This window comes from Oncorhynchus kisutch, linkage group LG7 (genome assembly GCF_002021735.2).
Source record: "Oncorhynchus kisutch isolate 150728-3 linkage group LG7, Okis_V2, whole genome shotgun sequence".
Classification (NCBI taxonomy): domain Eukaryota; kingdom Metazoa; phylum Chordata; class Actinopteri; order Salmoniformes; family Salmonidae; genus Oncorhynchus; species Oncorhynchus kisutch.
Window position 1 is genome coordinate 1,620,302 of NC_034180.2, and position 72,089 is coordinate 1,692,390.

At 42.6% G+C, this 72,089-nt stretch overlaps 1 protein-coding gene across 2 annotated transcripts; it reads right to left on the reverse strand.

Moving 5' to 3' along the window:
• Nucleotides 1–2,028: 2,028 nt before the first annotated feature.
• LOC109901302 (rho GTPase-activating protein gacJ) lies at nucleotides 2,029–30,169 on the reverse strand. 2 transcript variants are annotated; one of them, XM_031828351.1, is made up of 10 exons: nucleotides 29,995–30,169; nucleotides 28,548–28,799; nucleotides 28,211–28,330; nucleotides 28,056–28,109; nucleotides 27,787–27,866; nucleotides 27,506–27,599; nucleotides 27,002–27,073; nucleotides 18,126–18,344; nucleotides 16,929–17,020; nucleotides 2,029–3,627 (listed from the first exon to the last, which is right to left on the reverse strand). In XM_031828351.1, exons 1-9 carry the CDS (start codon nucleotides 30,164–30,166, stop codon nucleotides 16,968–16,970), a joined length of 1,116 nt encoding a protein of 371 aa, XP_031684211.1. In that variant the 5' UTR covers nucleotides 30,167–30,169; the 3' UTR covers nucleotides 2,029–3,627; nucleotides 16,929–16,967. The 2 variants fall into 2 exon arrangements, with proteins under 2 accessions (XP_031684211.1, XP_031684212.1); XM_031828352.1 differs by having other exon boundaries at nucleotides 2,029–6,132; nucleotides 29,995–30,153.
• Between the last annotated feature and the right edge of the window lie 41,920 nt (nucleotides 30,170–72,089).

Here is a 72,089-nt window from a genome sequence, read left to right on the forward strand (position 1 = left end):
AAAAATCATCAGTCCTCGGTTGCAACACTCACTACCGAGTTCCAAACTGACTCTGGAAGCATCGTCAGCACAAAAACTGTTTGTCTGGAGCTTCATGAAATGGATTTCCATAGGAGAGCATCCGCACACAACCCTAAGATCACCATGTGCAATGCCAAACATTGGCTGGAGTGGTGTAAAGCTCGCTGCCATTGGACTCTGGAGCAGTGGAAACGAGTTCTCTGGAATGATGAATCACGCTTCACCATCTGGCAGTCCGACGGATGAATCAGGGTTTGGTGGATGCCAGGAGAATGCTACCTGCCCCAATGCATAGTGCCAACTGTAAAGTTTGGTGGATGAGGAATAATGGTATTGGGCTGTTTTTCATGGTTTGGGCTAGACCCCTTAGTTCCAGTGAAGGGAAATCTTAACGCTACAGAATACAATGACATTCTAGACCATTTTGTGATTCCAACTTTGTGGCAACAGTTTGGAGAAACTCCTTTCCTGTTTCAGCATGACAATGCCCACTTTCGCAAATAGAGGTTCATACAGAAATGGTTAGTCGAGATTGGTGTGAAAGAACTTGACTGGCCTGTACAGAGCCCTGACCTCAATCCCATCAACCACCTTTGGAACGCCGACTGTGAGCCAGGCCTAATCGCCCAACATCAATGGCCGACCTCACTAATGCTTGTGGCTGAATGGAAGCAAGTCCCCGCAGTAATGTTCCAATATCTAGTGGAAAGCCTTCCAAGAAGAGTGGAGGCTGTTATAGCAGCAAAGGGGGACCAACTCCATATTAATGTCCATGATTTTGGAATGAGATGTTTAAACGAGCAGGTGTCCACATACTCTTGGTCATGTAGTACATGTTTAGAAGGTCCCATTTACCAGATTCTGAACAGGGAGAAGTTCTGGTGGCCAGCTTCTTTCCCTAATCACCTCTGATAAGCCCCCCTCCACATCCTCAGAATTAGCACCCAGAAAGAGGGTCCACAATAACCCCTTTCTCTTTGCTTTCACCCTTTGACGCTAGCATCCGAATCATCCGGCCCTCCTGTAAAAATAAACAGCGTATAAATAGGGGATACCAAGAAGGATCCGAATACATTTGGATCCAGTTCAGTTCAGGGAGAGGATGGGAGGAGGAGGGTAGTATTCTGCCTCCTTTAGCTGGTTGGCGCGAGGCCCCAATGACTGTGGTCAGGTTTGAAGGGTATGATCCTGCATTCCAGTGCCTCTCCTGCCGTCACGAACTCACCACAAGGCCCAACGCAGCATTTCAGCTCTTAATGGTGGATTAAGATGTAAAAAAAACACCCGATTGGTCCGCTGGCTGTAGGGACTGGTGTTGTCACCTGGCGTTGTCACTAGGCAGAACGGGACAGAAGCCCTGGAGACAAGCTTCATATAGCACCTGGAACAGGCCCAAAAACTAGGCACTAGATGGGCGGTACAATAACTACATTTACATAAGACTTTAAAAAGTATGTATGATCACGATAGTCATAAGTAAGCATTAATGCACAAGACTGTGCATTGTCAGGGAATAACTACAGCTCCAGCGGTGTGAGAAGGCACACGGGCCGAAGGAGTTCACCCTGAAGGAGTTGTAGCTACAATGTCCTGGTCCATCCATGTTCCACGGCTATATTCAAGGTGATGATGAGCTAGCTATTGAACGCCAGTCCAGCTAAAAGAGCCCTGCTAGAGACTTGAGGGAGTGCTGCACTGCAGTCCCAGGAATGTGTGGCAGAGTGTCAGGGAATTCCTGTCTTTTAACGCTGTCACTTTGAAGCGAACGCATTCACACCTGTAGCCAATGTTTATGCTTACCATAACATGACCGGCTGGACCGGAGGTGGGATGCTGGACAGTTGGCCGGGCAGCAAGAAGAATGACATTGTAACTAGGGACACCTTGTTACAATGACAGCTATTTTAAAAAGGTTTCTTGAAATGTTTTTTTTTCCCCCTTGAAAAATCTGAGAGAAGGAAGTGCTGTCTCCACGCTTTTAGAAAAACCAAAACTAGATGCTGCAGATGTTTTTGATAGATTTATTAAAATGTACAAACAAGAGAAACAGTTGTTCTAGACAGAGCATTATTTATGGAAACGTCTTCTGGACTTCTTAGCTTTTTACATTTTATTTGTGTCAAGATTTCCTACTTGATGCATGAAAAAAGGAAGTAGAATTTCACACACTACATTGGGATGTTTGTGAATGAGTGTGTAGAAAGAGGAGAAACTATCCTGTAAAGGAAACAGTTAGGAGTTCTCTCCTGTATCCCACCTCTCCCAGCTGTTTCTTTCCTATCCGTCATAGCTAGGCTATATCACAGTATCACTTTCATTTCCCCTGGATCACGAACCAACACTGCTATCTTCTTGGCTTGGACTGTATCTAGCCCTGGCCTCCCTTTCCTCTCTTTTTAGTTGTTGTGTTTTACTACGTGTAAATTATAGCATATCTGCTGCTATTAGCATCATCCAGAGCAATCCACCCATAAGCCTTTTAGGATGTCGTCTTGGATGGAGATGCAGTGGATTGGCTTGATAGCCTGGTTTCTAATTCATGAGGTTATTAACAGGTGGCCTCGCAATAGCAGGGTCCAGTTCACTGTATGTTGGGGACCAGTGCTGCATTTAGCAGGGCTCAACATTGTGAAAAGTTCAGAAATATATTTTGCAGAATAGACATGCCTCTGTGAGATGCGGAATCAGGAATCACGTCAGCTCTAATCAGGACATTTCTATCTGAAGGGTTTCCACAACGTTTGGCTCCTGAATGAGGCCCAGATGACACGAGGGGAAGTTGAAGAACATTAATAAAACACAAGCTTCACGCTGAGTAGGATTTAGATCGCCCAATAACAGACATATTGTGACACATTCACTACATTTATCTAGCTACTTACATCAAAAACATCCAAAAAGGATGTAATCAAATCCATGCAAATAAAATATACAGAACATGACGATGGAAGTATTGCCATTTTTTTCAAAAAGACAAATGAATTGACAATATAGCTTGAGGGGGAATGTGAAAAATCTGCATAAAGATTTGAAACTGATCTCCCCAAAAATGTATCTTGGAAACAGAGATGTTAACAATTTTAAGTTCATACATGACCTCACATTTCATATGACTTCATATGAGTTTATGTAAATAAATAAGGCAGCTTTCTAGAATGCCCTTCAAGCCAATCAGAAATCAGTATTTAACAATGCCATGGTATAAATCTTAAGTAAATCAGAATAACAACATGAACACATTCTGACACTGCTACTAATTCCCTAAAGACATACATTCCTATCTATACTATATACACACACACAAGAGACATGGACCCTGTGACGCAGGGCATATGTTTAGAATTTAAATGAATGAATCAAAATTAGGCGTATTAACTCCGAAGGCTACGATAACAAAAATACAGTATAATAAAAGTAAATAATAAAAGTGAAATTTAAATTAGCATTTCCATTCCTGAGATATAAAAGACAACAATAGTTACATTGTTTATAGACAGAGAAAACATCAACTTAATCAACTAGCCTATATAATATGAATTGAAAGAAATACTTTGTTTTCAGGCGTTTCCGATGACTTGACCTTTTACTTCACGTTTTTTCTTCAGCCTAAAGAACACAAAGAAAACAACGTGGAAGTCAGCATGAAGTCAGTGGGTCACTCACGATTCAAATGATTCATTTTGTTGTGCAGAACAGTTATTCATCTGAAAAGCACTTAGCTTCAACCTTTGCTAATCCTGCTTTGTAATCGATGGGAGCGTCACGATGGGGGAGATCACACTGAGCCACCTTTCAGGGCTTTTTAACTTCCTCCTCAGTTTTCTCCATCTATATTTCTACCTGGCTGAATTTTCCTGGATAGTTGTGTCCTTAGTCATTCTGTGACACCACTGTCCTGGCTCTCGTCACCTGTAATCCCCTGCCTTGCCTTCTGCTTTGACCATGTTTACGTGGCCTTTGACCTTTGACACCTGTGCTGAAACATCTGTTTGCGGGACAGGATACCGGACATGGGAAAAAAAAAAAAAAAACAACTATTGAATTGATTTATGATGACCCTTTTATGGATTCTTCGAACCGGTGTATGCCCCCTAGGTGTGAAGACCGTGGAGTTGAGGTGGTACAACTCCTTAAAAAGCCCTTGATGACTTAGACTAGATTAACTTTTAGATTGACAAAAAGCTGAGTGTACAGATTTCATACATAAAACTCCTACATATCCAAATACGAATTGAAGGCAGCTCACAGGTGTTCATTGGATATGGATGGTGTGCAGTCTATAGTACATGACGAAATCAATGAAAACCGACCATGCTATAGGAGTGTCTCATCCTCACAGCTCTTATATCCTGCCGTTGCACTTTCAAATGTGACCCCCCCGGTAATCTCAAATGCATGCAATAAAAAGGAGACCAGGTAACAGAGAACAGCTTTATGTGATTACTAAGAGGCTGATTGCATATTGCAGAGCTTATGTGATTACTAAGGGTCTGATTGCATATTGCAGGACAGGTGAGCTCTCGCACAGCTCTGTAAAGTGGCTGGGCTAAACTGAGCTAAAGTTGAGCCATATAGGAACAGATAGGCATCTGTGTGGAGAGAACCCCCAGTTAGGCAGTTACTATAGTGAAGGAGAAACCTAGTCACTGAAAGGCTTGACATTCCACTGGGGATTTAGTGACTCTGGGGAAAATGCTACTAAGGCTAACCGAGTCCAGCGAGAGACTACCACCTCCTCAATCTGGTCTCTGAACAAGAGCTCAAATGCTGGGTTACAAAAGTAGTGATTACAATTGATTAGATTGCTCACATTGTAGTAAGGCCTAGGAGTCAAGTGTTTGAACTGTAGCGGAGGTAAGTTTCCACCTATCATTTTGTTAACGGATAGTAATAAACCAAAACCTCAACCGGTTTTCAGTCTCATTACCTAAAACCTGCATAAACCTGTTTACTACCTTCACCTTTACCCCCTTCTAAAAACAGGTGGAAACTAAGTGAAATCCGAAATCCTTTCTGTCCTAAACTTACTATATACCTGTTTTATTATTGCTTTATGACATCACAGAGGGAAAGTTTCAAACATTACAATTTATCACCGCTCTTTCCATCTCCTCTGGGCTTTTACAGCGTGCAGTAAAGCAGATCTTGCCTTTTGGAAACGTCCACTCGTCATCACAACTGTCTCCTCTAAACTACCTGTTCCATGCAATCAATATTCCTACACTGCATGGTAGAATACAACAGAACTGTAATTGTCCATTTTGTCAGAAGACGTTTCCATAAAGACGTTTTTGGAAACACTTTGAATGAAAGGGCAATGCATGTGCCTAAGCTAATTACCTACCTATTAGTATGGGCATGTAAAAACAGCAAAATAACCGATGAGAGAAAATAACTAGGGACGCAAAACCTGATTGATCTGACAGATTAACAACTGAAAGGTTAAGTGCTGCAAAGTTTAATAGCTAATCATAATGTCTTTTAGGTCAAAGCAATGCAGCGATTCACTACATATTTAGTATGCAGTTGTTAATATCAATGTGAAAGCTTGCTGAGGAAGAACACGACCGCAAGTTCATTTAAATGTACAGTGTTTCTTCTAATAGGTTTATGTGCAATATAAGCATAGTGCATTACATTAACAACAACAAAAGCCAAATTCATCAGTCATGAATATGCACAGCCCTGCGTCAACTTGCCTTACTATTTCTCAACTAGTAACATTTCACTATCAAACATTCTCCAATTTTAAAACCACCATAAACACACATCAAAATGTAGCAATAGTGGCCGCAGTGTAACATACGTAAAGCGTTCATTTAAAGTAAACTGTTCTTACACCTGGAGAGTGGGGAGAAAAGTCCCCCAACTGAGATGACTAACACACTGAAAGACACAGGCATATTAAGCCGTGGTGTGACTCGTCAGTTTGGGCCTGAGGAAGGAATGTTGGAGGTTGGAGCTGATGCTTGAGGCGATACCAGCAGGTGAATGTCCATCTTTCACCAAGTCTCTGATCACAGTAGGCCCAGAGGCCCGGAGAGTAGGTTCGACCCAGGAGGAGTGGACAGGAATGCTAAAACAAACCATTTTGTTGGATGGGGACACCGGCTGAAAATACAACAAGCAGAGGATGGTGACAGGTCTATCCCTTACATACTATTGAAGTCACAGACAGTATTGCATTATGGGGATGGACATTAAGCTGTTATGGCTGCTGCTCCTTCCAAACAGTGTGCCTCCAGGACAGAATCTGACCACATGGGGACTGTCAATGAGATCAGAACGATGACTGGTTTGGTACTATGACGTCAGTCCATCCAGAGATAGTAAGATAGTTGGAAATACCATATTCTCTCTTGACTGATGTAGAGATTTGGTTATGGCTCATGAGAATAGAAATACCATGTCAGGAACTAAGACTAAATCCATCCACAGTACTTACTGCTTTGTACATAGAAAGGTGACAGTATTTGTGAATGAGTGTGGAGAAGGCATCACCAGGGCCCAGTTATCTTTCTGGATTTCGCCTATCAGATAGGATTAACTGCATAGAAATAGTATGAATAGAACAGAGTAATTATTGACTTGAATTGGGAACACCCGTTCTATTAATTTAAATCGTATCCGATTGCCAAAATCCGTCTAGATAACTTTTGAAAAACTGAGCCCAGGGGCTCTAGAGGAGCTGAAAGGATTGGCCACTTCCCTAATCCGGCATTTGGCAGGCGGACTCAATTCCCCGGAGATTATCTGGATAATCCTGCCCCAGGGGAATTCTGTTCAGTAAACAAAGCCTGACATTAGTTCTGCTGACTACTAGAGACGTTCGACTAACTGCACCTCCCAACTCCCCAGAAATGATTTTCTGAACTCTTAGTAGGTACTCAGAGCACTGACTGTTTGTAAAACAACTGGAAGTGACAGATGGTGTTGGTCAGAGGAACTGTAAGGGTTTTGTTCAATGACTGGATTATTGTCCTTCATTGTTAGTCTAGGATACCGGATTTCAACTACAGAGTATAGGTACAGATGTAGGATCTTAATTTGATCACCCTGTTGCAGGATAACTTTCCTGCAATGCAGGACATTTAAAACTTGTGGACTATTTGAGGTTCAAAAATGAACAATGAAATTTCAGACTTAATTTTCCCTTACGAAATATGTAATTACCCCTACAAAAATGTAGATGAATTATAATCCACATTTCCTGTTGCAAACTGTCTCAAATGAAGAAGCTTTGAAGCTGGTGTATGAAACAGAAAGTAAAATTTGCAACTACGAAAGGTAAGAACAGGAGTATATAAATAATGCACCTAGAACATATCTACCACTTCTTAGAGTTGAGAATGACACATTTCTATGTGAATTTTGTTGGGTCCCCCAAACAGTTACATATTGCAGCTTTAAGTGTGTGCAGGTCTAGACGTTCCTTGAGGACAATTCCCTCTAGCTCAACCTCTGCATGGACATGTCTCAGTGACCACTAAAGAATGTGGGTGTGTCTCCTAGGACACAGGGAGTACATCACTCTCCTCCTTGTGGGCAGCGTATACCCTTTAATTAGGTTCTACAGACCTCTGACCTTTTCACTTAGCTCCCACCGCAAAGGGTAACTGAAAGTTAAGGAACCCAAACAGGAAGTTGGACCGACCCCACCTAGTGGTTTTGTGATGTGGAAACAAGTTCGGGAAGTGAACACGTGAGATGTGTGTGGTATTATACAAACTAGATCTGATTGATCTCTGGACCAGATAGCAGTGGTATATGCACTGCCGATATGACTAATGGGTTGGGGCATGGTTTCAGGTCACATAAAGGAGAGATACTTCCTTTCATAAAGAGAGGCACAGTATAGTGTGTAAAAATATCACGGACCAGGGCTAGCAATAGATACTCAAATCAATGTCTCAATTATACTCCCTTGTATTCTACAGAAAGCTAATGAACAAGGCTAATCAGCTTACTACGCAACAAGAGTTTGATATAGCTATATTTTAGGCGACTATATGAGTTTGGTGTAAGTATATGATAAAACAGCGAGAGAGAGAGAGAGAGAGAGGTAGGAGAAAGAGGTTGGAGTTCCTTATTGGTTATAGATAGCTCTCAAGCATCTGTTTGACTTGACCCCATTTGTCAAGGTTAACATTGGTATAGATCCATAATAGTCAATGAGCCAAACTGTATCTAAACTAGCTAAGGGGTTATCTGAAATTTGTCTTTGATTGACTTGTATACTTAGGGTTGTTACAGCAAACAACTGCCACTAAATCAACTGGCTGAACTAGTAAATGTCTATTTCACTCAGTTATTGTATTTTTCACAAGATGAATTTGACACCCAGGTTGCTCTGACCTCTGCCACAGAAAGGGATAGTGTTTCAATAGCGAGCAGCTAGCTAGCTACATTAGCTACATTCCACCCACACCAGCAGCTGTGTACTGTACTGTACTGTGAGGCAGGGCTGCCTCCTAACGTTTAAATATAGTAATGGTTAAATATACTAATGGTTTCACTAAGTGTTGGTGAAAAAAAACATTTAAAAAATATTTTAAAAAAATTTAAAACTGGAAAAGGGCAAAGGGCTACGACCAGGTTATGACAGATGCAAAACTAACAGGAAGCCTTGGGTGAGCCAAATGTTTATAATAGATTAATTAGCACCTGTAAGTGGCCCCCTTGTAAATTTACCCTCTTGCATTCTAAACACATTTAGATGGTCCGAAACACGCCTGACCGCTAAAGCCAAAGGAAAAGACAGCTGGGTTGCAGTTGTAGGAAGTGTTTCTGTTTTACAGCCTACCAACCAAAAGTGAATATACTCCCACATGGAATATTTATTTATTTATTTATTTAACCTTTATTAAACTAGGCAAGTCAGTTAATTAAGAACAAATTCTTATTTACAATGATGGCCTACCAGAAGGCACAAGTCCTCCTGTGGGGACAAGGGCTGGGACTAAAAATAGAAATTGGACAAAACACACATCACTACAAGAGAGAAAACACAGCACTACATAAAGAGAGACCTAAGACAACAACACAGCATGGTAGCAACACAACATGGAAGCAGCACAAAACATGGGACAAACATTATTGGCACAGACAACAGCACAAAGGCTAAGAAGGTAGAGACACCAATACATCACACAAAGCAGCCACAACTGTCAGTAAGAGTGTCAAAGATTGAATAAATAGTGCATTCGAAAAGCATTCAGACCCCTTAACTTGTTCCACATTTGTTACGTTACAGCCTTATTCTAAAATGGATTGCATTTTTCCCCCTCATCAATCTACACACAATACCCCATAATGACAAAGCGAAAACAGGTTTTAGAAATGTATTAGGAAAATAATTTATTTACATAAGTATTCAGACCGTTTTCTATGAGACTCAAAACTTTGCTCAGGTGCACCCTGTTTCCATTGATCATCCTTGAGATATTTCTGCAACTTAATTTGAGTCTACCTATTGTAAACTTAATTGATTGGACATGATTTGGACACCTGTCTATGTAAGGTCCCACAGTTGACAGTGCACGTCAGAGCAAAAACAAAGCCATGAGGTAGAAGGAATTGTCCGTAGAGCTCTGAGACAGGATTGTGTCGAGGCAGAGATCTGGGGAAGGGAACCACCAAGACTCTTCCTAGAGCTGGCCACCTGGCCAAACAGAGCAATCGGGGGAGAAGGGCCTTGTTTAGGGAGTTGGCCAATAACCCTATGGTAACTCTGAACTCCAGAGTTCCTCTATGGAGATGGGAGAAACTTCCAAAAGGGCAACCATCTCTGCAGCACTTCACCAATCAGGCCTTTATGGTAGAGTGGCCAGAAGGAAGCCACTCCTCAGTAAAAGGCACATACATGACACTTGGAGTTTGCCAAAAGGCACCTAAAGGACTCTCAGACCATGAGAAACAAGATTCTATGATTTGATTGAACTCTTTGGCCTGAATGCCAAGCGTCACGTCTGGAAGAAACTGGCACCATCCCTACGGTGAAGCATGGTGGTGGCAGCATCATGCTGTAGAGATGTTTATCAGCAGCATGACTGTGAGACTAGTCAGGATCGAGGGAAAGATGAACGAAGCAAATAACAGAGAGATCCTTGATGAAAACCTGCACCAGAGCGCTCAGGACCTCAGACTGGGGCGAAGGTTCACCGTCCAACAAGGCAACGACCCTTGGCACACTGCCAAGACAACGCAGGAATGGCTTCAGGACATGTCTCTGAAGATCTTTGAGTGGCCCAGCCAAAGCCCAAACTTCAAACTGATCAAACATCTCTGGAGAGACATGAAAATAGCTGTTCAGCGACGCTCCCCATCCAACCTGACAGAGCTTGAGAGGATCTGCAGAGAAGAATGGGAGAAACTCCCCAAATACAGATGTGAGAAGCTTGTTGCGTCATACCCAAGAAGACACGAGGCTGTAAATGCTGCCAAAGGTGCTTCAACAAAGTACAGAGTAAAGGGTCTGAATACTTGTGTAAAATATGATATTTCAGTTATTTGAATTTTTTGCATAAATTTCTTAAAACCTGTTTTTGCTTTGTCATTATGGGGTATTGTGTGTAGATTGATGAGGATCAATTTTCGAATAAGGCTGGAACATAACAAAATGTGGAAAAAGTCAAGGGGTCTGAATACCTTCCGAATGCACTGTACATGTAGATGTACAGTACAAGTCAAAAGTTGACACACCTACACCAACTTTTTCTTTATTTGAACTATTTTCTACATTGTAGAATAATAGTGAAGACATCAAAACTATGAAATAACACATATGGAATCATGCCCAGGCTCTGTCGTAACCGGCCGCGACCGGGAGGTCCGTGGGGCGACGTGGGGCAACTCCTGTGGCGGGCCGGACACAGTGCGCGTTAACCAAGGTTGCAAGGTGCACAGTGTTTCCTCTGACACATTGGTGCGACTGGCTTCCAGGTTGGATGTGCGCTGTGTTAAGAAGCAGTGCGGCCCGGTTGGGTTGTGTATCGGAGGGCGCATGACTTTCAACCTTCGTGTCTCCCCAGTACGGGAGTTGTAGCAATGAGACAAGATAGTAGCCACTTAAAAAAACAATTGGATACCATGAAATTGGGGAGAAAAAGGGGTAAAATTCAAAAAAAAAAAAATATCACATTTTGACTGATTTCCACTGGTCTAATGTCCATTTCTCATGCTTCTTGGCCCAAGAAAATCTCTTCTTCTTATCCTTTAGAAGTGGTTTCTTTGCAGAAATCCGACCATGAAGGCCTGACTCAAGGAGCCTCCTCTGAACAGTTGATGTTGAGATGTGTCTTTTACTTGAACTCTGTGGAGCATTTATTTGGGCTGCAATTTCTGAGGCTGGTAACTAATGAACTTATCCTCTGCAGCAGAGGTAACTCTGGGTCTTCCTTTCCTGTGGCGGTCCTCATGAGAGCCAGTTTCATCATAGCGCTTGATGGTTTTTGTGACTGCACTTGAAGAAACTTTCAAAGTTCTTGAAATGTTCTGGATTGACTGACCTTCATGTCTTAAAGTAATGGACTGTCGTTTCTCATTGCTTATTTGAGTGGTTCTTGCCATAATATTGACTTGTTTTTTTAACCAAATAGGGCTATATCTGTATACCACCCCTAACTTGTCACAACACAACTGATTGGCTCAAACGCATTAAGAAGAAATTCCACAAATTAACAAGGTACACCTGTTAATTGAAATGCATTCCAGGTGACTACCTCATGAAGCTGGTTGAGAGAATGCCGAGAGTGTGCAAAGCTGTCATCAAGGCAAAGGGTGGCTACTTTGAAGAATCTCAAATGTAAAATACATTTTGATTTGTTTAACACTTTTTTGGTTACTACATGATTCCATATATATATATATATATATATATATATATATATATATATATATATATATATATATATATATAGAGAGAGAGAGAGAGAGAGAGAGAGAGAGAGAGAGAGAGAGAGAGAGAGAGAGAGAGAGAGAGAGAGAGAGAGAGAGAGAGAGTGTTTGCGGAGCCCAGCCAGCATAGGGCGTGTCTGAAGGCCTTTAACTCATTATTTGAGCATCAAAGGGAACCTTTACTCTGCATCTCTCAACACACTGGCTGAGTAGAAACACGGAGACAGGGAGGCAATTCAAGACCTTCTGTGTAGCGCTGGTTTAAATAAGTAGGGCACAAGGGATTATAAAGGGGGGTACGAAATGTTGAGGGTAATGGCTTTACAAAATGAGATGTGGGGTGTCATTTGACAGTGTTGTGTGATAAACAATGACTATGAAGATGCTCATTATGTGGTCTTTCAGTCAGTAATGGAATTTAGGGATTACAAGTTGACATCAGGTCAGGAATTCATGTCAAACCAGATGCATGCATTTCATGATCAAAGAAATGTGTTTTGAACAACAGTGGCTAACAGTAACATCCAGAGGCTGTATATAACAGTATCACATAAAAAAACTAGACGCCAGAGACGCCATTTTGTCATAGGGCTTTTGGGACCCTCAGACAGTTAAGTACCATCAACACTGAAACCTGACTCCACGCTCTCCACCTTCAAACTTCGGTCACAGGCAGCAGTCAGCCACCAACACAAACATGTGTGTTTTAATCTCATTCAAACACAATAAGTGTTTCATCTCATGGCTATATACTGTATTAACTAGGTAATTGTCAGAGTAGAGGACTACTTGTGCTATGTGAGCCACACAATACGACCTAATACTAATCTAATATAACATTATAAATATCAGTCTGTAGATACATGCAGCTGTTGTCATATTACACAACCTGAGCTGGTCTATTGTTGAATGATTCTCAGTGTGGAGCCCTGCACAATGTCTAACTCAGTTGGTGAGCCAGGGCAGAGAGTACACTGCTTATGTAATGGTTTGGGGAATCAAGCTTGTCTGATGAGTAACTGCCCTGAGGTCTGAAGACTTGTGTTAGCTCCCCAAGCGAATGCTTAGGCTTTTAGCTTAGTGGGCTAACAATGTTGTGTTGCGCAGGACACAAGAGGCAGATTTGGGATCAGCTGACACCAGCTGTTTCTGTCCTGTGTGTGTGTGTGTGTGTGTGTGTGTGTGTGTGTGTGTGTGTGTGTGTGTGTAAGGGGCCTTTCCAGCCTGCCTTTCCACTAGTCCCTCCCTGTGATAAAACATCAAGCCAGTCAGGTGACATGACAGAGCCCTGTCATCTCCATCACCACATCAAAACCCACACATGCAGGAAACACCAGCAGCACCCAAGCCACTGTTTTTGCTGAGCCCAGGCCCCCTCTCACACTGCCATAGAGCCATTGGGACGTCCAAATCGGTGATCTCAAACCCCAAAATGGAGGTCTGGTTTCTTTTTTATTACTGGGGACAGCATTGCCACTACATAAACAAGAAAAATATTTATTTTGGAGACGATGAATGACAAATATATCTAAGCAAAGTTAGTAGATCTGTTCATAAACACATGAGATATAATCTGACCCTTGACCTCTGAGTCTCTACACAGCCTTGCCCCGTCTTTGAACCTGTGTGTCCAATCACATCGAACAAAATCCCCTCTCGAACAATAAAATAGCCCACACTAATTACTAGCTAGGCTTGTCCACATTTTCTCGTCTCTCTCTCTGGACCGACGGTCTATTCCAGTCAAATTTATGATAACCCCCGTGAGCTGACGGCATGAAAGCAAACCCGATTGGAAAATAACACAGCCGGTCTAACCAGCTAATTATGCTGTTTCATGAGCTGTCAGGTCATGTCCATTATCTCCCCTGGATGGGGGAGACAAGAGAGCTTTCAAGTGCAGGTTTTCCAGCTTGTTCATCACTACCTAAACCAGGTGGAAGGAAGAAAGGACTGGTTGTTTCTTGCTTTTCTCTTTCTTTCCTTTTTAGGTCTCCTTCAAGGTCGATTCAGTCTGTTTTCTTTGCATGTAAAGCACAAAATAGACCGCTTTAGTTATTGTTTATGAGCAAGGCCCAGCTTGCCTTCCAAGAAGGGCATTTTATCCTCATGCTAAATGTGAAATCCACAACTGAAGCAGCTGTATCATCCAGTCTTTTCCACTGTATTGAGAATATAGAGTTAATAATAACTACAATTCAACAGTGAGAATAATAGGCTGCACTCTTAGAAAAACAAAGGGTTTTACATGGAACTCAAAAGGGTTCTACCTGTAACCAAAAAGTGTTCTACCTGGAACAAAAAAGGGTTCTCCTATGGGGACAACCCATATAACACATGTGGAACCCTTTATCCTATGAGTGTAACTACCAAGCCTATCAGTGGGCATACTTGCTTTCCATTGCCGAAATATAAATAATGCCGCTGTAGTTGCCGTGATCCAATACCACTCCCCCAGTGTGAAACTCTAAACCATATCAATGACCTGCTGCTAGAAGGTATCCCTGGTAGGCTCAGCTCCCACTGTTTGTGTAAGTCAAACGAAAGTTCTGGAAGGCAATGGTATAGGAGCAATTTACGTACCAGAATCTCCAGGAACTAAAATGTTAAACAGTGTGTATATGTGATAATATACGACTGTGACATAGGTAAATAGAAACTAGCATAAAACATGTTATTTTAACAGCTGTATTTTGCTACATTACACATGTAGGATTATTAACGTCGTCATATATTATCTACGGTTTAGTTATTCTCCATCTACATGGTCAACTCTGTCTCCAACGATTCTGTTAAATACGTATGTAAATAAATGACATGAAATAAATCCTGGGACAGTGAGGTGCATGGGGCCTTGTGTACTGTAAAATACTCTGAACCAACCAAGGAAGTCATTTCTTCAGAGAGTGGCTCTGTCTGGACCAATTATCCAATCCTCTAATGAACTAATTATGGCAGTCTGAAGTCAATGATTGTAATTACATACACAGCCACAGCATAGCCAGCTTACTTGAAGCTAGCAAGACTTTCTCTCACGTTTTCCCCTGCCTTAAAGACGGAGATTAGAGACATGTCAGTCATCTTTAAGAATGACTATGGTTACACTGTGCATATTAGTGTACATGCATAGTGTACACATGCATACCTGCATTATTAAAACATACAAATCTATTCTCCCCTTACTGACCCTCATTCTAAATCTCCTGCTCAAACCATCCTGGAGGGGGGAGAGCGAGAGAAAGAAGAAATAAAGGAAGAGAGAGGGAGTAAAAGGGGGAACCCTGACTATTCTTCCCGCCGGGATGGAGCAACGGGCTGCCTTACAAATCCCCACGCTTCTTATCCAGCCTTTCCTAAATACCCAAAAAGGACAGGTTTGTCAGTGGTGCTAGGCAGTAGCCTTCTCTTCTAATTGCACTCTCCTACATGACCAAATTCATTCTGCTGTAAATGTAGTTTTATGAGACCTAATTCATTCTGCTGTAAATGTAGTTTTATGAGACCTAATTCATTCTGCTGTAAATGTAGTTTTATGAGACCTAATTCATTCGGCTGTAAATTTAGTTTTAGGAGACCAAATTAATTCTGCTGTAAATGTAGTTTTATGAGACCTAATTCATTCTGCTGTAAATGTAGTTTTATGAGACCTAATTCATTCTGCTGTAAATGTAGTTTTATGAGACCAAATTAATTCTGCTATAAATGTAGTTTTATGAGACCTAATTCATTCTGCTGTAAATGTAGTTTTATGAGACCTAATTCATTCTGCTGTAAATGTAGTTTTATGAGACCTAATTCATTCTGCTGTAAATGTAGTTTTATGAGACCTAATTCATTCTGCTGTAAATGTAGTTTTATAAGACCTAATTCATTCTACTGTAAATGTAGTTTTAGTTTTATGAGGTATGGTCACTAGACATCTTTCTACATTATGTGATTCTACTATACTGTATGAGGAAATGTCAATACTACACGTCATCTTAAGGGTCACCCAAAAAAGCAGGCCAAGCAAAACTACTGACTGAGCGATAGAGAAAGAGGGGAGGAAGAGAGAGGTGAGAAAAAGTGAAGGACTGACAACCCCTGATGGACGTGACATAACAGGGATTTCTGGGGGTCTGCTTTTTTGTGAAATGGGACGCAACCTGTGATGTTGCGTCTCGGCGGCGGGCTTAAGATCTGGGCCTATCATCGGCTGTTAAGAGTGGGATGGATTCCTCAGGTCTTCAGGATCCAGGCCCTGGGCTGCAGCACTGAAGTGGCGGCAGGCTTCAGAGAGAAGAGAGACACAGGTGCAGGGGGCTATAGTTATAACTTCCTGTCTGACTGACTGACTGAGAGGACCCAAGCTGCTCTGGTCTGTCTGACGAATCTAGCTGGAGTGCCTGATAGAAATGAGATAAGAGGCAGAGTTATGAGCAGAACAACTGTATGAGAGAGTATGAGTGGAAATTGGAAATGCATTAAATAAGTTATAAAATCCACCTTCATGTGTCCCTCTCACTCAACCTGGAGCCTATATAAATCCTCCCTACACAAGAAATTCAACTTTGATATATGCTGCAGTATCTTATGACCGTCAATGGAGAGTTGAGTCCAGATGCATCAACAACCACAAACATCCCTTCAAGGAATATATATATATATATATATATATATATATATATATATATATATATAGTGGGACTATATATATATATATATATATATATCAATGTGGATTAGCCTCGTCAAGAAGATTTACGAAGATGGGAACCCATAATCTAATGCAGACTGATAGATAATGACCAGCGGTACCGGTAGATTGGTGGTTATGACGTCCTATTTATACTGCAATGTTAATTCAGGGAGACCGGTTCAGTAACATATCTGGCACTTCCAGCAGAAGTCGTTTGCGGCCTGCTGACCTGGCTGGTAGGGGGGGGGGGGGGGGGATCCGTTTACTAACACCTGAGCTGGGGAAGTAGTTTAGCAGCTGCAGGGGGGAGGTTGGGGGTCCGATGGGGGCTTACCGTGGTTGTGAAGGGGCTGCAGATAAAGGAGGATCTCTTTTAGGCCGGGTTGTCCAGAGGAACCTCAGAGAAGCTGCTGGTCATGGCCCGTCCTGAGAAAGTGTGTGAGAGAGAGAAGAAAGTGTGTGAGAGAGAAAAAGTGTGTGTGAGAGAAACAAAATAATGAGGAGACAGGGCATAGATGAAGTGATGACTGTGGGGAGTTTTAACCCTAGATCTATGGCTATATTTCACCTGCTACTGGTTACTGAAGGATGCTTGAGTAATGGCAGCAGACCTACAGATCCCTGCCAAAGTAGAACATTCAATACTGATGCGATGGTAGAACATGTGTTCTGAATCATATACTGTAGAACCATCTGACAGTAGTGGGACTAAACAATGGAATCCTACAGCCATCCTTACGAGTGACTCTACAGCCACGGTTTACAAAATGTTCCATGCATTTTTGGACCGCTGAACGGCTGAAAGGACAACGGGCGTTCTCTCTCTTGGTTTGAGCTCTACGACATGTCTTAGTAAAGGGGAAGGGTCAAACACACACATCTGCTGCTAACCACTGCCTTTCACTTGCCATGGCTTGACCATATAGTGATGCTTTCCATCGGTTTTGACCAGACATTCAAAACTGACTCAAGTGTCCCCAGTGTGCGTTCATTTATGTTCCACTGCTGTGAGGAACGCCACCGCTATTAGAGCCCAACTGAATGTTGCTTTAGAAAACGACAGCTTGAACTAACTGTCGTGTTGAGTTGTTGGTTCAGTCTTCACCACCCAATTATAGAGGAATCCTCCACGCTGAGATATGGACATAGTCTGGGAGTTGTGGTGCTATCACCATGCTGTGTTAATTACATTCTCACCCAGGAGAGGAATGTTCAAGGCATAGTAGAACACTTCTGTTCAACATTGTATCCCTGAGTCAATTACAGAGAAAGAGGAAGTGGATAAACCAATCTGTCTCGTTGTGTTTTCAAATGACGCAAAGAAGTGAAAAGAGAGATGTGATTTGTTTTTGGCCACTTTTTTTAAACGGCGAGGAACAATATTCAATTAACGGCATCAATAGACATAGATACCATGACGTTAGAAGAAGATGTATAAAAATGTTCAACGGAAATGTGTCTTCTTCACCCCCAGCCGTCAGAAAGACACACATACACACAGAGGTTGTAGCAGATATTGAACTATACCAACCTCTTGGAGTTGTTGAAGCGATCCTGGCGGTGATGCTGGTGTTGTTGTTGTTGCTCTCGTTGGCCTCCACTGACTCCACTGAGGTCTTATTGGAGACAGTGTTCTCGTCATCAGTCTCCCCCACTGGGGCCTCAGGGGCCACATCTCCAGGGGCCCCATCATCAGGTTTGTCCACAGGGCTGGCAGGCGGTGGGTAGTCAGAGATTTTCTCACTATCTGCTGCAGAGTGAGTACAGAGTTTAATCATGTCAGTGTCTTAACATATTATAGTCGAATTATACACACAATATCTCTGAAGAGCTTGCCACAGCACATTTTAACACCCCCATTAATGCATATACCTGTATTTAACACATGTTCACCCACATTCCGGCTAAGAAAGGCATATTTACCTTGCTCTGCAAGACTGTGCTTTGTCATTACCCCTAAGCATTACTATAATGATAGCATTTCCTATCTGAGTCTCCTGGCCGGCAGTGTTTCTCTTTCTGTTCCTACAAGAATGTTTCTGCCCACTTTGACTGTTGGGGGATTTCTCCTCTACTGAACCAGCTGATCCAGGCCCAGGCCTCTGGTTGGTCGCCTAATGAGGTCCTGATTACTGACCGGGCCTTGCTGGGAGAGCAGCACCACACAGCTGGTTAAGAGCTGTGGGAAAGTATGGCCGCCTCATTATTATCTTACCCAAGGTGATGGGGGGGGGGGCTGAGGGGGATGGTGGGGACAAGGGTGCTACGAGGCTGGGGAGGGGGGGGGGGGGTAACACCACTGCTGTTCTGGACATATCTGCAGCATTATTCAGATCTGTAAACCGCTATTTTTGGGAGACTAGAAGCAAGTACAGGGAGTGAATATTTAATAGATAACAGACATGAAACAAAACACGGACAGCGTCTGGACAAGGGAAACATAACATTATTGCTGACACAGGGATCAAACTGCGGCTATGGAACCCTGACCTGTTCACCGGACGTTCTACCTGTCCCAGACCTGCTGTTTTCAACTCTCTAGAGACAGCAGGAGTGATAGAGATACTCTGAATGATCGGCTATGAAAAGTCAACTGACATTTACTCCTGAGGTGCTGACCTGTTGCACCCTCTACAACCACTGTGATTATTATTATTTGACCCTGCTGGTCATCGATGAACATTTGAACATCTTGGCCATGTTCTGTTATAATCTCCACCCGGCACAGCCAGAAGAGGACTGGCCACCCTTCATAGCCTGGTTCCTCTCTAGGTTTCTTCCTAGGTTCTGGCCTTTCTAGGGAGTTTTTCCTAACCACCGTGCTTCTACACCTGCATTGCTTGCTGTTTGGGGTTTTAGGCTGGGTTTCTGTACAGCACTTTGAGATATCAGCTGATGTAAGAAGGGCTTTATAAATAGGGTTAGGTTTCGGGATTGTGGTTAAGGTTAGGTTTAGGAAAATAGGATTTTGAACGGGAATACATTTTTAACCCCCAAAATGTCCTGAAAAGGCACTCAGTGGCTGGTTGCTAAAACGAATCCCCGTCAATAGGTCAGTTTCTTCCAGGCCCCCGACTCACTCAAAACCAACACGCTAATTTACTGTCCAAGGGAATGTGGGAATGGAGTGTGAGATCTGTAATTAGCCTTGATGAGAGCTAAATCAGTCTCTGGGACCAGACTCCATAATTGAGAAAATAAAGTGTCAAGGTCGGTCGCCAGAGCAGTTGGTAGAGATTAAGGTCGTTTCAAGTCATCCCTCACAGCTGGAGCCAAAGCTAAGAGTGAGAGAGTGACAGGCAGAGGTACAAGTTGAGAGTGGCGGACTAATTAGAGGCCGAGGCATTGCTCTGCATGCTAGCAAGGATTAATGATAATGTTCGGGTTTTTCATAGTTTGTAAAATATGGTTAAAAATATATACAGTACCAGTCAAAGGTTTGGACACACCTACTCAATCAAGTATTTTTCTTAATTTTTTTACTATTTTCTACATTGTAAAATAATAGTGGAGATACTGAAACTGTGAAATAACACAATTGGAATCATGTAGTAACCAAAAAAAGTGTTATATGTATTTTGATTTGTTTATTAGGGGTGGCAGGGTAGCCTAGTGGTTAGAGTGTTGGACTAGTAACCGGAAGGTTGCAAGTTCAAATCCCCGAGCTGACAAGGTACAAATCTGTCGTTCTGCCACTGAACAGGCAGTTAACCCACTGTTCCTTGGTCGTCATTGAAAATAAGAATTTGTTCTTAACTGACTTGCCTAGTTAAATAAAGGTAAAATATATTTGAGATTCTTCAAAGTAGTGCTTTGCACACTCTTGGCATTCTCTCAACCAGCTTCATGAGGTAGTCACCTGGAATGCATTTAAATTATTCTTGAAAGTTTATTTGTGGAATTGCTTTCCTTCTTAATGCATTTGAGCCAATCAGTTTTGTTGTGACAAGGTAAGGGTGGTATACAGAAAATAGCCCTATTTGGTTAAAGACCAAGTCCATGTTATGACAAGAACAGCTCAAACAAGCAAAGAGAAAACGACAGTCCATCATTACTTTAAGACATTAAAGTCAGTCAATGCGGAAAATGTCAAGAAGTTTGAAAGTTTCTTCAAGTGCAGTCACAAAAACCATCAAGCTCTACGATGAAACGGGTTCTCATGAGGACCGCCACAGGAAAGGAAGACCCAGAGTTACCTCTGCTGTTGAGGGTAAGTTCATTAGAGTTACCAGCCTCAGAAATGTCATCCCAAATAAATGCCTCAGAGTTCAAATAACAGACACATCTCAAAATCAACTGTTCAGAGGAGAAAAAAACACTACTAAAAGGACACCAATAAGAAGAAGAGACTTGCATGGGCCAAGAAACACAAGCAATGGGCATTACACCGGTGGAAATCTGTCCTTTGGTCTGATGAATCCACGTGCAATTTTTGGTTCTAGCCGCTGTGTCTTTGTGAGACGCAGAGTAGGTGAACGGATGATCTCTGCATGTGTAGTTCCCACCATGAAGCATGGAAGAGGAGGTGTGATGGTGTGGGGGTGCTTTGCTGGTGACACTGCCGGTAATTTACGTAGAATTCAAGGCACACTTGACCAACAAGGCTACCACAGCGTTCTGCAGCAATATGCCAATCCCATCTGGTTTGTGCTTAGTGGGACTATCATTTGTTTTTCAACAGGACAATGACCCAACACACCTCCAGGCTGTGTAAGGGCTATTTGACCAAAAAGGAGAATGATGGAGTGCTGCATCAGATGACCTGGCCTCAACCCAATTGAGATGGTTTGGGATGAGTTGGACCACAGAGTGAAGGAAAAGCAGCCAACAAGTGCTCAGCATATGTGGGAACTCCTTCAAGACTGTTGGGAAAGCATTCCAGGTGAAGCTGGTTGAGAGAATGCCAAGAGTGTGCAAAGCTGTCATCAAGGCAAAGGGTGGCTACTTTGAAGAATCTAAAATATATTTTGATTTGTTTAACACTTGTTTGGTTACTACATGATTCCCTATGTGTTATTTCATAGTGTTGATGTCTTCACTATTATTCTACAATGAAGAAAATAATAAAAAGAAAAGAAAAACCCTTGAATTAGTAGGTGTTCTAAAACCTTTGACCAGTAGAGTGTGTGTGTGTGTGTGTGTGTGTGTGTGTGTGTGTGTGTGTGTGTGTGTGTGTGTGTGTGTGTGTGTGTGTGTGTGTGTGTACTTCCACAAGCAGAGAACGCTTGAAAATGAGAATAGCAAAGTTTCCCCTTTTTCTGAGGTTCAAGAGGTTCTTACAACATCATACCGAGGAGGTAGTAACACAATCTAAGCCTTACATCATGGCACCGAAAAACAATCCTACAAAGTGGAAGTCGACCAAATCGATCAGGACATGTAGGACATTTTGGTCAAGCAAAACCATAAAAAGGAACACAAATACATAAAGGACCGACAATAACCAAAATATTTCAAAAGGGCTTTCTCTCCACACCTCTAGTAAAGGAGACGGACTGCACTGCAAGGATCTTGACACCCGTAAAGACAACAGAGAGGTTAAGAAATAGAGACCATGTCTAATTGTGTATCTGTGTGTCTTTGTGTTTGAGCGCGTTTGCTGTGTGCGTGCGTAATTCATTCTAAAAGGAGCTGTTCTCATTACTCTGCTTCATACACATCAGATCCTTTCCATTGTGTCCATCTCAAACCCAGTCCTAGTGACAGTTGTCTATCCTTTTTTAACAGACTGACTTTACAGGCATGGGGCAGCAGTATGCTTTTACAACAGTGGAATTCACACCTCTCCAAATCATGATTTCATTTGTTTGACTTGTATCTCTTTTAGAAAGAGCACAGAAAAAAAGTCAAGTTGAAAGGTTACGGCTGGGAGAAGTGCAAAAGAAGCAGACGTCTGTCGCTACTGAGCTGCATCAAAACAGTAGCAACACATGATGCCAGTGCAACGTCTTGAGTTGAGGATTTTTTTTTAAAGGAGAGGAAAAAAATGACTTGAGAGGTAGTTACTCTTAAAAGAGCCAATCAAAACTGACCCATTCCACAAAGTGTGACCCAGGGTGAAGAGAGAAAGACAGGCTCAGACATGTCCACAACAGTCGCAAAGCCTGGGAAGACCTCTGAGAGAAATAAGAATTCAACCACTTTCAACCTAAATGAAAAGTTATGTCAAAAGGAAGGGCTATCACAGATTGAGAATAAATGAAAACAGCTAATGCTGCATGGTGTTCTCTTCTCTTACTATAACGGTTGATGTTTCCATTATTTCACTGTGTGTGTTTTATTACACAGGTGTCCGATGCCTGACATTCAGGATTCTTTAGCAGGGTTCTAAAGTGCCACCATTTTTCTCGCATATGTGGCAAAATATTTTGCTGTGCGACCTGGAATTGTTATTTAGGAACACCAGTGGACATATATATTTTTTTTAAGTATGATTCAAGCTTTAATACTTCTCATTGTGCTCCTAAAACCTGTCACTATTTTGAAATGTCCTCTGTTTAAAGCACTGATAACAATAGACCACAGTATAAAAGGTCATGTCTTATAACACAAGAACACATTAAAGGTAGCCTATACCATAGAAGCTGTAGTTACACATCCATCAGAGACCAATGAACAAGTCGCTCTGTGCTTTGACTCTCCTGTTCATTCTCTAGGGTTTTGTTTCCATCCAGTGGCGGACGTTGGTACGGCACCTCACCACAAAGATGACATTACACAGAGTAGTGTAAAACATTTTACAAATCAAACGTGTTATGGATGGTGACCGTGGTGTCACAAAGGAGTGGGCAATGAGAGCTGACCCACTAAGGCAGTTCAACATCTAGTTTTGATTTACAGTACGTTTGGTTGAGTTGTTAATTAACGTGAATTCAAGGTGACAAAAAATGGCACAATCTCATTGGATTTAGGTTCAAAAGTAAGGAGAAAAAACAATGAAAATCCCTGACGTTAATGACTTCTTTCAAATCCAATCAGTTTTCCAAGTTGATTCAACCAGTTTTTGCCCAGTGGGGAAGTTCTTATCTATCTAAACAATGCATAGTCATGACTGAAAGTATTGGCACCCTTGATAAAGATGAGAAAAAAGACTGTATAAATAACACAAATACTGAGATATATTGTATGCTCAACATTTTGGGGGGAAATTATATTATATTAATACAATTGGTCACAGAAAAAAAGATTTTGTTAACCAAGAAAAGAAAAAGAAGATGGGTATCAAAATGATTGAAAGTCCGGAGATGGGATGGCTACCACAAATGTTTCATTTTGTGGCCAATTAACCATTTCTTTGTGGATTTCGATGTGTTCTTGGGGTCATTTTCTTGCTGGAAGATCCACTTGTGGCCAAGTTTTAGCCTCCTGGCAGAAGCAACCAGGTTTTTGGCAAAGATGTACTGTAACTTTGGGCTCCTGAGTGGCGCAGCGGTCTAAAGCACTGCATCTCAGTGCTAGAGGCGTCACTACAGACACCCTGGTTTGAATCCAGGCTGTATCACAACCAGCCGTCCTATAGGGCGGCCAGTGTAGGCCGTCATTGTAAATAAGAATTTATTCTTAAACTGACTTGCCTAGTTAAATAAATCATTTTAAAAACTTGGTAAAGTTCATGATGCCGTTGACCTTAGTTAGCAAGGGCCCAGGACCAACAGCCCCCACAACATCAAAGATCCACCACCATATCTTACAGTATGTATGAGGATTTTTCTCTTAAACACCAAACCACGGTGTGTGTGACCAAATAGCTCTATTTTTGTCTAATCTGATCATAGCACCTGGTTCCAATCCAAGTGCCAATGCTGTTTAGCGAACACCAGGTATTTACATTTGTTGCTCAATAAAGGCTCCTATTGGCATGTAGGTGGCGTCTATTTGTAGATTTGGAGTCTTGGTGTCCCCAGGATGCGACCAAGTTCGGTAATTCTCTAACGATGACCCTCGGTCTTTTCTTTGTCTAACCATCTTCCTCACTGTGATTGGGGACAAGTTACACTTGGTTCTTCTACCAGACTGTTCCAGTGGTTTTAAACTTTGTAAATGTTGCCCAGTAGTTTCCTTTTCCCCATTGTGATGGATGACAAATGGATTTTTACATGCATGTTACCTCATTTTTTACCCCAGTGAAACAGGAAGTCAAGGCAGGCCACAATACAGTTCTTTTAAATGATGTATTTTGTGTCACCATGAATAAGTGGCCAGGGACACTTTGCTTCAGGGGGAGTTGTGATATGCAAAAAAACACATTTCCATTACACATGTGTGTAACAGGACAAATATCTTCACAATGTGACTGCTGACATGCAAAACATTTTGGGACTGTATCAACAGTGGACTAATGAAAAAATACCAAAATATAGTTTGAGTTCCCCTATAGGCTGAGATGAATGCAAAAAAAGATATACTATGTTAATGCTGATTCAATTTAGTTTGCTTTCATTTATATGAATCGTTAGGAGAGCTCATCATTTTGATATCTTTTTAAATTTGTTTTATTACTTGTTAAACAATATATTTTTCTCTGAGCAGTTGTATTAGTAATATAATGTTCCTATATATTGACCAGGTCGCAGTTGTAAATGAGAACTTGTTTTCAACTGGCCTACCTGGTTAAATAAAAAATAAACCTCAGTATTTGCATTATTTATTTTACACAGTCTTTTTTGATCATCTTTATCAAGGGTGCCAATCATTCATCAAACTCTCCTTCCGTGGCCTCCAATTGCTCTTGAATGCAAGTAAAACTAAATGCATGCTCTTCAACCGATCGCTGCCTGCACCTACCCGCCTGTCCAACATCACTACTCTGGACGGCTCTGACTTAGAATACGTGGACAACTACAAATACTTAGGTGTCTGGTTAGATTGTAAACTCTCCTTCCAGACCCATATCAAACATCTCCAATCCAAAGTTAAATCTAGAATTGGCTTCCTATTTCGCAACAAAGCATCCTTCACTCATGCTGCCAAACATACCCTTGTAAAACTGACCATCCTACCAATCCTCGACTTTGGCGATGTCATTTACAAAATAGCCTCCAATACCCTACTCAACAAATTGGATGCAGTCTATCACAGTGCAATCCGTTTTATCACCAAAGCCCCATATACTACCCACCATTGCGACCTGTACGCTCTCGTTGGCTGGCCCTCGCTTCATACTCGTCGCCAAACCCACTGGCTCCATGTCATCTACAAGACCCTGCTAGGTAAAGTCCCCCCTTATCTCAGCTCGCTGGTCACCATAGCATCTCCCACCTGTAGCACACGCTCCAGCAGGTATATCTCTCTAGTCACCCCCAAAACCAATTATTTCTTTGGCCGCCTCTCCTTCCAGTTCTCTGCTGCCAATGACTGGAACGAACTACAAAAATCTCTGAAACTGGAAACACTTATCTCCCTCACTAGCTTTAAGCACCAACTGTCAGAGCAGCTCACAGATTACTTCACCTGTACATAGCCCACCTATAATTTAGCCCAAACAACTACCTCTTTCCCAACTGTATTTAATTTTTATTTATTTATTTATTTTGCTCCTTTGCACCCCATTATTTTTTTTATTTCTACTTTGCACATTCTTCCATTGCAAAACTACCATTCCAGTATTTTACTTGCTATATTGTATTTACTTTGCCATCTTGGCCTTTTTTGCCTTTACCTCCCTTCTCACCTCATTTGCTCACATTGTATATAGACTTGTTTATACTGCATTATTGACTGTATGTTTGTTTTTACTCCATGTGTAACTCTGTGTCGTTTTATCTGTCGAACTGCTTTGCTTTATCTTGGCCAGGTCGCAATTGTAAATGAGAACTTGTTCTCAACTTGCCTACCTGGTTAAATAAAGGTAAAATAAATAAAAAAAATTAAAAAAAATCGGTCGTGACTGTAAATGTAAGCTCTTAGGGACTCTAAACCTCACACAGTGCTCAACTCACTGTTTTGAATCAAACTTGAATAGAAACAGTGATATGAGCAAGAGCCGGCGAGAGCAGTGTGTGGGTTTCTCTTTTCTTTGAAGTTCTCCTTATTCCTACACACCTGCCACACAAGACATCATGAAGTTTTGAAAAATGCATTATTTCAGCTGTGACTCTGGCCATTTTAAAACGTAGATAACAACGAATATATTATAGCTATTAGCACACATTGACTTCCTTCCCTCTTCTCTTTAACGGCTGTTGCAAAAGAGGAAATCCACTCTGAACACAAAAGCCATTCCAGTAACCAAACAATACGTCACACCTGACAGATCACTGTGCAATAACTCAACAACTCATAAAACTACAAATATAGAATTCTCAATAGAGAATTGTTCCTCTTTTGGGGGCACATTGTCATAGGCCCAGCAAAGTGACCCTACGAGAGGACAGTACATGCACTGGTCCATTGCTTCATCAAGCTCACCTCTTTCTCCCTCACTTCCCTTAACCAGGACCTCGGTGCTGTTGAGATCCACGGCGGTAAAGGTGTCCATCCCTGGGGAGGTGATCAAAGACAACATGCAATTTGTTCTTAACTGACTTGCCTAGTTAAATAAAGGTTAAATAAAAAATGGTTACTACCAGTCTAACACGTTATTGACCACAAGTTAATGTACATGAGCTAGATGCTCATTATTATGTTTGGGGGTAGTTCAGTTTCTCTTTCTCTCTGCATTGTTAGGAATGGCCCATAAGTAAGCATTTCACTGTTAGCATGGGATGAATCAAATCTAAATCAAGATTTACAGAAGTGTTTTGGTGATGTCTTGTGTACAAGCTTCTACAAAGTCTAAGTTTCCCTATTAATGTGTAATAAATGATCATTAATGAGGAGAGTGTAAATGAATGTAGTGTATTCTCATCCATACAGATGTATAATACTGCATGTTTTATTCTATACATATTCTATGTAATTCTATGTTGGCACCCTTCTGTGTTGAGGAGTTGTCAAACACGGCGTCGTGATCCGCAGCACTCAGAGGCAGATCCTCATGCCTGTCTCGGAGATCTACGGAGTACCTCTGGAAACACAACAGGGTACAACCAACACACACCTCAACGGGATAGAAAACAGACAGGCATCTATAGACATCATTGAATGCTAGCGTTTTGGTGTTTGTACAATGTCAAGATGAAGATATGTTATAGAATGTTAGAATGGATTAAATCACAGAATTGAACTGGACAAACAGCATATACCTTACTCACCCTTGATGTCTTCTTAGTAAAGAAGCATGTTGCTCCAAGCACACAGGCAGTGATGATGATCACAATAAAGATGATCAATCCTATCAAGAAACAGAAAACAATCAATTGTTGAGCAACAAGATAAAAGGCCATGCAAGTCATTCTGGACCTAAATGTTGATGTCATTTATAATATGGGTTAGTCTGACAAATGATCACCAATTCAGTTTTGGTGTCAGAACACACACCGTTGGGCAAGTTTGAGACATTTTTCAAATGCAATCATGTTACCAATGTGGGGCGATTTTCTCGCAGAGGGTTTTGGTTGAGCAGTTCCCGCCGAACCTTTTGAATAAAGAGAAGATAAAAGTTGTGTACTGATGGATTCACTTCACAGTGGATTCACTTCACAGTGGATTCACTTCAGTCTGGTGAGATCAACTCACTTCTATTCTTGGTGGTGCTAGTAGCAGAAGTGCTATCAGTTGTGCTGCTGGCCTCTGCTGGGGGCTTTGATGTAGAGACGTCCATTGGTGAGGGCCAGGATGTCTGTCCTGGAGAGGCATCTTGAGAAAAACGACTGTTACTTTACCTCCACCAAAGCAGGTAGGAAATTAGCATCGATCAGAGATGGAGCCAAGACTTAGACCCCTTGAGACCGAGACTGTATCAACTGGTCTTGAGGGGTCTCAAGACCCAAGACAACGAGGTCAAGACTCCATCTCCAGTATCGACCACTGACCATAAACTGACCATACAGTGAAAGCAGAAACTCCAACCTACCTGAACTGGTCTTCAGTGGTGTGGTTACCGTGTGGTTAGGCCGCCCGGTGGAATTGGTTATAGGGACGTTATCAAAAATGAGATCAGTAAGGTTTGGGTTTATGGCGAATAATGTTAAATTATTGTTGTCTACAGTCGTGGTATGTCTTGGAGTGGCTGTTTTGTTGGCTGAGTTGGAGGCTGAGGTGGGCTGGGTTACAGTGGGATTGACTGGCTGTGTCTGGGCTGTGGTGGTAGAAGCCAGGACGAGACCTGGAAAAAGACATGGGTATGGTTTAGAATCAGTGTTGGGGAGTAGTGAACTAAATGTAGTTCAACTGCTCCTATTAATGACATTATTAATGACATGTTGCTGTAGCTTGGTGGTACTGTAGTTGAACTAAATTCACATTTTGGTAGTGTTTTCAGTAGTTTATTACTTTGTTGCCATGTTGTGGTGTAGCTAACTACTGGAACTACACACTACTTGTTTTTTGCAATAAGAAAATAAAGTAGGAAATAATCTCCTTTCTTTTTTTTTGGTATCAGAGTTTGGGAATCCCCGGTCTATGATATTTCAGATTTAGAAATGATAATTTTCACAAAGTAGCTTCAATGTAGTGAACTTCTTTTTTTTTAAGTCAAAATGAAGTTGTAGTCACATTATGCATATTGAGCAACAACTGTCCCGTAGACGGGACACCGATCCACAAGAAGTTTAAGTAAACTATAGTTCCCTTAAGGTAGGGCTCTACAGCACCACCGTCTACGCGCATATGCGCCTAATTATTTTGCTGTGAGACCTGGAATAGAAAAATCAAGGATGTAATATCTCAAATATCTTTCATTGTGCTCCTAAATGTATTTGTGTGCGCCTGCATTTTTCAACTTAGGTGCACACATGCTCCTCGTAGAGCCCTGTAAGTGTAGCTTTAGAGTAGCTCATCTTCTTCCAATGTAAAGTAATTGGGAGTTTGGTAGACTATAATATCAGAGTAGCTTCCCCAACACTGTTTAGAATATAGAGAGAAGAAACCAATGCAGAGATAGAGCATTGATTACATCAGCAACTTTTTGGGGCAGATAAACTGATTGACAAAACCAGTTGAGAAAACAATCTCTTATTTGTATAATAACCTGTGTAAAATAATCAAAGACTTGATCTTAACTATACAAAAACAAGCAAAGTACATCAAAGTAATGTTATACTAGATAACATTCAAGTAACCTTAAGAGTGTTTGGCCAGCCCCCAAAAATAAAATCTATTTTTGTCATTAGAGCTTCTGGACAGTAAACGACAGGTCGCTGGTTCGAATCACCGAGCCGACTAGGTTGATGTGCTCTTGCACAAGGGCACATCAACACGTCTCCTGTAAGTCGCCCTGGATAAGAGCGTCTGCTAAATGTCTCAAATGTAAACATACTGTAAATGTCACAAAAACAGAGAAAGGCAGAGAGGCAGCTTACCCAAAAGGACAGTCAGACAGGGAAAAGTCAACTGCATTTTGTCCATTTTGAGTAACCCTTGTGTGTAGTTCTCTTTCCTTGTCACTCTAGTAGCCTGCTTGTAGACTGTGTCACTAACAGAGTGAGGAAATGCAGTGCAGTCTAGTGCATCCCTCTCAGGATGCTGGGCCATGAAGCCACAGAGAACATTCACCGCCACAGGATGTATAATAGAGAAATAGCGTTGCTCGAAAAAGTACTGGGGGAAATGACAAACTTTTATACAAAACTACCCCCCCCCCCCCCCCCCCCCCTCCGGGTCCATAATTCAGACATTCTCTCAAAAGCAGAGGAGTAATGCTTTTCTATGATCTAGGATTCTGTCTGCCCATACCCAAACCCGGACATTTATTGTTTGATTCCATCATTAAAAGTGGATGCTGAAATTGATTCCTGATGCTTGTGTGTGTTAAGGTCCCCTTACAACACCCTTATCTTACCTCATCTTATGACTGCATTGGGTCATGTCTGTCTTTATCAGGTTGCCACAGATACTTGTTGTTGATCTGAGTCATCATGCTGTATTTATAACTTCCTTGTAACCTCTCAGTTCTTTCCTTTGAAGGCAACAGACAGCAGGCACATACAGCGGCGATGGGGCTCATGCAATCTTTTTAAGGACAAATAACTAAATATCTACTTACAGCAGTAGTCAGTAGACTCAGAGAAAAAAAGGTGCTGTCTGGAACCTAAAAGGGTTATTTAGCTGTCCCCATAGGATAACCCATGAATTAACCCTTTTTTGTTCCAGGTAGAACCCATTTGGTTCCAGGTAGAACCCTTTCCACGGAGGGTTCTACCTGGAACCAAAAAGGGTTACCCTATGGGGACAGCAGATGAACCCTTTTTTCTAAGAGTGTAGTGATAGTGGATTTAAAGGCCTCTCGCACACTCCTCATCCTCTCCAGTTGCATAATAAATCACACTTTGATACCAGTTGTTGGTATGCCGTCAAAGAAAACACTGCAGAATCCTGGACATGTTGCTTACAAGCTAGAATGTTGAATACAATTTTAACTTACACTGTAGGTTGTCTATCTGTGTGGTTGGTCCTTCAACTACTCAAAAATTGAGGCAAAATATCCACAGGATGTAATCGTTAACCCAACTTTTTAAAGCACCAGTACTGCCATTTCTATCACCTAGCACATGAGCAAAACCGCATGCAGGGCGTGAATGTCAGATACAATCAAATCAAATATTATTTGTCACATGCGCTGATGCACAAATAATATTTAGATTTGCACCCCCCACAACCACAGGGCTCTCCAGAGGGTGGTGCGGTCTACCCAACACTAGGGGCAAACTACCTGCCCTCCAGGGCACATACAGCACCCGATGTCACAGGAAGGCCAAAAAGATCCCCAAGGACAACAACCACCCGAGCCACTGCCTGTTCACCCCGCTATCATCCAGAAGGCGAGGTCAGTACAGGTGCATCAAAGCTGGGACCGAGAGACTGAAAAACATCTTCTATCTCCAGGCCATCAGACTGGCCACCATATGTATATACTGTATTCTATTCTACTGTATCTTAGTCTATGCCGCTCTGACATTACTCGTCCTAATATTTATATATTCTTAATTCCATTCCTTTACTTTAGATTTGTGTGTATTGTTGTGAAATTGTTAGATATTACTTGTTAGATATTACTGCACTGTTGGAGCTAGAACACAAGCATTTCGCTACACCCGCAATAACATCTGCTAAACATGTTTATGTAATTTGATTTGATTGGAGATCAGAATGCCAGTTTTATTTTACTCCACAAGAGGTCAGCATTGTATCATAGGCAAATAAAACCATAACCACAGCTCTCTCCTCTAAATCCAAAACGCTTTGTCAATGGAGCTTTTGAGAGTGTCTTGGCAACATCTGACCCAACAGTGAGACAGACGCTGCTGGTACCTTTGGGCGGAAAGTTGGACTCTGACTCAGTCCTCAAGAAACATTCCATGTCAAATGATTTACACTTTCCCCATTAAAACAAGCCAACGTTCTGAGAAACCCTTTTAATCTCAAATAATGTGCTAGTAATTCATGAAGCTAAACGTACAGTCAGTACATGCCAGTGTTGATGTCTACGGAGCCAAAGTAGACAGAGTTGAGGCCTAAAGTAAAATAATATCTAAACCAATTGGTTCATAAGATCTCAATATTGGACGGGAGTGCGAGTGTGGTGCTATGTGGTTAGGTCGAGGTGAGGTCTCGGGTTGTGGGTTGTTCCTGGGGTTTAGACTTGAGTGGAAGTTGAGGTTCTGTTTGGCCTGGTTGCTATAACATGGAGCAGTACTAGTTAACCTTTTAGGGCTCATTAAGCTTAGTTTTCATGTTCTTTTGTCATGCACAAATATTTTAAAGATAAACAAAAATGTATGTTTTGATAGGCTTTGATATGATATGGCCTTGATTTGATAGGCTAACTACAGCGACACAGGGCAGAATAAAACAATTGCAAAACGTGTCTGGATGTAATAGGTTGCTGTGCCTGTGTATAGAAGCGCTATGATGGGTGGAGGAATGCAGTGTGTAGTGCGAAGGAGTGTGTGTTTGTGTGTATGTGTGTGTGTGTGTGTGTGTGGCAGATTGACGTTTATTGGGATGAACACAGAACTTAGCGATATTCGCTAGATAGGCCAGCTGCAAAGTCAAAATTGGCTATATTGTAAACATTTATGAAAACAAAAATATGCCTTTTGGTCTTCATTTAAGGTTAAGGTTAGGCATTAAGGTTAGTAGTGTGGTTAAGGTTAGGTTTAATCAGATATTATGACTTTGTGGCTGCGCCAGCTAGTGACCATTCTACAGAGCTGCCTCCAGAACAACATTCATGAGTATTCAGACCCCTTGACTTTTTCCACCTTACAGCCTTATTCTAAAATGGATTAAATAGATTTTCCCCCTCATCAATCTACACACAATACCCCATAATGACAAAGCAAAAACGGGTTTTATAAATGTTAGCAAATGTATTAAACATTTTTAAAAATGAAATTTTACATTTACATAAGTATTCAGACCCTTTACTCAGTACTTTGTTGAAGCGCCTTTGGCAGCGATTACAGCCTCAAGTATTTTTGAGTATGACACTACAAGCTAGGCACACCTGTATTTGGGGAGTTCCTCTCATTCTTCTCTGCAGATCCTCTCAAGCTCTGCCAGGTTGGATGGGGAGCGTCGCAGCACAGCTATTGTCAGGTCTCTTCCTAGAGATGTTTGATTGGGTTGAAGTCCAGGCTCTGGCTGGACCACTCAAAGACATTCAGGGACTTGTCCCGAAGCCACCCTTGTGTTGTCTTGGCTGTGTGCTTAGGGTCGTTGTCCTGTTGGAAGGTGAACCTTTACCCAGTCTGAGATCCTGAGAGTTCTGGAGCAGGTTTTCTTCAAGGATCTCTCTGTACCTCCGTTCATCTTTCCCTCAATCCTGACTAGTCTCCCAGTCCATTCCGCTGAAAAACATCCCCACAGCATGATACTGCCACCACCATGCTTTACCGTAGGGATGATGCCAGGTTTCCTTCAGAAGTGACGCTTGGCATTCAGGCAAAAGAGTTCAATCTTGATTTCATCAGACCAGAGAATCTTGTTTCTCATGGTCTGAGAGTCCTTTAGGTGCCTTTTGGCAAACTCAAAGAGAATGTCATGTGCATTTTACTGAGGAGTAAAAGTCCTTCTGGCCACTCTACAATCCTGTCTTGGAGCTCTATGGACAATTCCTTCGACCTCATGGTTTGGTTTGCACTGTCAACTGTGGGATCTTAAATGGACAGGTGTGCGCCTTTCTAAATCATGTCCAATCAATTGAATTTACCCCAGGTGGACTCCAATCAAGTCGTAGAAACATCTCAAGAATGATCAATGGAAACAGGATGCACCTGAGCTCAATTTCGAGTCTCATAGCACAGGGTCTGAATACTTATGTAAATAAGGGTCTGAATACTTATGTAAATAAGGGTCTGAATACTTATGGAAATAAGGTATTTCTGTTTTTTTACTTGTAATACATTTGGAAAAATTCAAAAAAACTCATTTTGTTTTGTCATTATAGGGTATTGTGTGTAGATTGATGAGGAAAATGTTTTGTTCAATCAATTTTAGAATCAAAATGTGGAAAAAGGGAAGGGGTCTGAATACTTTCCGAATGCACTGTAGTCTCCCTGTCTGTGTCGGCCCCTGGGCCCTGGCCCTGTAAGAGCAGGGCAGAGTGCCGGGCTGGCTGGCCGGTGACAGGCCCTTGGCTCCCAGCCTCTCTCATACAGGGATCCCTCGGGGCAGCCTGCTCAGCGAGCCACCAGCCCTTTCATACATTCCCCCACACCGCCCCCAGCTCCAGGTCTTTACCCACCCGCTGCCAACCAACGCAGAGCCACACAACCGTGTGTGCCACCCAGCGCTCCCCAGGCAGACCCAGACACCTGAGCTGGCACAGCAGAGAAGGAGAGGAGGGATGGATGGAGGGATGGATGGAGGGAGGGAGAGCCCAGCCAGACTTCTAGCCAGTCGGCCAGCAAGCGATCCCTGCACCCCGCTGCAGCTGTTCCGTCCCGCTCCACAACGCTCCCACTGTTCCACTTCCAATACAGAACTAATTAAAACTGCGCCCATCTCCGTCCCTGCCAGAACGCCCCCCCTCCTCCACACACACACACACACGCACACACACACACACACACACACACACACACACACACACACACACACACACACACACACACACACACACACACACACACACACACACACGCACACACACACACTCCTCCCCCCTCTACCCCCAACTCCTCCCCCCTCCTAAACCCACCCCAACAGCTGCCTCCACTGCACAGTTGAATTGAGTTATTGACCAGCCTTTTTGTAAACTAAATTTACTGCTTTCGCGCTTTCCTCCATTGATTAAATCATCATGTAATTGATTCCTTCTCTGTGGACTTCTCTCTGCTCTGCTCCCCCTCCCTACCTCATGTTCCCTCCACCCCCTTACAGAACTGCTTGAGAAATTAAGCACAGGGCAGTGGTGCACCCTGCTGCCAGCAAGGCATATAAATACCAATTGCACCATAATAGTAGGTGATCTTGGCCTAATTAAAACATCTCAGTTATAATCTCAGAGGTCAGGAAATGCCATATAAGGTCAGGCCACCAACTGACACGGTATTATCAGGTGTTCATTACACATCCCTGGTGTTATTGTTTTCCCACGTTGCCAACCTCCAGTTTTGGTGCTCGGAAACCTTCCTCTTACCACAAAATGACACAATAGTGATAGCTTCCTTCTGTAATTTCAAGGCAAATTTGTTGTTCCAGAGGACCAGAAATAGGTTCTAGCTTCTCTCTCTCGCATCAATCCACCCCGTAATTGCCATGCAAAAAAATGATGAAGAGTGTTGGCTTCCAAGAGCAGCAACCCTCCTAGTCTCGGCCACTTCCTTTACCTTGTCCTCACCAAGCATTCCGATATAGATTAGCTGGAAATCTTTCCTGCTCTGCCAGGATAATCCCTTGACCGTGTCTTAGGAATGATTTAGGCACACTGTATTCTGGGCAGGACATGGCTAGACCTTAGTTTTCATTGCACCCCCCATGATTTGGGTGTTCCGATTGTTTTACATTGCTAAGGGAGGGGGGTCTTTTGTCGTTGAAGAGGGGGGAAAGAAAGTGGGCAATATATATACTACTTATACTGTGGAAACAGAGTTCAAAGTCATCATGTGGGCGCGAGGAGATGAATTAGAGTCACTGTTAAAGGGCAGAGTCGGAGCCCTTGGAGGAGAGTGTGTGTGTTCGTGTTTGTGTGTGTGTGTGTGTGTGTGGTTTGAAACCAGGGGGTCCTGGGAGTGAAGTTATTAAGAGGTTTGAAGTCTGAGGGGTATTTCCACATTTTTCAGCCACACCGACCGACGTTACCCACCACAAAGCTGGGTTATATTCATCAGTCAGGATTGTTAGTAATATGAATGAGGATTTCAGCAAAAGAGCGCTGCAACGCCTTAGTGTGGGAGATGAAATATCTGTACATGGGCGTGTTCTATTGGAGACAGTGTTACATACACTCTTAGACAGGAAGGTTCCAAAAGGGTTCTTCAGCTGTCCCATAGGAGAAGCCTTTTTGGTGCCAGGTAGAAATACCCTTTTGGATTCCAGGTAGAACACTCTGTGGAAAGAGTTTTATATAGAACGCAAAAGGGGTTCATCTTGGAACCAAAACGGTTCTACCTGGAACCAAAAGGGTTCTTCTTCCTGGAATCAAAAAGGGTTCTTCAAAAGGTTCTCCAATGGAGACGGCCCGAAAACCCTTTTAGGTGTATAGACAGTGTGTATAGACAGTGATACATAACATGGAAAATCCAATATAGATGTGAGCTAGAGGATATAGGCATGATGTCCACAGTCGTTTCTGACAGCCCTCTGTCAGGTTCTATATACTGATCTGAGACTCTACAGAGCATTCAGAAAGTATTCTGACCCCTTGACTTTTCCCACATTTTGTTAAATTAGACTTATTTTAAAATGCATTAAATACATTTTTTCCCTCATCTACAATCTACAAACAATACCCCATAATGACTAAATGAAAACAGACCCTTTGCTATGAGACTCGAAATTGTTTCCATTGATCATCCTTGAGATGTTCCTACCACCTGATTGCAGTCCACCTGTGGTAAATAAATAAAAATTTACCTTTATTTAACTAGGCAAGTCAGTTAAGAACAAATTCTTATTTTCAATGACGGCCTAGGAACAGTGGGTTAACTGCCCGTTCGGGGGCAGAACGACAGTTTTGTACCTTGTCAGCTCAGGGGTTTGAACTTGCAACCTTGCGGTTACACTCTAACCACTAGGCTACCCTACCACCCCAATTAATTGTACATGATTTGGAAAGACACACACCTGTCTATAATAGGTCCCACAGTTGACATTGCATGTCAGAGCAAAAACCAAGCCATGAGGTTGAAGGAATTGTCCGTAGAGATCCGAGACAGGATTTTGTCGAGGCACAGATCTGGGGAAGGGTACCAAAACATTTCTGCAGTATTGAAGGTCCTCAAGAACACAGTGGCATCCATCATTCTTAAATGGAAGAAGTTTGTAACCACCAAGATTCTTCCTAGAGCTGGCCGGCCCAGCCAAACTGAGCAATCGGAGGAGAAGGGCCTTGGTCAGGGAGATGACCAAGAACCCGATGGTCACTCTGACAGAGCTCTAGAGTTCCTCTGTGGAGATGGGAGAACCTTCCAGAAGAACAACCATCTCTACAGCACCATCAATCGGGCCTTTATGGTAGTGGCAATAAGGAAGCCACTCCTCAGTAGAGCACATGACAGCCCACTTGGAGTTTGCCAAAAGCCACCTAAAGGACTCTCAGACGATGAGAAACAAGATTATCTTTTGCCTGAATGCTAAGCGTCACGTCTGGAGGAAACCTGGCACCATCCCTACGGTGAAGCATGGTGGTGGCAGCATCATGCTGTGGGGATGTTTTTCAGCAGCAGGGGCTGGGAGACTAGTCAGGATCAAGGGAAAAGATGAACTGAGCAAAGTACAGAGGGATCCTTGATGAAAACCTGCGCCAGAGCACTCAGGACCTCAGACTGGGGCAAAGGTTCACCTTTCAACAGGACAATGACCCTAAGCTCACAGCCAAGACAATGCAGGAGTGGCTTTGGGACAAGTCTCTGAATGTCCTTGAGTGGCCCAGCCAGAGCCAGAACTTGAACCCGATTGAACATCAAAATCAAAATAGATGTGCAGCGATGCTCCCCATCCAACCTGACAGAGCTTGAGAGGATCTGCAGGGAAGAATGGGAGAAACTCCCCATATACAGTTGTGCCTAGCTTGTAGCGTCATACTCAAGACTCGAAGCCGTAATCGCTGCCAAAAGTGCTTCAACAAAATACTGAGGAAAGGGTCTGAATACTTATGTAAATGTGATATTTCAGTTTTTTATTGTTAATGCAAATATGTCTAAAAAACTGTTTCTGCTTTGTCATTAAGGAGTATTGTGTGTAGATTGATGAGGGGAAAAACATATGTTAATCCATTTTAGAATAAGGCTGTAATGTTTTATTTAGATTTTTCACCTTTATTTAACCAGGTAGGCTAGTTTAGAACACCTTTATTTAACCAGGTAGGCTAGTTTAGAACACCTTTATTTAACCAGGTAGGCTAGTTTAGAACACCTTTATTTAACCAGGTAGGCTAGTTTAGAACACCTTTATTTAACCAGGTAGGCTAGTTGAGAACACCTTTATTTAACCAGGTAGGCTAGTTTAGAACACCTTTATTTAACCAGGTAGGCTAGTTTAGAACACCTTTATTTAACCAGGTAGGCTAGTTTAGAACACCTTTATTTAACCAGGTAGGCTAGTTGAGAACACCTTTATTTAACCAGGTAGGCTAGTTTAGAACACCTTTATTTAACCAGGTAGGCTAGTTTAGAACACCTTTATTTAACCAGGTAGGCTAGTTTAGAACACCTTTATTTAACCAGGTAGGCTAGTTTAGAACACCTTTATTTAACCAGGTAGGCTAGTTTAGAACACCTTTATTTAACCAGGTAGGCTAGTTTAGAACACCTTTATTTAACCAGGTAGGCTAGTTGAGAACACCTTTATTTAACCAGGTAGGCTAGTTTAGAACACCTTTATTTAACCAGGTAGGCTAGTTGAGAACACCTTTATTTAACCAGGTAGGCTAGTTTAGAACACCTTTATTTAACCAGGTAGGCTAGTTTAGAACACCTTTATTTAACCAGGTAGGCTAGTTTAGAACACCTTTATTTAACCAGGTAGGCTAGTTTAGAACACCTTTATTTAACCAGGTAGGCTAGTTTAGAACACCTTTATTTAACCAGGTAGGCTAGTTTAGAACACCTTTATTTAACCAGGTAGGCTAGTTGAGAACACCTTTATTTAACCAGGTAGGCTAGTTTAGAACACCTTTATTTAACCAGATAGGCTAGTTTAGAACACCTTTATTTAACCAGGTAGGCTAGTTTAGAACACCTTTATTTAACCAGGTAGGCTAGTTTAGAACACCTTTATTTAACCAGGTAGGCTAGTTTAGAACACCTTTATTTAACCAGGTAGGCTAGTTTAGAACACCTTTATTTAACCGGGGAGGCTAGTTTAGAACACCTTTATTTAACCAGGTAGGCTAGTTTAGAACACCTTTATTTAACCAGGTAGGCTAGTTTAGAACACCTTTATTTAACCAGGTAGGCTAGTTTAGAACACCTTTATTTAACCAGGTAGGCTAGTTTAGAACACCTTTATTTAACCAGGTAGGCTAGTTTAGAACACCTTTATTTAACCAGGGAGGCTAGTTGAGAACACCTTTATTTAACCAGGTAGGCTAGTTTAGAACACCTTTATTTAACCAGGTAGGCTAGTTTAGAACACCTTTATTTAACCGGGGAGGCTAGTTTAGAACACCTTTATTTAACCAGGTAGGCTAGTTTAGAACACCATTATTTAACCGGGGAGGCTAGTTTAGAACACCTTTATTTAACCAGGTAGGCTAGTTTAGAACACCTTTATTTAACCAGGTAGGCTAGTTTAGAACACCTTTATTTAACCAGGTAGGCTAGTTTAGAACACCTTTATTTAACCAGGTAGGCTAGTTGAGAACACCTTTATTTAACCAGGTAGGCTAGTTTAGAACACCTTTATTTAACCAGGTAGGCTAGTTTAGAACACCTTTATTTAACCAGGTAGGCTAGTTTAGAACACCTTTATTTAACCAGGTAGGCTAGTTGAGAACACCTTTATTTAACCAGGTAGGCTAGTTTAGAACACCTTTATTTAACCAGGTAGGCTAGTTTAGAACACCTTTATTTAACCAGGTAGGCTAGTTTAGAACACCTTTATTTAACCAGGTAGGCTAGTTGAGAACACCTTTATTTAACCAGGTAGGCTAGTTTAGAACACCTTTATTTAACCAGGTAGGCTAGTTTAGAACACCTTTATTTAACCAGGTAGGCTAGTTTAGAACACCTTTATTTAACCAGGTAGGCTAGTTTAGAACACCTTTATTTAACCAGGTAGGCTAGTTGAGAACACCTTTATTTAACCAGGTAGGCTAGTTGAGAACACCTTTATTTAACCAGGTAGGCTAGTTTAGAACACCTTTATTTAACCAGGTAGGCTAGTTTAGAACACCTTTATTTAACCAGGTAGGCTAGTTGAGAACACCTTTATTTAACCAGGTAGGCTAGTTTAGAACACCTTTATTTAACCAGGTAGGCTAGTTTAGAACACCTTTATTTAACCAGATAGGCTAGTTTAGAACACCTTTATTTAACCAGGTAGGCTAGTTTAGAACACCTTTATTTAACCAGGTAGGCTAGTTGAGAACACCTTTATTTAACCAGGTAGGCTAGTTTAGAACACCTTTATTTAACCAGGTAGGCTAGTTTAGAACACCTTTATTTAACCGGGGAGGCTAGTTTAGAACACCTTTATTTAACCAGGTAGGCTAGTTTAGAACACCTTTATTTAACCAGGTAGGCTAGTTTAGAACACCTTTATTTAACCAGGTAGGCTAGTTTAGAACACCTTTATTTAACCAGGTAGGCTAGTTTAGAACACCTTTATTTAACCAGGTAGGCTAGTTTAGAACACCTTTATTTAACCAGGGAGGCTAGTTGAGAACACCTTTATTTAACCAGGTAGGCTAGTTTAGAACACCTTTATTTAACCAGGTAGGCTAGTTTAGAACACCTTTATTTAACCGGGGAGGCTAGTTTAGAACACCTTTATTTAACCAGGTAGGCTAGTTTAGAACACCATTATTTAACCGGGGAGGCTAGTTTAGAACACCTTTATTTAACCAGGTAGGCTAGTTTAGAACACCTTTATTTAACCAGGTAGGCTAGTTTAGAACACCTTTATTTAACCAGGTAGGCTAGTTTAGAACACCTTTATTTAACCAGGTAGGCTAGTTGAGAACACCTTTATTTAACCAGGTAGGCTAGTTTAGAACACCTTTATTTAACCAGGTAGGCTAGTTTAGAACACCTTTATTTAACCAGGTAGGCTAGTTTAGAACACCTTTATTTAACCAGGTAGGCTAGTTGAGAACACCTTTATTTAACCAGGTAGGCTAGTTTAGAACACCTTTATTTAACCAGGTAGGCTAGTTTAGAACACCTTTATTTAACCAGGTAGGCTAGTTTAGAACACCTTTATTTAACCAGGTAGGCTAGTTGAGAACACCTTTATTTAACCAGGTAGGCTAGTTTAGAACACCTTTATTTAACCAGGTAGGCTAGTTTAGAACACCTTTATTTAACCAGGTAGGCTAGTTTAGAACACCTTTATTTAACCAGGTAGGCTAGTTTAGAACACCTTTATTTAACCAGGTAGGCTAGTTGAGAACACCTTTATTTAACCAGGTAGGCTAGTTGAGAACACCTTTATTTAACCAGGTAGGCTAGTTTAGAACACCTTTATTTAACCAGGTAGGCTAGTTTAGAACACCTTTATTTAACCAGGTAGGCTAGTTGAGAACACCTTATTTAACCAGGTAGGCTAGTTTAGAACACCTTTATTTAACCAGGTAGGCTAGTTTAGAACACCTTTATTTAACCAGATAGGCTAGTTTAGAACACCTTTATTTAACCAGGTAGGCTAGTTTAGAACACCTTTATTTAACCAGGTAGGCTAGTTGAGAACACCTTTATTTAACCAGGTAGGCTAGTTTAGAACACCTTTATTTAACCAGGTAGGCTAGTTTAGAACACCTTTATTTAACCAGGTAGGCTAGTTGAGAACACCTTTATTTAACCAGGTAGGCTAGTTGAGAACACCTTTATTTAACCAGGTAGGCTAGTTTAGAACACCTTTATTTAACCAGGTAGGCTAGTTTAGAACACCTTTATTTAACCAGGTAGGCTAGTTTAGAACACCTTTATTTAACCAGGTAGGCTAGTTTAGAACACCTTTATTTAACCAGGTAGGCTAGTTTAGAACACCTTTATTTAACCAGGTAGGCTAGTTTAGAACACCTTTATTTAACCAGGTAGGCTAGTTTAGAACACCTTTATTTAACCAGGTAGGCTAGTTTAGAACACCTTTATTTAACCAGGTAGGCTAGTTTAGAACACCTTTATTTAACCAGGTAGGCTAGTTTAGAACACCTTTATTTAACCAGGTAGGCTAGTTTAGAACACCTTTATTTAACCAGGTAGGCTAGTTTAGAACACCTTTATTTAACCAGGTAGGCTAGTTTAGAACACCTTTATTTAACCAGGTAGGCTAGTTTAGAACACCTTTATTTAACCAGGTAGGCTAGTTTAGAACACCTTTATTTAACCAGGTAGGCTAGTTGAGAACACCTTTATTTAACCAGGTAGGCTAGTTTAGAACACCTTTATTTAACCAGGTAGGCTAGTTTAGAACACCTTTATTTAACCAGGTAGGCTAGTTTAGAACACCTTTATTTAACCAGGTAGGCTAGTTGAGAACACCTTTATTTAACCAGGTAAGCTAGTTTAGAACACCTTTATTTAACCAGGTAGGCTAGTTTAGAACACCTTTATTTAACCAGGTAGGCTAGTTTAGAACACCTTTATTTAACCAGGTAGGCTAGTTGAGAACACCTTTATTTAACCAGGTAGGCTAGTTGAGAACACCTTTATTTAACCAGGTAGGCTAGTTTAGAACACCTTTATTTAACCAGGTAGGCTAGTTTAGAACACCTTTATTTAACCAGGTAGGCTAGTTTAGAACACCTTTATTTAACCAGGTAGGCTAGTTGAGAACACCTTTATTTAACCAGGTAGGCTAGTTGAGAACACCTTTATTTAACCAGGTAGGCTAGTTGAGAACACCTTTATTTAACCAGGTAGGCTAGTTTAGAACACCTTTATTTAACCAGGTAGGCTAGTTTAGAACACCTTTATTTAACCAGGTAGGCTAGTTTAGAACACCTTTATTTAACCAGGTAGGGTAGTTTAGAACACCTTTATTTAACCAGGTAGGCTAGTTGAGAACACCTTTATTTAACCAGGTAGGCTAGTTGAGAACACCTTTATTTAACCAGGTAGGCTAGTTGAGAACACCTTTATTTAACCAGGTAGGCTAGTTTAGAACACCTTTATTTAACCAGGTAGGCTAGTTTAGAACACCTTTATTTAACCAGGTAGGCTAGTTTAGAACACCTTTATTTAACCAGGTAGGCTAGTTTAGAACACCTTTATTTAACCAGGTAGGCTAGTTTAGAACACCTTTATTTAACCAGATAGGCTAGTTTAGAACACCTTTATTTAACCAGGTAGGCTAGTTTAGAACACCTTTATTTAACCAGGTAGGCTAGTTTAGAACACCTTTATTTAACCAGGTAGGCTAGTTTAGAACACCTTTATTTAACCAGGTAGGCTAGTTTAGAACACCTTTATGTAACCAGGTAGGCTAGTTGAGAACACCTTTATTTAACCAGGTAGGCTAGTTTAGAACACCTTTATTTAACCAGGTAGGCTAGTTTAGAACACCTTTATTTAACCAGGTAGGCTAGTTTAGAACACCTTTATTTAACCAGGTAGGCTAGTTGAGAACACCTTTATTTAACCAGGTAGGCTAGTTTAGAACACCTTTATTTAACCAGGTAGGCTAGTTGAGAACACCTTTATTTAACCAGGTAGGCTAGTTTAGAACACCTTTATTTAACCAGGTAGGCTAGTTTAGAACTAGTTCTCATTTGCAACTGAGACCTGGCCAAGATAAAGCAAAGCAGTTTGACACATACAACAACACAGAGTTACACATGGAATAAACAAACATACATTCAATAATACAGTAGGAAAATATATATACAGCATGTGTAAATGCGGTAGGATAAGAGAGGTAAGGCAATAAATAGGCTATAATGGCAAATTAATTACTATATAGCAATTAAACACTGGAATGGTAGGATGTGCAGAGGATGAATGTTTAATTTGAGATACTGGGGTGCAAAGGAGCAAGATGAATAAATTAAATAAATACAGTATGGGGATGAGGTAGATTGGATGGGCTATTTACAGATGAGCTATGTACAGGTGTAGTGATCTGTGAGCTGCTCTGACAGCTGGTGCTTAAAGCTAGTGAGAGAGGTAAGAGTCTCCAGCTTCAGAGATTTTTGCAGTTCGTTCCAGTCATTGGCAGCAGAGAAATGGAAGGAGAGGTGGCCAAAAGAAGAATTGGTATTGGGGTGACCAGTGAGATATACTGTACCTGCTGGAGCACGTGCTACGGCTGGGTGCTGCTATGGTGACCAGTGAGCTGAGATAAGACAGGGCTTTACCTAGCAGAGACTTGTAGAAGACCTGGAGCCAGTGGGTTTGGCGACGAGTATGAAGCGAGGGCCAGCCAACGAGAGCATACAGGCCGCAGTGGTGGGTAGTATATGGGGCTTTGTTGACAAAACGGATGAGACTGTGATAGACTGCATCCAATTTGTTGAGTAGAGTGTTGGAGGCTATATTATAAATGACATCGCCGAAGTTGAGGATCGGTAGGATGGTCAGTTTTACGAGGGTATGTTTGGCAGCGTGAGTGAAGGATGCTTTGTTGCGAAATAGGAAGCCGATTCTAGATTTTATTTTAGGATTGGAGATGTTTAATGTGAGTCTGGAAGGAGAGTTTACAGTCTAACCAGACACCTAGGTATTTGTAGTTGTCCACATATTCTAAGTCAGAACCGTCCAGAGTAGTGATGCTAGACGGGCGGGCAGGTGCGGGCAGCGATCGGTTGAAGAGTTTAACTTGCATTTAAGAGCAGTTGGAGGCCACGGAAGGAGAGTTGCATGGCATTGAAGCTCATCTGGAGGTTAGTTAACACAGTGTCCAACGAAGGGCCAGAAGTATACAGAATGGTGTCGTCTGCGTAGAGGTGGATCAGAGAATCACCAGCAGCAAGAGCGACATCATTGATGTATACAGAGAAGAGAGTCGGTCCGAGTACTGAACCCTGTGGCACCCCCATCGAGACTGCCAGAGGTCCGGACAACAGGCCCTCCGATTTGAGACACTGAACTCTATCGGAGAAGTAGTTGGTGAACCAAGAGAAGCAATCATTTGAGAAACCAAGGCTGTTGAGTCTGCCAATAAGAATGTTGTGATTGACAGAGTCGAAAGCCTTAGCCAGGTCAATGAATACGGCTGCACAGTAATGTCTCTTATCGATGGCGGTTATGATATCGTTTAGGACCTTGAGCGTGACTGAGGTGCACCCAGGACCAGCTTTGAAACCAGATTGCATAGCGGAGAAGGTATGGTGAGATTCGAAATGGTCGGTGATCGGTTTGTTAACTAACGTAACAAAATGTTGACAAAGTCAAGGGGTCTGAATACTTGCCGAACATGTGAAAGAGTGTCATCACACTAGACTGTGAAATAGCACGATATATCACGCCTGCTCTACCGCAGATTGCGCGTGCGTGCGCGTGTGTGTGTGTTTGTGTGTGTGTGTGTGTGTGGCGAGCTAAAATCAGGAGCAAATGGTTCTCCAACAAGATTTCTCATTTTATGACATGATCTCAAGCTGTGCCGGAGCTCCCTGGAGTGGGCCAGGTCAGCATGTATCATTTTAATTATTCATGAATAGGACAGTATGGGTAAGACAGGGGTTTTAGTGGTTTTACAGTTCAGTGCCTGTGTTTGAAAGCATGCTCTTTCAGCAACGTGGGTGGCAAGGTTTCTTGTTACTACCATCTCTCCCCAGTATTGTAGTTGGCTCTTTGCACTTGTCAGAGCCATTGCTCACTTTCTCGGAAAATGTTCATATTGTTTTATAATGAAAGCCGAGAGGGACGTTGTTGAATTCCCCCTCACACACAGCACAGCCCGCAGGACCGGAGAGCTTGTTGTCATCGCAGATGTCCAAATTCAATTAGCATATTTATTGTTTTCCTATTTTTTCCCCGAGGAGGGCATTCTCTCTACGCAGACGGTCCCAGTGCTGTGTTCCCGTAGCTACTCCTCCATGTGAAAACACAGTGTGTCACGTAAACACAGGACGGAGAACAACAAGCACAAGAAAAAAGAAACTTTCCACTCCTTCCTGATCCTCCACTTTCCCCCCCCCCTCCTCTCCTCCCACTCCTTGTTGTCCTTTATTTGTAGTCAACACTTGGCATTAAATCTTATTATTTTTTGGTAAATAAACCTGTTTCTAGTAGGAATTACACACAACTTAGTGTGAGGTCCTTTTCATAAAGGGGGTCTGGAACCTTTCATCTAAAAGGTTTTCTATTTGTGCTGCTTTGAAAGAGAGAAATCAGGTTTTCTCGCACTTCTGGGGGTGAGTTTGGGATTCTGTCTGGGCATTGTGGTGAGAGTTATTCCAAGAGGCTTCATTTCTTCCTGATTTCCCCCCTTTGTTCTCAACTATGCTGTAAGTAGTTCCAGGTCCCCCCCACACACACATACCCTCATCTGTGTGTGCATCTGTGTGCATGTGAGGGCAACGCGACATGACACCTGCTGTTGGGATGAATGGGGTCAGCGGCAGGGCCCATCTAGCAGCTGCCTCTTCCCACTGCAGCCACACACACTCACAGTGCCAGATAGAGCCCTGTTAGTACAGCCACAACCAGAACCACTGAGGCCCATATAGTGCACAACACAGCGCCCCCTACCATCACCCACTGTCACTGCAACCTCAGGGAGAGCAGACAGTGCAGGAATGGGACATATCATTATGCTGTCACTACATAAAGGGTTGGGGATTACAGAGGTGCTGAGAAACAAGACATCTGTTTTTTTGGTCTGACCTGTCTGTGCTCACTTGCTGTGTGCGTGTGCGTGTGTGTGTGTGTGTGTGCAGAGCAGTGGTGAGTAAAAGTAAATATTACTTAATAGAAAATGACTCAAATAAAAGTGAAAGTCACCCAGTAAAATACTACTTGAGTAAAAGTCTTAAAGTATTTGGTTTTAAAAGTACTTAAGTATCAAAAGTCAATGTAGATGCCAAAAAATACTTAAATATCAAAAGTAAAAGTACAAATAATTTTTAATTACTTATTAAGCAAACCAGACGGCACAATTTTCTTGTTTTTTTATTTACGTATAGCCATGGTCACACTCAGACACCATCTATAAACAAAGCATTCGTGTTTAGTGAGTCCACCAGATCAGAGGCAGTAGGGATGTTCTCTTGATAAGTGTGCGAATTGGACCATTCTCTGTCCTGCTAAGCATTCAAAATGTAACAAGTACTTTTGGGTGTCAGAGAAAATGTATAGAGTAAAAAGTACATCATTCTCGTTAGGAATGTAGTGAAGTAAAAGTTGTCAAAAATATAAATATTAAAGTAAAGCACAGATACCACAAAAAACTAGTTAAGTAGTACTTTAAAGTATTTTTTCTGAAGTACTTTACACCTCTGATGTAGAGTGTGTGGCAGCTTGTTTTACCCTGATTTCCTGCCATGACGGGTCATAAAATGGGCATGACCATGTTAGTACTGTAAGTCAGAAACATTATTGTGGCCCAATATGGATTTAAAGGCAATTTTCTCTGCGGAATCCAAAATCATGAAACGTCTACAATCCCGATTGACTTCCATTCCCATTCCTCAAAGTGCTTTAATTAATTAAACACGACTCAACAAATACATGCATTTCAACAGCTTTCGGTTATGTAGCCCATCTATGGAGAAGTCAGGGTGATACTGCTATCTATGATCCCATCTATGGAGAAGTCAGGGAGATGCTGCTATCTATGATCCCATCTATGGAGAAGTCAGGGAGATGCTGCTATCTATGATCCCATCTATGGAGAAGTCAGGGAGATGCTGCTATCTATGATCCCATCTATGGAGAAGTCAGGGAGATGCTGCTATCTATGATCCCATCTATGGAGAAGTCAGGGAGATGCTGCTATCTATGATCCCATCTATGGAGAAGTCAGGGAGATGCTGCTATCTATGATCCCATCTATGGAGAAGTCAGGGAGATGCTGCTATCTATGATCCCATCTATGGAGAAGTCAGGGAGATGCTGCTATCTATGATCCCATCTATGGAGAAGTCAGGGAGATGCTGCTATCTATGATCCCATCTATGGAGAAGTCAGGGAGATGCTGCTATCTATGATCCCATCTATGGAGAAGTCAGGGAGATGCTGCTATCTATGATCCCATCTATGGAGAAGTCAGGGAGATGCTGCTATCTATGATCCCATCTATGGAAAAGTCAGGGAGATGCTGCTATGTATGATCCCATCTATGGAGAAGTCAGGGTGATACTACTATCTATGGAGAAGTCAGGGTGATACTGCTATCTATGATCCCATCTATGGAGAAGTCAGGGAGATGCTGCTATCTATGATCCCATCTATGGAGAAGTCAGGGAGATGCTGCTATCTATGATCCCATCTATGGAGAAGTCAGGGAGATGCTGCTATCTATGATCCCATCTATGGAGAAGTCAGGGAGATGCTGCTATCTATGATCCCATCTATGGAGAAGTCAGGGAGATGCTGCTATCTATGATCCCATCTATGGAGAAGTCAGGGAGATGCTGCTATCTATGATCCCATCTATGGAGAAGTCAGGGAGATGCTGCTATCTATGATCCCATCTATGGAGAAGTCAGGGAGATGCTGCTATCTATGATCCCATCTATGGAGAAGTCAGGGAGATGCTGCTATCTATGATCCCATCTATGGAGAAGTCAGGGAGATGCTGCTATCTATGATCCCATCTATGGAGAAGTCAGGGAGATGCTGCTATCTATGATCCCATCTATGGAGAAGTCAGGGAGATGCTGCTATCTATGATCCCATCTATGGAGAAGTCAGGGAGATGCTGCTATCTATGATCCCATCTATGGAGAAGTCAGGGAGATGCTGCGATCTATGATCCCATCTATGGAGAAGTCAGGGAGATGCTGCTATCTATGATCCCGTCTATGGAGAAGTCAGGGAGATGCTGCTATCTATGATCCTGTCTATGGAGAAGTCAGGGAGATTCTGCTATGTATGATCCCATCTATGGAGAAGTCAGGGTGATACTGCTATCGATGGAGAAGTCAGGGTGATACTGCTATCGATGGAGAAGTCAGGGTGATACTGCTATCTATGGAGAAGTCAGGGTGATACTACTATCTATGGAGAAGTCAGGGTGATAATGCAATCTATGGAGAAGTCAGGGTGATACTACTATCTATGGAGAAGTCAGGGTGATACTACTATCTATGATCCATCTATGGAGAAGTCAGGGTGATACTGCTATCTATGGAGAAGTCAGGGTGATACTACTATCTATGGAGAAGTAAGGGTGATACTACTATCTATGGAGAAGTCAGGGTGATAATGCTATCTATGGAGAAGTCAGGGTGATACTACTATCTATGGAGAAGTCAGGGGCATACTACTATCTATGGAGAAGTCAGGGTGATAATGCTATCTATGGAGAAGTCAGGGTGATACTACTATCTATGGAGAAGTCAGGGTGATACTACTATCTATGATCCATCTATGGAGATGTCAGGGTGATACTGCTATCTATGGAGAAGTCAGGGTGATACTGCTATCTATGATCCATCTATGGAGAAGTCAGGGTGATACTACTATCTATGGAGAAGTCAGGGTGATACTGCTATCTATGGAGAAGTCAGGGTGATACTACTATCTGTGATCCATCTATGGAGATGTCAGGGTGATACTGCTATCTATGATCCATCTATGGAGAAGTCAGGGTGATACTACTATCTATGGAGAAGTCAGGGTGATACTACTATCTATGGAGAAGTCAGGGTGATACTGCTATCTATGGAGAAGTCAGGGTGATACTACTATCTATGGAGAAGTCAGGGTGATACTACTATCTATGATCCATCTATGGAGAAGTCAGGGTGATACTGCTATCTATGGAGAAGTCAGGGTGATACTACTATCTATGATACATCTATGGAGAAGTCAGGGAGATACTGCTATCTATGGAGAAGTCAGGGTGATACTGCTATCTATGGAGAAGTCAGGGTGATACTACTATCTATGATCCATCTATGGAGAAGTCAGGGTGATACTGCTATCTATGGAGAAGTCAGGGTGATACTACTATCTATGATCCATCTATGGAGAAGTCAGGGTGATACTGCTATCTATGGAGAAGTCAGGGTGATACTGCTATCTATGATCCATCTATAGAGAAGTCAGGGTGATACTACTATCTATGGAGAAGTCAGGGTGATACTACTATCTATGATCCATCTATGGAGATGTCAGGGTGATACTGCTATCTATGGAGAAGTCAGGGTGATACTGCTATCTATGATCCATCTATGGAGAAGTCAGGGTGATACTACTATCTATGGAGAAGTCAGGGTGATACTGCTATCTATGGAGAAGTCAGGGTGATACTACTATCTGTGATCCATCTATGGAGATGTCAGGGTGATACTGCTATCTATGATCCATCTATGGAGAAGTCAGGGTGATACTACTATCTATGGAGAAGTCAGGGTGATACTACTATCTATGGAGAAGTCAGGGTGATACTGCTATCTATGGAGAAGTCAGGGTGATACTACTATCTATGGAGAAGTCAGGGTGATACTACTATCTATGATCCATCTATGGAGAAGTCAGGGTGATACTGCTATCTATGGAGAAGTCAGGGTGATACTACTATCTATGATCCATCTATGGAGAAGTCAGGGAGATACTGCTATCTATGGAGAAGTCAGGGTGATACTACTATCTATGATCCATCTATGGAGAAGTCAGGGAGATACTGCTATCTATGGAGAAGTCAGGGTGATACTGCTATCTATGGAGAAGTCAGGGTGATACTACTATCTATGGAGAAGTCTGGGTGATACTACTATCTATGGAGAAGTCAGGGTGATACTGCTATCTATTGAGAAGTCAGGGTGACACTGCTATCTATGATCCATCTATGGAGATGTCAGGGTGATACTACTATCTATGGAGAAGTCAGGGTGATACTGCTATCTATGGAGAAGTCAGGGTGATACTACTATCTATGGAGAAGTCAGGGTGATACTACTATCTATGATCCATCTATGGAGAAGTCAGGGTGATACTGCTATCTATGGAGAAGTCAGGGTGATACTACTATCTATGATCCATCTATGGAGAAGTCAGGGAGATACTGCTATCTATGGAGAAGTCAGGGTGATACTACTATCTATGATCCATCTATGGAGAAGTCAGGGAGATACTGCTATCTATGGAGAAGTCAGGGTGATACTGCTATCTATGGAGAAGTCAGGGTGATACTACTATCTATGGAGAAGTCTGGGTGATACTACTATCTATGGAGAAGTCAGGGTGATACTGCTATCTATTGAGAAGTCAGGGTGACACTGCTATCTATTGAGAAGTCAGGGTGACACTGCTATCTATGATCCATCTATGGAGATGTCAGGGTGATACTACTATCTATGGAGAAGTCAGGGTGATACTACTATCTATGATCCATCTATGGAGAAGTCAGGGTGATACTGCTATCTATGGAGAAGTCAGGGTGATACTGCTATCTATGGAGAAGTCAGGGTGATACTACTATCTATGGAGAAGTCAGGGTGATACTGCTATCTATGATCCCATCTATGGAGAAGTCAGGGAGATGCTGCTATCTATGATCCCATCTATGGAGAAGTCAGGGTGATACTGCTATCTATGGAGAAGTCAGGGTGATACTGCTATCTATGGAGAAGTCAGGGTGATACTACTATCTATGGAGAAGTCAGGGTGATACTACTATCTATGATCCATCTATGGAGAAGTCAGGGTGATACTGCTATCTATGGAGAAGTCAGGGTGATACTACTATCTATGATCCATCTATGGAGAAGTCAGGGAGATACTGCTATCTATGGAGAAGTCAGGGTGATACTGCTATCTATGGAGAAGTCAGGGTGATACTACTATCTATGATCCATCTATGGAGAAGTCAGGGAGATACTGCTATCTATGGAGAAGTCAGGGTGATACTGCTATCTATGGAGAAGTCAGGGTGATACTGCTATCTATGGAGAAGTCAGGGTGATACTGCTATCTATGGAGAAGTCAGGGTGATACTATCTATGATCCATCTATGGAGAAGTCAGGGTGATACTGCTATCTATGGAGAAGTCAGGGTGATACTACTATCTATGGAGAAGTCAGGGTGATACTACTATCTATGGAGAAGTCTGGGTGATACTACTATCTATGGAGAAGTCAGGGTGATACTACTATCTATGATCCATCTATGGAGAAGTCAGGGTGATACTACTATCTATGGAGAAGTCAGGGTGATACTGCTATCTATGGAGAAGTCAGGGTGATACTACTATCTATGATCCATCTATGGAGAAGTCAGGGTGATACTGCTATCTATGGAGAAGTCAGGGTGATACTGCTATCTATGGAGAAGTCAGGGTGATACTACTATCTATGATCTATCTATGGAGAAGTCAGGGAGATACTGCTATCTATGGAGAAGTCAGGGTGATACTGCTATCTATGGAGAAGTCAGGGTGATACTACTATCTATGATCCATCTATGGAGAAGTCAGGGTGATACTACTATCTATGGAGAAGTCAGGGTGATACTGCTATCTATGGAGAAGTCAGGGTGATACTGCTATCTACGGAGAAGTCAGGGTGATACTACTATCTATGGAGAAGTCAGGGTGATACTACTATCTATGATTGATCCATCTATGGAAAAGTCAGGGTGATACTGCTATCTATGGAGAAGTCAGGGTGATACTACTATCTATGATCCATCTATGGAGAAGTCAGGGTGATACTGCTATCTATGGAGAAGTCAGGGTGATACTACTGTCTATGATCCATCTATGGAGAAGTCAGGGTGACGCTACTCTCTCTCGAAGAAGACGAATATCCTCCCTTATCTTTCCACCAGAGGTCAGCCTTTTATTAACAAATAATGACGTATACACTCCTCTCAAAGACTAGTCCCTACGGACTAATAGTCCCCTCATGTACACCCACTGGCCTGTCAGAAAACTACTCACTACATGAAGTCCCTATCAAGATCCCTTATGTGTATTGTGAAATTGGTTACAAATGCCAAAGTAGCAGTATGGCAGTGCGTGTGAAACTTGTTCTTAACCGTGACCTTTTCCGAGACAATAAGCTGGGAAACTTAAACAAAGGAAAATTCCATGTCATCACAGAGCGTTTTGAGTCTGAAGCATGGCAGGCAGACTACAGAGTGTGGTTCCTTGACGGATGTGTTTGTCAAATGAGTGGCTTCTTTGACTGACAACAAACAGCAGACCACTAATGGCACCGTGTAGCAATCTAGGATCTTTGTTGACTAACTGAAGAGAGGCCTGGCAAATGATAGGCTCAAACAGACCGTTACCACACTTTCCAGTTGTGTGAGGAATTCTTAGCATTACTCGGCTTTAACTATGTTGTGATAGTGGAACTCCACCTCAATTTACCCCACATCTACCTCATGAATTGTCCTATGAAGCTGCTTCAACACAAATCTATTTTCCTCCCGTAGTTCTCATGTGCTGCTTCAACACGGCTCGACCCAAAATGTCCGCCAGTAACTACTTCACAACAGTGTTATCAGTCAGAACCAGAGGCACCGTCAGAGCTGCGGATGTCGTGGTTGTTGTATGGGCCTGGTCCTTTTGGAGAGTTTGTACTGGAGGTACATGGAGGTCTTGGACTGGGAGGCTCTCCTCGGCCAGCACGTGTGGCCGCCGCCAGAGTAGTCCTCCAGACATTGACAGGTGTAGGAACCAGAGGTGTTGAAACACTGGGAATGACGGCTACACAGGTGAGTACTGTCCAGACACTCGTCCTTATCTGGGGAGAGGGAGGAGGATACGGTGACATGTTGAGAAGAAGATGATTATCAGCACCAAGCAGTAAAGCTTGTGTGGATTCTTAAGAGAATCAACCTCAATACACAAGTATTGTTTTGTCAGTCTCATCCTAACTGAAACAGCCATATCGAAAGTATCAACAGATCTTAATTCAAATCAGTCAATTCTCCATTGAATCTAACACTGAGACACATGTGGATGTTTGTAGAATGTTTTCCAGATGTCCTAATCTACAGTACTAGACAGCATCTATGTCAAAGTCAGCTTTGTGTTTACTCTCATCTCTCTCTCTCTCTCTTCTCTTCTCCTCTCTTCTCTCACTGTCTACTCTCTCTCACCTCTCTCTCCATCTCGCTCTCTCTCCTCTCTTGGCCCTGATCCCAATGCTACTAATCACGTTCAACACAAACATGTGGTCTGTTGTATTAGCAGTCTGACTGTGTTTCAGTTACTTCTCCTTTGCCTGTGAGCTCTGAATTTGGCAACCCAAACCAAGCTGGAAAACAGAGACCAAACCCATGCAGTTTTACAGTAAGACCCATGCTTGTTTTGAGTATTACTGGATAGCTTTTCCACCTTTTCACTGGCTCTGAGGTGAAGACATTATCGGCCAGCCAGCACACAGAGAGAGCCAGCAGGAAGTCATGACTTGACTTGGCCCCTGCCCGCGACTCACTGAGTGTGAAGTCAAGGGGTTGTTGAGAAACAACTAGTCTGTTTCAAAGCTCCAGGAAATAGGTGCTGCAATGTTCGCCAAGGAAGCATAAGCAATAACATCTACCACAGCTGAGCGAGCGGGGGAGGCAAGCTAGAGAAATACATTCAGGCTCTCACTGGGTTGCTGCAGCCAAAGCTCATCTACAGAGGATCGGTCTGTTTGACAATGAAATGTAGGCTAAATGAGAAGAACATGTGAGGGCGTGCTGTGAGGTAGTCATTCATTTAAACAGCACTGACACTGAGAAAAGTGGGTCTGTGGCTTACACACACACACACACACACTACCACAGCATATTTTACGAGACACATGGCCATCTGCTGAGGGATGCTGAAGGAAGAAATTATATTAAATGTCATACATCGGGTAAAGTCAGACAGACAGGCAGACAAGGCTTAGAGGACAGACTGTTTCTCTAACATTCCCTGTTAATATTAATACTGGTATCTAACAGCCTTACATTCCCTGTTAATATTAATACTGGTATCTAATAGCCTTACATTCCCTGTTAATATTAATACTGGTATCTAATAGCCTTACATTCCCTGTTAATATTAATACTGGTATCTAATAGCCTTACATTCCCTGTTAATATTAATACTGGTATCTAATAGCCTTACATTCCCTGTTAATATTAATACTGGTATCTAATAGCCTTACATTCCCTGTTAATATTAATACTGGTATCTAATAGCCTTACATTCCCTGTTAATATTAATACTGGTATCTAATAGCCTTACATTCCCTGTTAATATTAATACTGGTATCTAATAGCCTTACATTCCCTGTTAATATGAATACTGGTATCTAATAGCCTTACATTCCCTGTTAATATGAATACTGGTATCTAATAGCCTTACATTCCCTGTTAATATTAATACTGGTATCTAATAGCCTTACATTCCCTGTTAATATTAATACTGGTATCTAATAGCCTTACATTCACTGTTAATATTAATACTGGTATCTAATAGCCTTACATTCCCTGTTAATATTAATACTGGTTTCTAAGAGCCTTTACAGCCTGCTGTACAGTATGGGGGATGTCCGTACCTCGACACTGCACTGGGTCCTGGAGCGTCCCCAACACAAAGCCCTCCCTGCACACACACACAAAGCTGCCAAAGGTGTTCTTGCAAGTGCGCCGGGGAGGGCAAACATCTGACGCCCCGCGGCACTCGTCCACATCTGCAAAACAGCACAACAAGGCCACACAAACTCAACACCTTAGCATGCATAAACACACACACACACACACACACACTAGACGTAACACAAGGGAGACGACAAAGTGCTGTAAAGAACCTAGGGTCATTTTCTCAGCTCAAAACAATCATAACCTATACATCAGAAAAAGGACATGAGTGCTTTGGCCATCTTGGGAGTTTTTTTGTACAGGTGCTTTGAAATGTACACTGCTGTTGTTCAACAACAAGGAATCACAACACACTTACACACAATAACAACTCATGTGATACAATTCTAATGTTATTCAAATGTAGATGTGGTTTAAATGAAGGCAAATGAGTGATACTGTATATCCCACAATATGATGTCACTTCAGACACTGATGAGTTGGTCCAAGTACAGAATAACAGGGGAATTGAACCGGTCATGATGATGCTATGGTTGTGTCTTTGTCTTTGGGGCGGCAGGGTAGCCTAGTGGTTAGAGCGTTGGACTAGTAACCGAAAGGTTGCAAGTTCAAATCCCCGAACTGACAAGGTACAAATCTGTCATTCTGCCCCTGAACAGGCAGTGCACTGTTCCTAGGCCATCATTGAAAATAAGAATTTGTTCTTAACTGACTTGCCTGGTAAAATAAAGGTTAATTTACATTTTTTATTTACCACAGGTGGACTGCAATCAGGTGGTAGGAACATCTCAATTAAAAAATTAAAACATTTGTTGGTTCTGTTTAAGCTGCCCATGTCCTGGAGAGAAACCCTCCTGTTGTAACTAACCTGATTCAGCTTATCAACCAGCTAATTATTTGAATCAGGGTTGGAGTGAAAACCTACAGGAGGATTAGAGTGAAAACCTACAGGAGTATATCGCCAGTAACAGAGTTAGAGTGAAAACCTACAGGAGGATATCGCCAGGAACAGGGTTGGAGTGAAAACCTAGAGGACGGTAGCTCTCCAGGAACAGGGTTAGAGAGCTGACTAGGCCTCTACAGTACCTAGAGAAGGGGTGTTCAACTCTTTCCCTAAGAGGTCCGGAGTACTGCTGCTTTTCTGTTCTACTTGATAATTAATTGCATTCACCTGGTGTCCCAGGTCTAAATCAGTTCCCGATTAGAAGGGAAGAATACAAAATAAAATACAAATATGTTCCACTGTAACTACCTACCGTATATGACTGTTATGATTTCTCTGAGGTCTCAGGCCTGGTTGGTTAGTTCCTACAGCTACTCTCCTGTGGCGTGAGAATGAGGCAATGGCTCTCAGGATCAACCATGGAGGCTGGGCCTCGTTAGCAGGACAGAAGGTGTCTGCTGCGAGGACTTTACGACCGCACCACAGTTATCGAGCGAAGGGACTTCAAAGTAATGAGCGCTAGCTATTCTAAGGAGAGGGCAAAGAATAGAGTACAGCTACTGGGACCCGGGGTCTGTTTTCTTAACACTTGAGGTAATTGCAGGGTTTATCGTTCTGTGGACAGACTCAGTGGGTAGGCGCTGTTAGTAATAGCTAGGTGGAGGTCGTTAACATGTCCTCTAGTAGTGAACATATGGGAACCTGTCTCTCCACCTGCTCTCTAATGGCAGCCAGAGACCGAACTAGTAGCTACACACTGTCACGCTACGATCATGGCTAGCATACAGTATACCCCATAGTAATGCCAAAGGAATGGACCAAACTCTGGGCTGTTTCCCAATCCCAGTCACCCTTACTTCTACCCATGGCATTGGAACTGAAAGAACTAGAGGGGAGGGAGGAGTTTGGTGGTTGCCATGGCAATGGGGTTACCATGGGGTTGCCGAGGAAGCCCACCTTCACAGGTCCTGTTGTTGGCGGCCAGGTGGAGGCCGGGGACACACAGACAGCGCACCTCTCCCCCCCCCGGTCAATCTGGCAAGCGAAATGGCAGCTTGAGGAGGAACACTCATGCTCTCTGGAAGAGAACACAGGATAAACTGGCTGAGAGTCAAGGCAGAAATGGATGGTTGGAACGAACACATGCCACTACGCACAAACCATGTGCTGTACTGTAATACTATAGACTCACAAGCAGTGATATGAAACCAGCTTGGTTTGGTCTTGTGTCATACTCATATTATATTCCTTGCTTTAGATTGATTACACCAGTTAACAGTTGCGCCTCTATATTGCCCCCACAGGGTTGGGGAGTAATGGATTACAAAAAAACTAACATTACCAGCAAAAATATTGTAATCAGATTACAGATAGGCCTACTTTTGAAAAACTAGATTACTTCTAGTATTACTTTTAAATTCAGAAAGGATGTTTTTACGTTACCTTACTGAGTTTGGATAATCTAAAAGTTATGTAAGAAGTAACAATATTGTTATGTAAGAAGTTATGTAAGAATGAACCATTTTGGACAAGTAACCAGTAACTGTAACGGATTACATTCATAAAGTAACCCATCCAACCCGGACTGTACCATACAGTAACCCATCCAACCCGGACTGTACCATACAGTAACCCACTCAACCCTGACGGTACCATACAGTAACCCACCCAACCCTGACGGTACCATACAGTAACCCACTCAACCCTGACTGTACCATACAGTAACCCACCCAACCCTGACGGTACCATACAGTAACCTACCCAACCCTGACTGTACCATACAGTAACCCACTCAACCCTGACGGTACCATACAGTAACCCACCCAACCCTGACGGTACCATACAGTAACCCACCCAACCCTGACGGTACCATACAGTAACCTACCCAACCCTGACTGTACCATACAGTAACCCATCCAACCCTGACTGTACCATACAGTAACCTACCCAACCCTGACTGTACCATACAGTAACCCATCCAACCCTGACTGTACCATACAGTAACCCATCCAACCCTGACTGTACCATACAGTAACCCATCCAACCCTGACTGTACCATACAGTAACCCATCCAACCCTGACTGTACCATAACGTAACCCACCCAACCCTGACTGTACCATACAGTAACCCATCCAACCCTGACTGTACCATAACGTAACCCATCCAACCCTGACTGTACCATACAGTAACCTGCCCAACCCTGTGCCCAATACAACAAATGTCACACTCTAGATCAAGTGAATAAGACTTGACCCTATTGGCCCGTGGATGACAGGGGGGGTTCTGGGTAATTATCATCTAGACTGTCGGTATGCTGCTGACGGGGAAGCTGAGCAGTCAATCAAGATCCAGGACCACTGAAACGTGACCCCTTGTCTATAATAACATTTGACCCATATCAGCACACCAGCATATGCAGTCCTGACACTGAGCCCTGTGGTATTCACAGTAGGACGAAGTTGCCCCCAAGAAACTGATCTACGATCGGTTTTGCATTGTATCCCCTAGTGTATAATGTTAGAGTTTAGAAGATGGTGAGCTGATCCTAGATCAGTGCCTGAGGGCGACTTCTACCCGGGCATGGTATTCCATCAATGGTTGGGACATGATGTTCCAGGAAAGTTGGCAGAAACCGGTTTAAACTGGTACGTACTGGTGCAGGTTGGTCCATCTGTCATGAGGTTGTATCCGGGGTCGCAGTAACACCGGTAACTACCCTGGGTGTTCATACAGCTGTTGGAGCACGGTCGCTCTGGGAGTCCACACTCATTCACATCTGGAATCAACAACCAACAACAATCAGGATCAGGAATCATATCAAGATCAGCATGCATGAATCAATCATAATATCTGGAATCAATAACCAGGAATCAACATGTATGAATCACACAGTATCTGGAATCAACACGCTTGAATCATATGCATGAGTCAAAGACAGCCACCTTGGTCACATTGATGGCCCTTGTATCCCACAGAGCAGGAGCACTTGTCTGGACCCACACAGAGTCCATTCCTGCAAGGCTTGTTGCACACAGCTAGATGGTCAGAGAGAGCAGGTAAACACATATGATAACCTCGGCTGGTATATTGTTGCATTGTTGTTGTTTCTGGAGGACTTGCCCAGTGGCCGCTGACTTATGCTGGCAGACTCCCATGACATTCCTCCAGCGTAAACAGCAGGCAGTAGACGAGCCAAAGGTGCAGAGCCCCACGGACCCCGACGGCCCACCGAGACGCCCAGACAAGTCCCTCACTGTCCTGGGGGATGGATGGATAGGTAGATAGATGAAGGGGTGGATGGAGGGAGATGGAAAGGTGGGTGGATGGAGAGGAAGAATGGGTTAATGGTTAATCAGCCACAATTAAGAAAGACCCCAAGGTTTCTGCACTACCATGGCTATAGTTGTTGTCATCAATGCCTTATTTGTGTTGCTACACTGTTTCTCTCTTCAACAGCATGACTAAAAATACACATATATACAGTATATATATATATATATATACAGTGGAGAGAACAAGTTTTTGATACACTGCCAATCTTGCAGTTTTTCCTACTTACAAAGCATGTAGAGGTCCACTTCATAGGTACACTTCATCTGTGAGAGACGGAATCTAAAACAAAAATCCAGAAAATAACATTGTATGATTTTTAAGTAATTAATTTGTATTTTATTGCATGACATAAGTATTTGATCACCTACCAACCAGTAAGAATTCCGGCTCTCACAGACCTGTTAGTATTTCTTTAAGAAGCCCTCCTGTTCTCCACTCATTACCTGTATTAACTGCACCTGTTTGAACTCGTTACCTGTATAAAAGACACCTGTCCACACACTCAATCAAACAGACTCCCAACCAAGGCTGGGATGGGCTACAGGACAATCGGCAAGCAGCTTGGTGAGAAGGTAACAACTGTTGGCGCAATTATTAGAAAATGGAAGAAGTTCAAGATGATGGTCCTGGGCTCCATGCAAGATCTCACCTCGTGGGGCATCAATGATCATGAGGAATGTGAGGGATCAGCCCAGAACTACACAGCAGGACCTGGTCAATGACCTGAAGAGAGCTGGGACCACAGTTTCAAAGAAAACCATTAGTAACACACTACGCCGTATTGGATTAAAATCCTGCAGCGCATGCAAGGTCCCCCTGCTCAAGCCAGCGCATGTCCAGGCCCGTCTGAAGTTTGCCAATGACCATCAGGATGATCCAGAGGAGGAATGGGAGAAGATCATGCGGTCTGATGAGACAAAAATAGAGCTTTTAGGTCTAAACTCCACTCGCTGTGTTTGGAGGAAGAAGAAGGATGAGTACAACCCCAAGAACACCATCCAAACCGTGAAGCATGGAGGTGGATGCTTTTCTGCAAAGGGGACAGGACGACTGCACCGTATTGAGGAGAGGATGGATGGGGCCATGTATCGCGAGATCTTGGCCAACAACCTCCTTCCCTCAGTAAGAGCATTGAAGATGGGTCGTGGCTGGGTCTTCCAGCATGACAACGACCCAAAACACACAGCCAGGGCAACTAAGGAGTGGCTCCGTAAGAAGCATCTCAAGGTCCTGGAGTGGCCTAGCCAATCTCCAGACCTGAACCCAATTGAAAATCTTTGGAGGGAGCTGAAAGTCTGTATTGCCCAGCGACAGCCCCGAAACCTGAAGGATCTGGGGGTCTGTATGGAGGAGTGGGCCAAAATCCCTGCTGCAGTGTGTGCAAACCTGATCAAGAACTACAGGAAACGTATGATCTCTGTAATTGCAAACATAGGTTTCTGTACCAAATATTAAGTTCTGCTTTTCTGGTGTATCATGCAATAAAATGCTAATTAATTACTTAATCATACAATGTGATTTTCAGGATTTTCATTTTAGATTCCGTCTCTCACAGTTGAAGTGTACCTATGATAAAAAATTACAGACCCCTACATGCTTTGTAAGTAGGAAAACATGCAAAATCGGCAGTGTATCAAATACTTGTTCTCCCCACTGTATGTGTGTGTGTGTGTGTGATATATATATATATCTATCACACAGTACCAGGCAAAAGTTTGGACACACCTACTCATTCAAGGGATTTTCTTTATTTGAACTATTTTCTACATTGTAGAATAATAGTGAAGACATCAAAACTATAAAAGAACACAATTGGAATCATGTAGTAACCAAAAAAAGTGTTAAACAAATCTTCAAAGTAGCCACCCTTTGCCTTGATGACAGCTTTGCACACTCTTGGCATTCTCTCAACCAGCTTCACCTGGAATGCTTTTTCAACAGTCTTGAAGGAGTTCCCACATACGCTGAGCACTTGTGGGCTGCTTTTCCTTCACTCTGCGGTCCAACTCATCCCAAACCATCTCAATTGGGTTGAGGTCGGGAGATTGTGGCCAGATCATCTGATGCAGCACTCCGTCACTCTCCTTCTTGGTCAAATAACTCTTACACAGCCTGGAGGTGTGTTGGGTCATTGTCCTGTTGAAAAACAAATGATAGCGCAAACCAGATGGGATGGCGTATTGCTGCACAATGCTGTAGTAGCCATGTTGGTTAAGTGTGCCTTGAATTCTAAATAAATCAGTGTCACCGGCAAAGCAATCCCACACCATCACACCTCCTCCATGCTTCACGGTGTGAACCACACATGCAGAGATCATCCGTTCATCTACTCTGCGTCTCACAAAGACACAACAGTTGGAACCAAAAATTGCAAATTTGGACTCAAAGGACAGATGGTCTAATGTCCCTTGCTTGTGTTTCTTGGCCCAAGCCAGTCTCTTCTTCTTATTGGTGTCCTTTAGTAGTGGTTTAATTGCAGCAATTCAACCATAAAGGCCTGATTCACGTAGTCTCCTCTGAACAGTTGATGTTGAAATGTGTCTGTTACTTGAACTCTGTGAAGCATTTATTTGGGATGCAATCTGAGGTGCAGTTAATTGCCCATTTCTGAGGCTGGTAACTATTGAACTTATCCTCTACAGCAGAGGTGACTCTGGGTCTTCCTTTGCTGTGGTGGTTCTCATGAGAGCCAGTTTCATCATACTGCTTGATGGTTTTTGAAGTTCTTGAAATTTCCGGACTGTCTTTTCTCTTTGCTTATTTGAGCTGATCTTGCCATAATATGGACCTGCTCTTTTACCAAATAGGGCTGTCTTCTGTATACCACCCCTACCATGTCACAACACAACTGATGGGCTCAAACGCATTAAGTATACCACCCCTACCTTGTCACAACACAACTGATGGGCTCAAACGCATTAAGAAGGAAAGGAATTCCTCAAATGAACTTTTAACATGGCACACGTGTTAATTGAAATCCATTCCAGGTGACTACCTCATGGAGCTGGTTGAGAGAATGCCAAGAGTGTGCAAAGGTGTCATCAAGGCAAAGGTTGGCTACTTTGAAGAATCTCAAATATAAAATGTATTTTGATTTGTTTTACACTTTTTTGGTTACTACATGATTCCATATGGGTTTTTTCATAGTTTTGATGTCTTTACTATTATTCTACAATGTATAAAATAGTAAAAATAAAGAAAAATCTTGCAGTGGGTAGGTGTGTCCAAAATGTGGACTGGAATTGTATATACACACAGTACCAGTCCACATTTTGAACAACCTACTGAGGCTCTCTAAGGCTTGTGGAAGAGGATCTAAAATCAATTGGTAACAACATATTCATACTAGTCACTATTACAAAGCATTGTCGTAAATACAGCAGAACTCTGGAACACACATTCTATTTCTATGAGTGGAAGTCATTTGGAGCTCTTGTAACTACTTATGAAACACCTTCTAGGTTCACATGCAGTGGAGAGAAGCCTCAACACACACATGCTGTATTCCAAATGGCAATAACTGCTGTTTCATTAAAAAGAGGGAAATAAACAAAACTGCAGGGGAGACTTGATACCATTTACTGTGTAGCTTATGTTAAACCTTTCCTACAATCGTCAGTCCAAAATGCCAGAGGCAGTCATTTTGAGGGGTGCATACCTCCACACCAAATTGATATATAATAAGGCTAGGGAAAGGAGACTATTGAGTGATTACTCCCAAACCAAGTGGGTCCAACAATTCACAGACTTTAGAATATAGTAACTGTAAATAGTAGAACAGTAAACAAAAGTCTCTAAACATGGATAGTCAGGTGTCATGAGATGAATAACCTACAGTCATGATCAGTAGATAAATAAATGCGATTTAGCCTGCATCATCACCGGACATATCATTTAATTAGCGGCAACTGCAAATTATAGTTGTTTCATACCTGCTCCTGTCCTGTTGAAAAGCCATGGAGAACGCAATAAAACGCATGGTGATAACCAGCAACCACTGGCGCACCGGACGCGCGCTGACAACCGTAAATACCATCATATCACGAAGGTAATTGTCAGCTCATAAAACAGCTACATATTAATATCCTTATTTCGTGATGAGCGCATTTCAGAGACACGTTATTGTGCCAGCATGTCTCCTGCGGTGAGTCTGGAGTAAGGCGTGGTCACCTCCTAGTTAATTTTATGATTGAGTGTCTTGGAACTTTTGGAATGTTGTCCAATAGGTGGGACAGGTTACCTGGCAGGCGAGAAAGAGAGAGAGAGAGAGAGAGAGAGAGAGAGAGAGAGAGAGAGATGGACAACTTTGAATATCACATTTAAATAATAAATACACTGACAGAAAATAGCGAGACAATTTCAGTTTTTATTCACACTAATTTAGTTAGAATCTTAAACCCACATGAGGACGTGACTAACTCTGGACCAAAGGTCTCACCCATGGTCTGTCTCTATCATGTCGGAAACATGTGTTTTTTTTATGGGAATAAGAGTTTATATGCCCATTTTGTGATAAAAATCACCAGTGACAACGGCAGACCAAAGCATTAGAAGTAACACGCTAAACCGTTAACTACTTCCAGGCATGACCAGTGAGCAATCAGTTACATTAGACTGAAAGGCAGAAATCAGGTTTCATCGCCTGCATGGTGGCCTGAATGAAACAAATAGTGATCACACCAGGCACTATATAGGACAGTTAAAGGGAAACCAAGCTGTGCATTGATTTGGGACATTACTTCAATGGGCAATGCAAAGTCATGATTTTCCTATTGCTTCCTCTGATAAGGACGAAAGTCAGATGTATTTCTTTCAAAACACTGAGCTGATTGCATCCCTATGTAGGCCTGCATTACATCCCGCTTGTTTATCCTGAGAGGGAACAAGCTCCCCTGCTCCAAATCAACACTGCAATTTGTCCGACCCCCAAAACAAGTACAGACTTACTGTAAATGGCACATATTTGGCAGCGCTCTCCAAACCCCCTTGTGCTAATTATGAGATGACTGTGGTAGATAGATAGCCTCAGGGTTCTGAGTATACTGCAGAGCCACCATCCACCACGCATTGTACAGGGAGCACACACATGTGAGGCATTTAAACCTCCCCAACCACACATGGCATCCAACCTCCAACATCTAACCAATCACAGTGATTCAATAATTTGGCATCGGGGATGGTGGTAGGGGTGGACTGCGCTCTTTTGAGAAACGCACATGCACAGTGTCAAGTGCACCGCTGCGCATCACCACGCGATGTAGAAGAAACCACCCAGTAAAATCACAGCCAAGCCTCAGACCTCATTCGTCATTATGATACAATTAAACACAATCCTGCCTGGCAACGAAAGAAGGGAAGAATGAAAGAGAAGTGTAGTTAGTGACCATGGTGAACAGGAGGAGGAGAGGAAGGGAGGGAGGGTAGTCTGTGTGTGTGGATAGCGCAATGTGTGGCAAGTGCTGCGGCTCTTCCTGTCATTCTCTCTCTATCCCTATCGCTCCCTTTTGCTCTCTCTCTTGCTCATTTTCTACCTTTTTCCCACTTTCTCTGTGATGCTCTGTGGTTTTCTTCTGTATGGTATAATTCTCTCTCTCATCTCTCTCTTCTTCATCCCTCTCTCTCTCACTCTGTTGGCTTTAAAAGCCCTGGGGTACTTGAAGTGCAGTAATGTACTGGAGGAGATCGTTCTACCCTCGATTATGCCCACATTCATTTTTGTGGGAATGGTTCATTTGCAGCTCCTCAAAGTACACCAAATCACCAAGTCCTCCTCTCCCACCACATCATAGCTATTCAGTGCTGTGGTGGTCTGTCTCCTCAACCTGGGGGGGCCGTCTCATACAGACAGAAGTCCACCGCTTAGACACTGCATATAGATACAGACAGAGTAGATCAGCCTCATACAAACAGAACTCCACTGCTCAGATGCTGCGTATAGATACAGAGTAGATCAGCCATACAGCCAGCCAGCCACAGAAAGACGGACAGACGGACAGACGGACAGACAGACAGACGGACAGACAGACAGACAGACAGACAGACAGACGGACAGGCAGAGAGTACACCATGGCTCAGACACAAGGTATAGAAACCGACAGTTCTCCATTAGAGTAGATCTTTCATACAGACAATTCTCCATAACTCAGACCCCAGGTATGGAATAGACAGTTGAGTAGATCAGTGGCATCATGGTGCGTGTAAAGGGAAAGGTGGGGCTGCCCAAATGGATCAAATGAAGAGTTTTTACAGTCTATTGAACCCTTCTATCGGATGCACCAAAGTCTTCAGGGTTGAAGAAACCGGCAACTGTCAAAACAGGCACTAGACAGGCTGAAACAACATCAAATAGTGGTGGAATCCGATGTGCAACAAATCAAGTTAAAACTGTTGGAATAGCGACTGAACAACACACATATTCAGTATTTGAGTTGGAGAACCCACTCTCCCAGGGTGTCTCAGGGGGGGTTGGAGAACCCACTCTCCCAGGGTGTCTCAGTGTGAGTTGGAGAACCCATTCTCCCATGGTGTCTCAGGGGGAGATAGGATATGCATGAAACACATTTCACACGTGTATAAATACACACTTGACAAATATAAGCACCCACCAAATTATTATTATGCTCCAACCATTTAGTCACCTGAAGCAATGATATTTATTTTTATTTAAACTTTATTTAACTAGGCCAGTCAGTTAAAAAACTATTCTTATTTACAATGACAGCATACCCCGGCCAAATCCAGAAGACGCTTTGTCAATTGTGCACTGCCCTATGGGACTCCCGATCACAGCCAGTTGTGATACAGCCTGGAAATGAACCAAGGTCTGTAGTGACGCCTCTTGCACTGAGATGCAGTGCCTTAGAGCGCTGCGCCACTCGGGAGCCCACACCTGAAACAGCAGTGATGGTAGTGACAGTGTGAGGTTGTTCTAAGGGTGTCAGTGTGGTTCGGTCAACCAGAGTTGTGAGGGAGGACTGCCACCTTCTGTCTGCTTCAGGAAGATAGACAACCCCTTTTTTTTTCTCGTCGCACCGTCTCCTATAGCCAATGAAGCATCTTAGAGTAGAAGTGCTGATCTAGGATCAGGTTTTCCCTGTCCATTTAATCTTATGCATAATCATCTAGAAGGCAACACTGATCCTATATCAGCACTCCTACTCTGAGACACTTTATGAATAGGAGCCCAGTCAGCAGTTATAAATAGTAACTTGCTTTCAAATCCTAGGTCTCTACCCACCTCCAATAGACACTAAGCAACATTCCAATCAGAATCAACCCTCTTGCTCTTTATTTCAGAACACAGAGAAAGTTCCGGTACCAACCAGCTCCTGGACTAGGTCCTAATGTGTTTAGCAGGTAGCCAGGCAGAGTGACAACAGGCTGGGGTCAGAGTTCATGGGGCGTGCTGCAGTGGGAGGAGTCTCCCAGGTGTAAGAGGGCATAGGTCAAGGTTCAGGTCACCAGACGGGAGGGACACCTGCGAGGGCCTGATGAGAGCAGCAGGGAGGGAGGAAGGGAGGGAGGATGGAAGGGAGGGACATGGGACAGAATGGGCTGAATAACAGATCTCCAGCTAAACGGGAGGAATTTGGGAAGAGGGGGAAGTCTGAAGTATCACTCCATCCATCCCTATGTGGTCTGGTCACTGGATGGATGTGGGTTCAACAACTGACTCTGACTCAACTCACCCAGTCTTTTGGTAACTTTAGTTCCCTTCCGGCGGATGCACACAGATACTTGAGGTCACACACATACATACATGCACAAGCCTACACACGTATGCATGCATACACACATACATACACACACTAGTGATGAGGTGGTGACTCATAGCCTGCAGTGGGGAGGGTTGGTTTAGGGTCATGAAATATTGTGTGGATGAAGGTTGAATAAAGAGAAAACAATATGTTTTTAAAAAATCCATAAATGTATCATTCTTGTGCATTTTATATCTATAGGCTACATTCCGTTTTTTCTTGTATTATTTTTGTCTATCTAGCATTAGTGCATAAGCCTAAGCTTTAGGGCATAACTTTATGCGCGCCTAATAGCCTATAGCCAATCCCCAAACGCTTATGAGAACAGGCATGAAAAAGTTAACTTCGATCTACTGAGGCAAAAAGGGCAATGTCAGAGTTTAATTCAATAAGAGGAAAGTTACAAAATGGAGAGTTGGAAATAAAGAGAAGGGAGGGACAGAAAATGAATGTTTGGGAAAGTTTTGGTGAAGTGGTAAAGGAGCATGATATCAGTGCCCTGCTGTGCTGTGAGGCTATATACATATTAGACCGTCACAAGATGTGGACTTAAACTACGGTTCACATGGCTGTAGTATTAACTCAGAATTAAGCATTTCTTGCCCAAAAAAATGATACACCATATGTGTGCTAAATTTTGACTTGGGAACAGGAGTAGAGAAATATGATTTCTTTCTTTTAGCATCTTCAGAGAATGTGAATGTGCAGTTAGATACTAAACCATCGGTAGAGGTGCGATCAGCAAACATTTCACTACACCTGCAATAAAATCTGCTTAAAACATGTGTATGAGACCAATACAATTTGATTTGATTTGATAGTATTTCAACCACAGAATACCCATCCAAGCTGAACTGAAATCTGATCAGAAACATGTTGGGTCGTTTTCACAGCTTTATATTTCCTTACAACCAGTCAAACTGATGTCATTCAGATGTTATTTTTCTTGTGCAGTTTCTCCACTCTCCCGAAACGTGGATGGATGAGAAAACTTTACCGATGTCAACCGATGTCAACCAGATTGAAGCATTCATTATATCGATTTATGACATCATTCTGGTGAGCAAGGGTTCATTTAGTATTTTAGGGCAACATAGGTTTTTTTTCTAGAGTTTTTCTTTATTTGTACTATGTTCTACATTGTAGAATAACAGTGAAGACATCAACACTATGAAATAACACATATGAAATCATGTAGTAAGCAAAAAATGTATATACAAATCAAAATAGATTTTAGATTATTCAAAGTAGCCACCCTTTGCCTTGATGACAGCTTTGCACACTCTTGGCATTCTCTCAACCAGCTTCACCTGGAATGATTTTCCAACAGTCTTGAAGGAGTTCCCACATATGCTGAGCACTTGTTGGCTGCTTTTCCTTCACTCTGCGGTCCAACTCATCCCAAACCATCTCAACTGGGTTAAGGTCGGGTGATTGTGGAGGCCAGGTCATCTGATGCAGCACTCCATCACTCTTCTTCTTGGTCAAAAACTCTTACACAGCCTGGAGGTGTGTTGGATCATTGACTTGTTGAAAAACAAATGATAGTCCCACGAAATGCAAACCAGATGGGATGGTGTATCGCTGCAGAATTCTGTGGTAGCCATGTTGGCTAAGTGTGCCTTGAATTCTAAATAAATCACAGACAATGTCATCAGCAAAGCACCCCGACACCATCACACCTCCTCCTCCATGCTTCACGGTGGGAACCACACATGTGGAGATCATCCATTCAACTACTCTGCGTCTCACAGAGACACGGCGGTTGGAGCCAAAAACCTCACATTTGGAATCCTCAGACCAAAGGACAGATTTCCACTGGTCTAATGTCCATTGCCTGTTTCTTGGCACAAGCAAGTCTCTTCTTCTTATTGGTGTTCTTAAAAGTAGTGGTTTCTTTGCAGCAATTCGACCATGAAGGCCTGATTCACGCAGTCTGATTCACACAGTCTCTAAACAGATGAGATTGATATGTGTCAGTTATTTGAACTCTGTGAAGGATTTATTTGGACTGCTGGTAACTCTAACGAACTTGTTCTCTGCAGCAGAGGTAACTCTGGGTCTTCCTTTCCTGTGGCGGTCCACATGAGAGCCAGTTTCAATGACAATGACCCTAGACATACTTCTAAAGTTGTGGCAAAATGGCTTAAGGACAGCAAAGTCAAGGTACTGGAGTGGCCATCACAAAGCCCTCAATCCTGTAGAAAATGTGGGGGCAGAAATGAAAAGGCATGTGCGAGCAAGGAGGCCTACAAAACTGACTCAGTTACACCAGCTCTGTCAGGAGGAATGGGCCAAAATTCACCCATCTTATTGTGGGAAGCTTGTGGAAGGCTACCCGAAACATTTGACCCATGTTAAACAATTTAATGGCAATTCTACCAAATACTAATTGAGTGTATGTAAACTTTTGATCCACTGGGTATGTGATGAAAGAAATAAAAGCTGAAATAAATCATTCTCTCTACTAATTATTCTGACATTTCACATTCTCAAAATAAAGTGGTGATCCTAACTGACCTAAAACAGGGAATTTTTACTAGGATTAAATGTCAGGAATTTTGAAAAACTGAGTTTATATGTATTTGGCTAAGGTGTATGTAAACTTCCGACTTCAACTGTACACGATTCCATAATGTGTTATTTCATAGTTTCTACAATGTAGAAAATAGTACAAATAAAGAAAAGCTCTTGAATGAGTAGTAGGTGTGTCCAAACGTTTTACTGGTACTGTATATGCTAATTGACCTTTTCGTCAGTTTCTCAGAGCTCGTTTATGGTAGTATATTCAAAACTTGATACAAACAACCTGCACCTGTCCTTTACAAATTGGTTTGGTTATTATACACTGCTCAAAAAAATAAAGGGAACACTAAAATAACACATCCTAGATCTGAATGAATGAAATATTCTTATTAAATACTTTTTTCTTTACATAGTTGAATGTGCTGGCAGCAAAATCACACAAAAATTATCAATGGAAATCGAATTTATCAACATATGGAGGTCTGGATTTGGAGTCACACTCAAAATTAAAGTGGAAAACCACACTACAAGCTGATCCAACTTTGATGTAATGTTCTTAAAACAAGTCAAAATTAGGCTCAGTAGAGTTTGTGGCCTCCACGTGCCTGTATGACCTCCCTACAACGCCTGGCCATGCTCCTGATGTGGTGGCGGATGGTCTCCTGAGGGATCTCCTCCCAGACCTGGACTAAAGCATCCGCCAACTCCTGGACAGTCTGTGGTGCAACGTGGTGTTGGTGGACGGAGCGAGACATGATGTCCCAGATGTGCTCAATTGGATTCAGGTCTGGGGAACAGGCGGGCCAGTCCATAGCATCAATGCCTTCCTCTTGCAGGAACTGCTGACACACTCCAGCCACATGAGGTCTAGCATTGTCTTGCATTAGGAGGAACCCAGGGCCAACCGCACCAGCATATGGTCTCACAAGGGGTGTGAGGATCTCATCTCAGTACCTAATGGCAGTCAGGCTACCTCTGGCGAGCACATGGAGGGCTGTGCGGCCCCCCAAAGAAATACCACCCCACACCATGACTGACCCACCGCCAAACCGGTCATGCTGGAGGATGTTGCAGGCAGCAGAACGTTCTCCACGGCGTCTCCAGACTCTGTCACGTCTGTCACATGTGCTCAGTGTGAACCTGCTTTCATCTGTGAAGAGCACAGGGCGCCAGTGGCGAATTTGCCAATCTTGGTGTTCTCTGGCAAATGCCAAACGTCCTGCACGGTGTTGGGCTGTCAGCACAACCCCCACCTGTGGACGTCGGGCCCTCATACCACCCTCATGGAGTCTGTTTCTGACAGTTTGAGCAGACACATGCACATTTGTGGCCTGCTGGAGGTCATTTTGCAGGGCTCTGGCAGTGCTCCTCCTGCTCCTCCTTGCACAAAGGCAGAGGTAGCGGTCCTGCTGCTGGGTTGTTGCCCTCCTACGGCCTCCTCCACGTCTCCTGATGTACTGGCCTGTCTCCTGCTAGCGCCTCCATGCTCTGGACACTACGCTGACAGACACAGCAAACCTTCTTGCCACAGCTCGCATTGATGTTCCATCCTGGATGAGCTACACTACCTGAGCCACTTGTGTGGGTTGTAGACTCCGTCTCATGCTACCACTAGAGGGAAAGCACCGCCAGCATTCAAAAGTGACCAAAACATCATCTAGGAAGCATGGGAACTGAGAAGTGGTCTGTGGTCACCACCTGCAGAACCACTCCTTTATTGGGGGTGTCTTGCTAATTGCCTATAATTTCCACCTGTTGTCTATTCCATTTGCACAACAGCATGTGAAATTTATTGTCCATCAGTGTTGCTTCCTAAGTGGACAGTTTGATTTCACAGAAGTGTGATTGACTTGGAGTTACATTGTGTTGTTTAAGTGT

What these genes read in the sequence shown, in the direction of transcription:
- LOC109901302 (XM_031828351.1), bottom strand. Translation starts at nt 30,166, where the DNA reads ATGGCCCAGCATCCTGAGAGGGATGCACTAGACTGCACTGCATTTCCT. An exon ending in TTACTAAGAAGACATCAAGG is followed by an intron (nt 27,600 to 27,786) that starts GTGAGTAAGGTA and finishes TTGTGTTTCCAG; the next exon opens with AGGTACTCCGTAGATCTCCG. An exon ending in GGGAAGTGAGGGAGAAAGAG is followed by an intron (nt 18,345 to 27,001) that starts GTGAGCTTGATG and finishes CTCACTCTGCAG; the next exon opens with CAGATAGTGAGAAAATCTCT.